At 27.7% G+C, this 50,984-nt stretch overlaps 1 protein-coding gene across 4 annotated transcripts; it reads right to left on the bottom strand.

Annotated features, from left to right (window-relative positions):
• Positions 1-281: 281 nt before the first annotated feature.
• On the bottom strand, positions 282-46,654 carry LOC107445288 (multidrug resistance-associated protein 1). 4 transcript variants are annotated; one of them, XM_043055877.3, is made up of 28 exons: positions 46,178-46,654; positions 43,228-43,404; positions 41,039-41,164; positions 40,824-40,961; positions 39,668-39,790; positions 34,292-34,353; positions 34,034-34,165; positions 32,960-33,184; positions 30,956-31,130; positions 27,574-27,828; positions 25,628-25,831; positions 24,194-24,340; positions 24,026-24,110; positions 22,713-22,906; positions 21,471-21,647; positions 18,317-18,484; positions 17,148-17,398; positions 15,425-15,641; positions 14,189-14,405; positions 12,279-12,589; positions 10,404-10,603; positions 9,158-9,284; positions 8,259-8,360; positions 7,553-7,699; positions 5,330-5,488; positions 4,897-5,063; positions 3,454-3,648; positions 282-3,135 (listed from the first exon to the last, which is right to left on the bottom strand). In XM_043055877.3, the coding sequence occupies exons 1-28, from the start codon at positions 46,205-46,207 to the stop codon at positions 3,024-3,026; spliced, it is 4,623 nt and encodes a 1,540-aa protein (XP_042911811.1). In that variant the 5' UTR covers positions 46,208-46,654; the 3' UTR covers positions 282-3,023. The 4 variants fall into 4 exon arrangements, with proteins under 4 accessions (XP_042911811.1, XP_087008160.1, XP_071043193.1 ...); XM_087152034.1 differs by having other exon boundaries at positions 5,330-5,419; XM_071187092.2 differs by lacking the exons at positions 282-3,135; positions 4,897-5,063 and having other exon boundaries at positions 3,462-3,648.
• Positions 46,655-50,984: the final 4,330 nt, after the last annotated feature.

Here is a 50,984-nt window from a genome sequence, read left to right as displayed (position 1 = left end):
GGGCTAATGTTTTTTTTTTCTTTTCAATTTATTAGTTTGTTTTCATTGAACTTAAACTTATTCGATTGTTTAAAAAAAATCTTTTAACATAAACGCGGAAAAAAAAAGACAATTTTCTTAGATTTAAAAACTGAAACCTTAGACTAAAAATGTTTATCGAAATGATTAAATATTTGTCAAGAGAAAAAAAAGTAGTTGATATGTGAAAGAAAACTAAAAAAGCAACAGCATATTCTTAAATGAGATATAAACTTAAAAAAAAAGAAAAAGAAAATCACACATTCGAAATAACATTTTTTTTATTTGAATTTACAAAAATTACAAAACAATACTGAAATGATTCGTTTTTAAGCCACGCAGTTTGAGAAAAATTGATGGATGGATTTAAATACAGTTTTTTAAACAAATATATTAATGCTTAATAAAGTACAAGCTAAAAATTTTAAGTATAACTTACAAAACTCTAAAAGATATCTGTCGAAAATGGACTATATGTACAAATTACATTTAAAATAAACTTTAAAAAAAATAACACAGTCCAAAGCATAAATAAAATTTCATACGATATTTACAAGACATAAAATGATCATTTAAGTCCCTAGTAAAATGAAACAGTCTATAATAAATCATAAGAAAATAACTTTATGTTATTGAGCGATGTATTGTTTTTAAGTGAGCTTTGTAGCTTCAGGCACTGAAAGAAAGGCAAAACTGTAGATGAGAAAATTTTAACATTTAACTGCAACATAACTTTTAACAGTTATAACTAGCACACATACATAAAAACTATATTTTCATAATACAATACTTAATACAATTGGGGTGTAAAACCTGCAGCCCTCAAGTGATTAATGCGCAGACCCTAACTAGCAGCTAAAAATTAACCGTTAAAAACAGGGTTGCCACTCAAATCTGGCAAAAAAATTCCAAGTGATTTTCCTATACACAATACATTAAGAGGAAACACAATTACTGTGCTCTTGTGTGAGCTATATTAGGGTAACTAAACTAGTTTTAAGAAATAAGAAACAGCTTCACATACATATAACAAATAATACTATAAAAATGAGATAGTAAAGCTGAACAATACCGCATAGATTGCACTTTGAAAGGTAGGCATTTTTTAAAAAAAAAAAAACAAATAAGAAAAAAAGTTCCCTGTATTTTCCTAGTTTGCAAGGAAAAATTCCGAATTCCCTGCATTTTCCCAGTTTGCAAGGAAAAATTAAAAATTCTCTGCATATTTTCTGTTATTTCAGATGATTTTTAAATTGCCTTATATTCCAGGTTTTCCCCATTCTCCCCATAGAGTAGTAACCATGAAAAAGTTATATAAAAATTTTTAAAACTATTTTTAAGACTAATTTCAATAAAATTGGAAAAAAAATTTAATTATTTGATTTAAGTCTTTCAAAATGTAGAACTATTAATTTAAAGTTTAAAAAACTTAAAGTTTTCTACATTTTTAAGCAAATTTTTATTTGTGGTCTTTGTTTTCAAAAAGGTTGTGCAACCATATAATATAAAGTACACTTACATTATTAAAAAACAAGGTACAAGGTAAAAATTACTACAAATTTTCCCTACTAAGCACTTCTATCTCATAGTTTGGGGAAACAAGTTTGTGTAGCAGTAAAGCAATCAGCTGAAGTTTGGAAAGATCAGAATACTCAAAGGAAGGCAAAGGGTTTAAACTACTTTATTCTTTTCCTTTGATTTGAAGTTTTTTATTTTACATTTGTAAATTCTTTACACGACTTCATAAATTTTAAATAAACTTTGAATTATGACTAAACACATGCTTTTACATTAAATTGTTACATTTCCAAATATCAGTCACATAATTTAAGAACCTAAGTAAGTAAATTGCTGAACTCAATATAATAATTATTAAATTTCTTAAAATGGAATTAAACAGTTGCATAACTCAAATATCTACTGTACTCAAATATATTATTTCTCTTTTATTTAACGTTTTTAATTCTACATTAGTAAATTCTTCACATGGTTTACAAAATTTTAAATAAACTTTGTATTGAAAAAAAAAAGAAGCAATTTTAAGTAGTTTAATTTTGTGTAACTTTGAATTACATACATGTTTTTATATTAAATTGCTATATTAATCATATAATTTAAGAATCTAAGTAAGTAAATTGTTCAACTTAATATAATAATAATTATTAAATTTCCTAAAGTAAAATTGAAATATTGTACACAATAAATACTTACTATAACTGTTAATTATATCATTCTAACAACAATATTTGGCACTGAGTCTAAGTAAGCTGCAAGAGACAGACTCTGACATCAAATAAAACTGGGAGTTAGCTAGCTAATTAATATTAAGTTAGGATATATATTAATTCTAAGTGCAAATGACAGCTTATACATCTAAAACTTCATAAAATTCAACAACTCAAGAATCAAAAATCAACGATTTTCTTCAAAGAATAGTAAGAATAAAACAAAATATACTCAAATATATTTCTAGTCACAAATTAAACAAGTTTGAAAGAGTTTCAAATATTTTTTTAAAAATAAAACCTATTTATATATTGAAAAAAAATTAAATAAGTAGTCAATAAGAAATAATTTAATTACATCTAAAGACAACTCAAAAGTTTTCCTTTCAAAATATTTATGTTCGAAAATACAAAAATATTTAGATCTTACAAAAATATTTTGATTTCCTTTTGTTTAATTTTTTAAACTAGACCGAACTCATTAAGTTTATGCATCATTTAAAAAGATAAATATCATGCAACTGGGAAATAGATATTTATTTTTATTTAGAAAAGTTTTTAAGAACCGCAAGTTTTAAAAAATCAAAATCAGCTCTGTGTAGAATGTGTGTAGTCAAAGTAGTTGTACAATTTTAAATTTTTCACATACACTCAAAAGCAGAGGAAATACTGTATAGCAGCATTACAGGCATTTTAGGTGACTTATTGCCTGTTTAGATGTAAAATTTATTTAAATATAAAAGTATCACAATGTACATAAAGAGAGTTTTTTTTCTTCAATTAAACAAGTCCAGCATCTTTTGCCATACTATAGAATATAGAATTCTCATTTTTAAGAAGGTTTTCTGGTGAATCCATTTCTACAATTTCTCCTTTACTTAATACAATAACCCTGAAATAATGAAATGAGCTTGTATCAATATCATAACAGCATCAATAATCACAGAATAAATTTTTTGTTAATTATTTACTTAAAACTAAAATAAGACTGAAGTGAATTATGCTTAAGGGTACCTTTAAACAGAAAAAAACTATTTTACTGTTTCTGTGCGAACATACAGAGAATTATCTGTCCAAAATTTCCTTATTTATTCAGTAACTAATTAATATTTTTGAATAATTTTTGTCTCAGTTAATTTATGGAAATGTTTAAAAAAAAATTCTATTAAACTTATTAAACTTATAAAAATCATAAAAAATAAAAACATACTTGTCATAATCCATGATAGTGTTTAGTCTATGTGCAATGGTTAAAACTGTGCAGTCAGTAAATTTTGTACGGATAGTAGATTGTATGAGCTCATCTGTTTCAACATCAACAGCTGCAGTTGCTTCATCAAGAACAAGAACTCTGCTTTTACGTAGCAATGCTCTGGCCAAGCACACTAACTGTCTTTGACCAACACTAAAAAAAGTATAAAGACAATTAATATGTATAGACATATTGAAAACTAATCTAGCCTATTGAACCACAAGAAGACAAACACATCAATTGATGCAGTTTTTGAAACCCATGACTTGAGATGTTAAGGCATTCATAAAAGTCTATCCAGAAAAAAAAAAAAAAAAAACATTTGACCAATGGGTGATTGCATAAATGCGATTACAATTTTCTTTTTTTGCAATTTATTTTTGTTAATTTATTTTTCATATGGATAACAAATATATACATTGAGGACACTGATACACTTCATACAAGTTTGTGAGCTAGCATTTCTGACTTTATTTAAAACGATTTAAAAAGTCTTTGCTTAAAGTAGAAGCTTTTGCTTCAACCATTTGTGCCCAAGGGCCACATGTACGGTAATGAAGATAAAGAAATTCAGTACAGAAAGAGGATAACAGTTAGTATAAATTGCTGAAATGTTCTAAATTTTGTTAAAAATTTAAATTAGATATCTTTCTTGGACTGGATGAAGACAATCACTTTTACAGCAACATCGATATAGAGTTCAAATTTTGAAAAAACATGTTGTACGTAAGTAGACATGATGAATATGCAAGGAAAAATACTAATTTTAGTATTTCCAAGCATTTTTGAATCCTATTTCAATAACATTCAAAGTCTTGTTTTTTATTAACCTCTTCAGATGTGGCTATTAATTTACAGGTTTAATCAAATAACGCCTGAAAATATTACATGAACTACATTCCCATTTTTAACATTTTGAATTAACCTCCAACTGCTGTCATGCAAACAACTCTAAAAGTTTTCTTAGACTTTAAAAGTTGTTTCAGTGAAGTGAGTTTCAAAAGCAAATTTTAATGTCTGTGTCAGACTTTTTACAATAACTCTTTGATTCTTAAACCTTTGTTTCTTTTGAAAATGATTCTGTTGAGGAGATAAACCGAGAAACTTAAACATTTCATTTTATCATATGCTAAAGACAAATAAACCAAAAATGTAAATCATTTCATGCATCTTAATTTTTTATAAAAAATGAAGGAAAAAAAATAACTGTAATAACAACACTACATAATCCTATACCTTCTCAATATTATATAATTAAAAATCTGATTAAGTAGAAATATAGCACATTTTTTCATAAAGTGGATACAGCATTTAAAGACAAAACTATAACATATAATAAAGTTAATTTATAAAGTTCAAAAAACGTGTAAACAAATCATATTTCAAAAAATATAAAATCACCTTAGATTTTCTCCGCCTTCTGAAATTTCGTGATCTAAGCCTGTTTCAAGAGATCTAACAAAATCTTTCAGATGTGCTTGTTCTAAAGCTAACCATAAAGCATCATCACTATAGGAGCCAAACGGATCAAGATTTGTTCTCATTGTACCAGTAAAAAGAACTGGATCCTGAAATCAATAATAGAACTTTAATTTACATACAATTCGGTTATAAAATTAATGAATTAATGTTAAGTTTATGCAGCAGTACTAAAAACATTTTCCATGGCTAAATCCCGAACTTTTTTTAAAATAAGTTTTCTAGAGTTTAATGCTTAAATTTTGTGCTTTTTTAGAGCCTGGTAAATAAAATGAAAAAAACTTCCTTATCTATTTAAGGAAAATATAAAATTTTTTTAATAAGTATATAAGTAAAATTAAAAATCAATATATACCTGAGGAATGATTGTCAACTTAGAACGCAAGTCATGGAGGCCAAGTTTTGCAATTTCTACTCCATCAATAAGGATTTTTCCACCAGCAGCCTCAACAATGCGAAACAAAGCTAGAGTCAAGGATGATTTTCCTGCACCTGTTCGTCCTACAATGCCACACTGAATAAAAATGGAAAACCCTTATTTGTTTTTTATTTGAAAAATAAGTTAAGTTATAGTATACTAAAAATAGGTACTCAAATATTGAACATAATTTAGAAATAGCAAAACTAACATTTATTGGATTAATCAAAAAATTTAAAAAGATTTTTCCTATTTAAAAACTATATTTATGCCAATAATTTTGTCTTAAATACCAACAACAGTGGAACCAACCCCTAACATTTTCATTGCAGGAATTAGTAAAACTTAAGAACATTTGTTAAAAAGTACTTCTACATTAGCTAGTTATCAGCCAGTGTAGTTATGGATTTTAAGGTATCTTAAGTTAGAGACAAAGCACAGCATCACTTATACCAAGAATAAATAAATACATATATACTATAAATTTAAATTTTAATCACAAGCTTCGCAAAACAACTTTAATTTAATACTTTTTGGAACATTTGATTATTCTAATTTTCTGCTTTAAAAATTCTTTATAAATAAAAAAATGTGAGGAAATTTCCAAGATAAATTTTCTTCAAAAACTAATTGCCAAATAAATACTATGGAAAAAATTGCAACGTTCTCCTTGATTTTTTCACAAATTTAACTTTAATTTTTTTTTAAAGAATTATTAGAATAAATATTTATATATATATATATATATATAATAACTGAAAACAATATGCTTGACCTGAAATATAATATCTGCATTACATAAGTTATAAACATTGAAATAGCACAACACATGTTTTTCTTCCCCAAAGCCTGGTAAATAAAGTGGAAAAAAGTTTTTTTTAAATGCAGAAAAAAAGATTTATCCTACAAATATCTATCAAATCTTAAACTAAGAAAATTTTAAGAAACAAGAAAAAAGAAATACAGTACAAATAAAGACTTAATATAATAATATCCTTAATATAATATTAATATAGATTTATCCTAAAAATATCTACCAAATCTTAAACTAAGAAGAAAATTTTAAGAAACAAGAAAAAAGGAAATACAGTATAAATAAAGACTTCATATAATATATTATCTCCGTCTTTTACTTCTATTTATAAGTAAATTTTTTATCTAGCAAAAAAATTTGAAGTTTGCTTGTGAAATGTTTCTGATGAGTTTTGTTTTATTTCACATGAAATATTTAATATAATATTGTTAAATTATCTACAACTTACTAATTGAATTTAAATAATTCATATAAAAAGTAAATATAGTGTATTTTATCGAAAATTTCAAGATTACTCTACATTTATTAGAATGAATCATTTTATAAAAATATCTGTGTAACAGGGATTTTTACATAAAAATCTAATTGTTAATAATTTTTTTCTGTATTTGAATGATTTGCTAAAACCACTATTCCATGTACCTTTAAGGAATGAATATCAATTATATTGTAACAACAGAATGTTCTGCATTCAATGCCTTTATTCAATTTTTAAAATCTTCGTCAAAAAAAAAAGAAATATATATATGAACATATTAGAGGACGCAAATTAATATTTAAGTGTGGAAAATATTGCTTTCAAAATTTGCCAAATCACCATTCTGGAAAACCAGTAAGAGAATATGAAATCTAGTTTAATTGCAAAATAAAACTCATGTTTTTCTGGAAGTCAAACAGTGTTTGATGTTTCTATTCTTAATAGTGATTCGTCAGATTTTGATAATATTTTGCTTTCTCTTCTAATAATATTTTGGGACCTTTAATATGCACAGTTTTAACTTCATTATTGAAAAGGATTCTAAAATGTATATTAAAGGCAGTTATAAGGGCAATAATTACAGAAGAATCTCCACAGTAAGAGTACATATAAAGGCCTAATTTATATAGTGTGTCAACTCTACTTATGTTCATTTTAAAACATAGATTCTTAAAGTTTACTGAGATTATTGTTTTTACCATCTTGCTCGATTAGTGGTGCCCTCTGTTTGGTAGTCCTGGTACTTAAAATATGTATGACTATTAAAAAAAAAAGTAAAGCTAACTTAATTTTTTTCACAAGAGAAATTGGTCAATCATATAAGGTCTCCACATTAGTGCACAGGTATTTAGAAAAAAGAAATACTGACCCTTTCAGATGGATTAATGTTGCATGAAATTCCTTTTAAAACTAATTCCAATCCTTCTCTGTATCTCGTGGCATACTGTTCAAACTTAATATGTCCATCTGAAGGCCATGATGGATCAGGTTTATTTTTTTCATTTTTCCAATCAGCCTAAAAAATATATCACAAAATTAAAAAGAATTTTTTTTCATTATTCAATTGGCTTCTATCATTAAATTAAGATGTGAACTTACATTTAAAAAGCAAATTAGTGTCATAAAAATTCTGTTTGGAAAAAAAAATCAATGGTATACATCGTTTCTGATTAAAAATGCAACTATTCATATTAATGAATACAAACAATTAAAAAAAAATAATAAATTCTTTAACGAAGTGTTCCAAAATATCCACATTCTCGCATATTTTTTTAATCGAAAAAGAGAAGTCAGAAAGTATGCATGTTAGGAGTTTTTAAAAATCAATGTTTAAGTGTGAAAGAACAAAAGAGAGATTAAAATCATCCAAAATAAACTGGATATATATTACTTTAATTCTTCCTTTTTTTCTCACACTGACTTTAAATATGTAAGCTAGAAAATATTTTCATTTTTTCTCACAAAATCATTGAATTCTAACTCCATTAGAAAAATAGTTTGCTGACTAATAAACTCCAAGGATTCTGAAAATATATAATCAGGGCAGTCCTCATGAAAAACCCTGTATTACTTACTTCTACTGGAGTTTTGGTATATTCTAAACATCTCTCAACAGAAACAATGTTAGTCTCAACATCAGCTGTGGCCCTAACAAGCATGTTTAATTGGCCAGTCATCTATAAAATGTATAATTTTATTAAGAGATTAATTATGAAACATTATTATTAATATTTTAATAAATATATTTTTTAAAAGCAATACTTGAAGCTTAAACCTATAATACTTGAAATTTAAACTTATAATACTTGAAGCTTAAACTCATATTACAAGTTTTTGTACCGAGACAAATTTTAAAAACAATAATTTAAAACTCATCTGCCATTGAAGACTTTAGTAGACAGAACATGATAAATAAGATATTAAAACTAATATTTTATTGATTGGTTATAAGCATTCATTAAGCTATGTTTTATGCTGCACAGTAAAATCAAAAAATTATGATGAGCTAAGTAGAATTATTGAATTAGAAGCATGTGAATTAGTAGAGCTTAGTAGCAGAATATTTTAAGTGAGATTTTGAAAAGGCTAAAATAACACTATAATGACAGGTTGTAAGCACAGAATATGCTGCACAGTTACTACCAGTAATATTGCACTGTTAAATACAAAATTTGAAAAAAATAATAATTTAGCAACCAGATGCAATTAAAGAGCATGATCTGAGCATGTTAAGTGAGGCTTTGAAAATACTCAACACTGAAATAACTGGTTCTGGTCTTATGATATTATTCTTTATTTTTCCTGGTGTTAAAAAAGCAATATTTTTTTCAATATATCTGAAAACCAAAACTAATTTAAAAAAAAAAAGAGAGCTTGTAATGCTATTTTTTGTACTGTTATAATTACAAATTTCTAAAAGTACAATCTACAAGGGAGAATCACACCGGATGGAACCAATAAATAAAAATATTACCTGTAAAGCATAACTGACTGATAACCCAGCTATACCTGGACTCAAAGTATCTCTTGCCAAAATAGCAAAAAGAGCAGCTAAGAAAACAACTGTATATCCAAGAAACTCTAAATAAATAGCCAACCACCTACAAATAATTTATTTATGTTAATGGATCACAAAATACAAATGAAAATTTCATATCATATTATTCATGATACTTCAAGTTTTAGAAAAAACTCAATAAACACATTTTTAATTCAAGATTAACTTTTTCCAGTTTTTTAAAGCCTTATCTATTTTTTTTAACAAATTTTATTAAAAGTAACCTCCTATATTTTCATTTAAAATTTTTAACATTTTATAAAAAAAACTTATTATTTTTAATGTTGTTACCATGTTATGTTGTTACCATGTTATGTTGTTATGTTATTAACATGAACTAGCACAGATGGGTTCATAGCCCATTACTTTCTGACATATTTTGAACACAAATAGTCTGTATAAAAACATACTAACCAGGTATTAGTAACTAATATATTTTCTGGTTAATAAATCAACTTTTTGAACCCCTAAATTGCAAAGATAGTTATGATTTGACTTATTTACTGCTACCAAATTTGGCCATAAAGACTTTTTCCCCAGAAATTTGACTCTTAGCATTGTAATTAACTTAATATGTAAGGTAAATACAAACATAAAAGTAATGCTACTATAACACAATCAAAACTTTGATATAATAAAAATAATTTTTTTTAAATAACATAATAAAGGTTCCATTCTATAAGTAATTTCACTTCTTCTTTCTCTTGAAGTTCGTAAAATATCATTTTAGGTACAATCCAATGAATTAGAAAGACCAAATGTTTTAAGAAGTTTTCCAATTACGTTTGAATTGTCTTTTTCCATTCCAGAATGATTAGGTACTTTTGCATTCGGTTAAAAAAATTTTTTTAACAAATGTAAATTGTGGAGTTAAGTGTAAGTAAGTTGTGGAGTACACCAAACACTCACAAAATCAACCATTTAAAAGTTTAAAAAGCAACCATCAACATAGTTGACTTGTTTGAATATAGGGTTGACTTGTACATCAGAAACTATGGTAACACTTGATCTATGACTATATTGTAAATTATAAATTTTTTGAACTATATAACAGAAACTATTTGTCCATATTGTAATTACAAATGCTCAAAAATAATTCTATTATATTTGAGACATAAATAAATGCAAATTTTTTTTCTTCAAAAATACAAATTATTCAGACCTGCTAGCTCCAAGACTTGGATAATAGGATTCATTATTGATATCTACTAGGTTGTTTGAATGGGTCATAAACTGCTGATCTGCTCTAAAAGCTCTAATACAAGTGGCCCCTGTAACAGTCTCTGAAAAATGGGAATAAACAGGAGAACGAGTGGTCGACTCTAATCTCTTCAGCTGCCGAGAAGTTGGTATGTAGAATTTCTGAAAATACATAAGCAAATATATAAAACCCAGTTTTCTAAAGACGGGAAATTAATGTCTTATTTCTAATGAGAACAACATTACTTTATAGAATTTAATTTTAAATATAAGAAATTAGAATTTTTAAAATTAATTTTAAATATAAAAAAAAAGAAATTATGGATAATTCTGAAGGATTTATATAAAATATCATCTTAATGCAGGAATTTTTGGTTATTTTGATGGCGTCAAAATTTAGAAAAATTTCAAGTTCTTGATGATTTGCATAAAACTCTTGCGAAAAACTCTGATCAATTAATTTCATTTTAAGAGTAAAATAAACAAAACAGTTTGTTTTTTTTTAAGAAAAAAAAGGGAGATATTAGATACTTTGCTAGTTTTACATAACCAGTGGAAGTTTATTATCTTTCAAAGTTTAGTTAGTAAATTGGTATACCATTGATAAACTTTTTACAGAATCAAAACACAGAAGTTACACAAGAAATTATAAACAAGCTACAACAAAGTAATAGATTAAGTTTGTTTTCTTTTGTTAAAAGCATTAAATACTGCTTCATGGCCACTAACCTAGATTTTTTATCAATTTTATATTCCCTAGCAATTTAGTTCTTTTTTTTTTCTTTTTCAATTTCTACATCTTGCAACATCAGAGATTCTCACCTTACAATCACACTTATTTCATTCATCTAACTTTGTTTGATTATCTTGTTGGATTGTTTCCCCAACTCTATTAGTCTATCCTTTTCTCCCTATTGTAGCTTTTTTGAAATTTCCTCTGTACCTCAGTGTTTTTCTTTTTCATTCTGTAATTTAATACTGAAGAAGGCTTTTCATTACAGAACTGAAATGGTCTTGTTTATTTAGGGGATATCGGGATGGGTAGCTAAATCTTTCAAAAAAATATAAGGACCTTTTCAGTACTTTTAAAGCACTTTAAACATATTTTAAAACACTATATACATTTACAAAATGGAAAATAATTTTTAAAGACTTTACATGATCATGATAAAATAACTATTTTCTGAGAAAGAACTGTTTTCTTGATTATATTAGTGACCACAAAAAGATCGAGATTAAAAAAAGACAGATTTTTCAGTTCCATTACAGAGGATAAAATGAAGCCGGATATAGAGAATATCTTGCAAAATGCAGCAGTTGTACATGAGAGTGCAATAATCTCACCGAATCCAGTTTAGTAGAGGCACATGCGGACTCGCAAGTATTTCATCAAACATGTAAAATAATTGACGCTTTCATATGCTAATGACCGAAGGTACGAAATAGATTGTGGTTGAATGATTTGTGAAAAGGTTGAATAGAACAATGTGAAAAGCAGGCTTTTGCATAATATGTGGCGAAAATGGACATGGTAAAGAAAAAAAATCTCATTTTGGAAAAGGGAAAATTAAGCTCTTTCTAAAAACACCCAATGAAAAAAGCACCTTTAAGAGCTTTTTAAACAAAAATTTAAAATAAGCACCTTTAAGTACTTTTTAAAAACGCTACACGCCATGGACATCATTTTGCACTCTTTTTTTATTGTTTAGCTTTATTCACACTTATTATTCAATAAAAACATAGCAAAACTTTTTTTAAAAGCAAAAACACTGAATTAATAGTCGATTGAAATAAATAAAAAAAACAAATGCTATCCAATAACTATAAAAATGCCTACCTGCAGGAAATAATATAAAATACCAAGAGGAATTGCAGCCACAATAAATATCGGCGTTTCCAAGCAAATTATGAGGACTGCACCTAAAGTTCTGAATGACATAATAAGTAACATTCTTATGTTGAATCGAATAGTGACGTCAGCTGTATCAATGTCTTTAGAGAACCTGTTTAACAGTCTTCCTAAAGGAGTCGTGTCAAAAAATGACATTGGGGCATGCATTATGTGATTCAGCATGTCATTGTGAAGAATTGTTGAGGCTCGAAGACAAGCAAGGTTCATGAGAAGGGCAGTCACTATAGTGAAAACAACTAAAAAGAATAATACATTAATTTAGAATGTGGCATATAATAGATTAGAATTAAGTACTTTTTATGCATAGTAATTATCAAATATCAATTAAAAGTAATTATAGAAGATAGGCTGTTGACTGTCCATTCTAATGTGAAAGTAGAGGTGTAAGCGGGATAACAGAATAGCCAGATAGGATAAGGTTCCACTTCCTACACACTCTCCCATTATTTAAAAATACAGGTTACACATTTTTAAATAAATTATTCATGCAAAAATATCAAAGTTAATTAATAAACTGCACAAGTGTGAAAATTTACAAGGAAGATTTAAAATACACAGATGAGCACTTTAGCAAAAGAAAATAGTGAAATTTTAAAAATTTGCATTGCATTCTTTTTGTTGGTAAGTTTGTAAGATTTTACCTATTAGTTAAATTAACTATTTGTTATTTTTAAAGTCTGAATAACAGAAGGATATTTAAAACTAGCAAATGGCCTATATAAGTCTTCAAAATCATCAAATTGCTTTCTAATTGCAGGTGATTGGATATTCTTATATTCTGCATGATCAATTTAGTCAAACACAACTGTTTTTGTCTTTGTTATGTAAAAGAGTAAAGAACTTTCGCAACAATAAGTAGTTGTCCAAGGGGACATGAAGACCAAGGCCTTACAATTTCAAGATAAATGGTTTAATAATGGCAGTGAGATTCGCTATGTGCAGTGCGCGTCTTCTTCAATTCCAAGTTAAGCTGGTACTGATCAATCTGAAAGATGCAGAAATAGTTTAATAGTTCTCAAGCCATTACCTGGCATAGGATAGAACATCCATCATCCCTGTGGAATGACTGATCTGTAGCATGTTTACCACTACAATTATTCAATTCTAATTCACTAGCATATTCGACATTTTAACTCAATTTTATGTTCGGGTACCTTTTCATGAATGAAGTTTGACAATGTCGAAAAGATACTTCCCCCACATTGGTGGCCCGCGGACTTGACCGGAACACACCTACCTCAACAGACACACCCACTTCGATAGATGGTCTACCTTGAACAGTTAACTTGCTACTTTGTGACTGCGGCATTGTCCTCACCACACTGTTGCTACTCAGTCTCAATTACAGACAAAGCCAGCCTGCATACACTTGACTGCTAATGGCAACACAGGAGTGACCATGAGCTTAATATAGCTCTCAGGATCAGCACTTAAAGTTCAGTGATCTTAATAATGCTCTCCCCGCTTTTCTCAAAACAGCAATGAATCAACTAGTGGTATCCATTCATCAAATTCTATCACAGATAAAATTCTCGTGGGGGAGTACTGCAACGTGTTTACCACTAAAATTATTCAATTCCAATTCACTAGTATATAAGACACGTTAATTTGATTCTATGTTGGGGTACCTTTTCATAAATGAAAATTGACATTGTCAAAAACGCAAACCTACAGTTTTCTAACATCACAGCTGTGGTATGTACAAAATATTTTGTCAGTGAGTGTTATTATAACTTATTTCCATAAAATAAATAAATAATATGGTCTAAAAACACAAGGCTTAATAACAATGAGAGAAAATATTTATAACTTAGAACAAAAGAGGAAACACTTACTTTCACCACCTCCCAGTCCACCATACACACCTAAACGTAAATCACGTAATTTTGTATCGACACTTTTCACAGGGTCAGTAGCATCTGCACTCCATGCAGAAAGCCATAAACTAGATCCAAGACTGAATGCTGTAGACAAAGTGTAACTCAAAATTGTCCAGAATGTGTTCCAGTAACCATAAGATTTCATGTAATCGACATACACAGATGCTTTAACCTACAGGGTGAAAGGAAAACACAAACATAAAATATAAATTCTCTAAATTATTTGAGTATTTTATTCAACTATACATATGGAATAAACTATATTCAATGCAGATAATATTATTCATAATTATACTGATAATATAATTTTTATTTAATATATATTTTAATTAATATGGATAGAAAAAAATTAGAATATTTGAATTGTAGATAAATATTTGTTCCATTAGCTTACTTAGCAAGGAAAAATAAAGTTGTCACTCAACAAAGCTGCAACATTTACTTTTTTTGCAGATATTAAATTCAAATTAAAAACTCAACAAGACCCCTATACAGCAAAATTCAAACTTCCCCAATTAATTTACTATATAATTTTAATTATCAGATTAACGAGACTCTACTTAGCAAGAAAAAAAAAATTTCAATTTGAAAAACTGAAGTATTTACCTTTTTTTACAAATTTATAATTTTAACTAACTGTTTAAGAAGACCCTACTCAAAAAAATCATTAATTCATCACAAATCATAATTCATCACAATTTTAATTACCAAATTCACAAAATTCTTAAAAAAAAAAGGAATATTTACCATACAAAGTTGTATAATTTACATTTTTCATAGCATATTTCAATTATCTAATAAACAAGACTATAACTTTAAAAAAAAAAAAAAAAACTTTCAAATTGTAATGTAACTACATTTACTTTATTTGTAACTATATTACTTCAATTATCAGACTACTTAGCAAAATGTTATTAACTTACTTGAAGATGGATAATTTTACTTATATGACTAAAAAAAAAAACTCCTAGTTATGCAAAAAAGAGCACTCAATTTTCAAAGTGCAGCATCACTTCTTTTTTAGCTGAATATTTTATACATCTGATTAACAAAATAAGATTTCAAAAAAGTCCGCAGTTTAAAAAACAAATAAATTTTCTTCATTCATAGCCTATTAATACTTCATTTAATTATCTGATTAATGGGAGTCCTTTCTAAAAAAACACTATAGCCAACAAACATTTGTCTTACAGATCCAACTTCCATTCCTTCCTTTTCTGTGAGCCTGGTTCCAGTTTTAGGCTTTTCTACAACAGATTTTTTACTGGCTCTCCGATGATAAGACTCTTTCCAACTTTTAGCTCTTTTACGCAGACCATCTCCAGACCCTATTATTGAAGGAGATCTTTCAGATTTTGCAGGGCTAGCTGTATCTGAATCAGTTCCATCACTTAGTTTTGACAGTTGTCTGAAAACATAATATGTTATTAATAATTAAAATGTAAAAAATTTAACTAAATTCCGAACAATAACTTTTTTTGCATTAAACAGGTCAAAGATTTTTTAATAGTAAAAAAGAGTTGTAAAATTTATTCTGATAGTAAAATAAAGTCCTTTCATGATTAAAAAAATATGTAGACATTAGGGGAAAATTACATATTCAGGGGTCTATCCAGGCCGAATTTACTACCGTTTGGCGGTACTTTCACAAATTCAACTTTAGAAAAAATGGTAGTTTCACAAAAAACTTTTTCTCAAAATTTTATTTTTGTATCCCTTAAGAAACAATAAATCCATATTTTTGTGTTGATTTTTTAATATAATTTTTAATTTTTCACAAATTATGTTTAAATTTTCACAAAATAGGTACCTCTCAGAAAAACCTAGACCAAACCCTGATATTATACAAAATACAAAGACATAGATGTAATTAATCAGATGAAAGAATAGCTAGAAAATAAATTTGCCAAAAGATGGGAAAGCCCTGAAAATGAAGAAATTCAAGTAAGAAAGTTTTTTTTGTTTGTTTGAGGGTATTAGTGAAAGCTTTGAATGAATCTCCAATGGGAAATTATAAAAAAGACAGTCTGTTAGACAACAATTCAAAAGAAGTAGACTACAAAATCTAAAAATCCAAGAGAGATAAATATATCTTTGTGACAGATAATGAAAAGCAATAAAAAGAAAGAAAAAACCTCTGGGACAAAAGTTTTCAAGGCAAATTACAACAAGATTATCAAACTCCAGAAAAATAAGGAATGTAAAATAAATAATATATATATATTGACATCATAATTTCAAATCAGGTATATCTGTTATAGCATGTAAATAAGAAAATGGTCTTCTTTTGTACAATTGGGAAAATGTAACTATTTCAAAATATATGTTAATTACTTTTTAATCATTTCTCGAATACCGAAAGGAGGTAAGGTAAAGTAATGAAATAATATTAAAATAGCTTTAATTCAGCAAATTTATTTAAGTAAAATAAATGCTGCGATTGATTTTGATGAACAGATAAAGTATTAAAAGGATCATGTGTCATATTTTTTAAGGTGATGGCTAAATAATATTATAGGGGGAAGACATGTTTTCAGCAAAATTAGTGGAGAAATCTATGACCTTAGTTAAGTAAGATTTATTTCATATATAACTGATTGAAAATCGGCAATGTGTGACTTTATTGAATTAAAACATTTTTTATGACTAAAAATACACAGACTAACTAAAACCCCTAGACTGTTACTAAAAAACCTTTCTAAAGCTTATTATTGTAAAAAAAATTTTAATAAATCATACAATTTAAGCCTTTAACCAACTATATGAAATAAAAAAAAATCATATCAAAATAACTAACAGAGACATGCCAGAAAGTCATGATTTTTTTTTCATAATGTTATCTTCAAATGCAAAAATAAGGGAACTAGATATAGTCCCTTATATGTAAACTTTTACAGCTAAGAGATTCATATACCTTGTAACTTCAGGTGGTACTCCTATGGTAGCAGCTATTTCTTGCATTAAATTCAATTCATCGAGTGGCATTTCCTCAACAGCTTCTTCAGCATTTTCTTGTAAATATTGAATGAGAAAATCAGCAAAAGCTCCTTTCTTTGCTAAAAGTTCACTGTATGAGCCTATCTCAGAAACTTTGCCATTTTGGAGAACTACTATTGTATCTACCTCTGGCAAGACACTTATTCGATGTGTTACAAGAATTCTAGTCTATAAAAGATGATCATCATTTAACAATACATAAATAAGAAAATATTACAAATGATGTGAAATAAAATAGACAATTCAAATAGCTAGCATCTGAACTTAAACAACTAAATTTATTTACTTTTTTTTTAAAAAAATTTTCATAAGTTTTAAAAAGCCCCTAATAGAGATTTTGAATAATGTATTGTTTTTTAACATTTTCCAAAGTATAATAAAAAAATGAGAAATTTTTATGATCTTTTATGATATTTTCATGATAATTTTAAATTGACCTTTAAAAAAAAGTTTTTTTAAAAATTAATTTTAAAATGTTCAAATTCTCACTCTTGCAGAGTTTGATTGAATATGATTTAAGATTAATAAAAACTGAATATAAATGCTTAAAATATTCAAGAGATAAAAACTAGCAATTACTTTTGAATTCTGTCTATGCAATATTTTGGTAAATACTGTCTAAAAACAGCAAAAACAATATTGAAATAATTAAAGGATAAAAATTGATGAATAGTCAAACTTACACAGTATAGTAAAATCCTTTCAGTTTAATAATTTAATGTATTAAAATATAATATAATTGTTGTTTAGTTTTGAACGTAAAAAAGGCAGATTCAATTATAAAAAAATACAGAAATACAAGTTTGGCAAATTTAACCTTAAAAAAGTAATAATAATAAATAGAAATACAGGCTTTATATAATCACAAATTTTGTAGTGGAAATTATCCAACTAATAAAAAGCTACCTTTTACTTAAAGTTAATGATAAAGCAATAAATAAATAAAAATGTTTAATATTTATTCCACAAAAAGGAGCGATATGCAGTTGCAGTCTTTCAACAAGAGCTTGCTAACATTTAAATGTTCTCATAAGTTTCACATTGTATATACCATAGCAAAACCATAATAGTTGATTTAATACACACCTTTTTCTTAAGAACTCCTTTTGGTCCAATAACCTCCTCAAATATATGTTTCCCAACATGAGCATCAACAGCACTGAGTGGATCATCCAAGTAATATATGTCAGCATCATTATAGACAGCTCTAGCTAAGCTTACTCTTTGTTTCTGTCCACCACTAAGATTGATACCCTGGAAAGTAAGTAGTTCTTTAATTTTGAATTTTTTCTCAATGTTAAAACATCCATTTATCTTTTTCCTGCCTTTCGCTTTCCTATATGCATCGTCTTGTTTAAAAGGTTCCATCAGCTACGCTATTCTGCTAATAATAAACATTTATATTCTTCTTTAAACTAACAAATTCCATTGTCTATTGTTCAGAAATTCTGCTATCGTTTAAAAAAAAGATTGAAGTTAATTTGTTTTGAGAAGAAAAATAGTAATTTTGATGCTAATTAGGGGTGATTGTAACACAAAGTTAAAAATCCTGAAAATTTTAAGTGCAAAAACTCACGTTACCAATTTATAAACTATACATGTTTACTAAGTAAGGTGAAACAACGTTTAAGAGCACAAAAAAAAACCTCAATTTGTATTTCAGCTTGGATTTTAAGAACACAAAAATACAAATCACTATATTTAATATTTAAATCGCATAAATACAAATCGTGATGTATTATTTTTTGAGCATGTTGAATACGAAAATCGATATTTTAAAAATGCGTGAATGCGAATTGCAACATATGATTTTAAAAACACGTAAATAAAAATCATTAAATTGGATCTTTAAATAACTTAAATACGAATCACATGCAAGATTTTTAAATTGCAGTCAACAAATTTTATTTCAATTCAAAATGTGTAACTTTTAAATCAGGTAAATTCGAATACCGATGTCGGATATTAAAATCGTGTGAATATGAATCGCGATAATAGGTGTAATTTCAAATATTAAAAATGTTGAAAATCGGTGAATCCTAAAGAAACAAACTCGAAAAAAGAATAACATTTATGAAAACCTCTCTTCAACGTGATTTAGAGAAAGTTTTAAAATTTAAATTTTAGATAGTGGATTTTGGAGGATTGAAAGTTTTGATTTGCGGAAGTCCGTGCATCAATGGTCTTAAAACACACTGAATTATTCTTAATTTATGAAAAAGTCACACGCCTAGTTTTTAAGCCTAAAAGGATAATACGAGAAACCTGGAATACAATCACCCCAGGCCAATGATGTAGAAAATTAGGATTTGTTAAAATTCAGAGGAAATGCTCCAAACAAAACAGATGATTATGCATTTGTTGATGAAAATGCTAAAACTTGTGAAAATGACAGTTCAAGAAATGGTTGTGAAGCTGAAAAAGTGCAAAGTGAAGATGAAGAAACAGCACCACAACAGGTGCCAACATTTTTGATGGCCTCAAAGCCTTATAAATAATGAGAAATTTTCTGCAATCATTTAGTTAGAAAAAAAATAATTAAAAAAAACAGCAATTTATTACAAATGTTAAAAAATTTATAGCTTGAGATGCAAAGAAAAGAGTGCGTTCAAACTAAAATTTTCAAATATTTTGATTAATTATTTGTGTTTATTCAGCTTACTTTTTGCATTAAGTACATCTTTTTTTCTAAATAAAATTTTTTGAATAATTAATTTCTGTATATTGTTTTTATTACTTTTTACATATTTTATTATGATATTTATCGTTGGCCCATGTTCGATTTCCTGTATCTATCGTTCCTAATGAATGGTCCCATGAGAAACAATAAATTGAAGTTCTACTGTATAACTATTAAAATAATGATACGAGGGTTGTAAATTAAATAGTGGCAACTTAACCTTGAAACTCACAGAAGGGCGGGCATGCGTAAATAGGGTATGGGTGCGGTGAGGTGGCGCTGTTGTCGATGTGTAGAGTGCAAAAAGCAGTCGATTTGCTTAGAAGGGTAGTTATTGCGTGGTGTTAAAGTGAAGAGTTTCGTTTCCATCGCTCTAAAGCATGTTGTAAAAAGGCTTAATGACGAAAAAAGACGAGATGCTTGAACCCATCATGCTACTGTCCTATACGGTAAAACATTTGCTCCACAGGCTTCCTTTAATCCTCGATAGCATTCTGTTGCATTTCTGCCACGGACAACCTCGATTGTAAGCCACGACAGCTGATCACCTTTTGAAAACATGCTTTAGAGCGATGAAACGAAACTCCTAACTTTAACGCCACACAACAACTACCCTTCTAAGCAAATCGACTTTTTTTGCACTCTACACATTGACAACAGCGCCACCTCACCGCTCCCATGTCCAATTTGTGCATGCCCGCCCTTCTGTGAGTTTCATGGTTAAGTTGCCACTATTTAATTTACAACCCTCGTATATTGAAGTTTATAATATTACATATTGAATTGAAGATTTTCTAATTTTTAAAATGAAATTGAGATATAACTTGTCATTTAGTTGTTAAAAATCAAAAATCCAAAACTTGAAAAATGTTTGACTGCATTTAAATTTATTTTAACTGTAAATTCATAAAAAAAAAGAAAAAAAAAAAAGGTTTTTATGCAGCTCAATATTGATTTATCAATAATTCACATTCAATTTTTTCTACATGCTTGGTAAAACTTTTGAGTCAATTTTAACATATTTATTAATATAAATGTAATAACTTTGTTCAATAATTGTGAAACTAGGATTATTTGACTAATGAATGCTAGGCTACTTCTTCTTTTTTTTTTAAAAAAAAATAAATCACTATCTCTAATTATTCATTAGATTTTTGTCTACTGTATAACCTGGGTAACCGTTACGAAAGTTAAGTTTAGAGATCACAGCTAGAGGGGTAACGGTACACAATATCAAAAATTTTACGAAGTTAACACAGAATAAATAAATAAAAATCAGAAAAAAACAACACTAATTGAAATTAATAAAAGCACTGTTTTACTGTAATGTAATTTTCTATGTTACTTATACCATTTGAAAAATCAACAAGGAATAAATTGATTTTAAAAAATTAAAATATATCCATTTTAATATATTTTGATATATTAAAATGGATTATTAAAATATATTTTGAATATGCTAGTAGCATATTCAAAATTATGATAAGCACCATAAAATTAAAAAGAAAAGGTATTCAAAAAATAAATAAAACCCTTTAATGTATCAAAATCTATACTAACTTTTTCTCCTATCTCAGTTTGATCCCCTCCTGGCAAAATTTCTAAATCTTGAGCAAGAGCACAAGCCTCCAATACACGTTTATACCATGGCTCATCGTATCGCTTAGTAAAAAGAACATTCTTTCTAAGGGTGGCATTTTGAATCCAGGCTTGCTGTGGCACATATGCAATACTTCCCTGTTAAATAACAAATATTGTGTATATTGCTTACATTATATTATACAACATTGCATTGATTTGATACAGTACAAATCCACCTTCACTCCAGTTACAAGTGGATTGATTGATTTCAGAGATTAACAGGAAAAGTGATTACCAAACATTAATGCAAGAAAATCTAAAAGTGTTTTCAACTATTTTGACACAAAAATGAAAACTAACTAGAGAGCCTTCAGGTAATGGAACCTAACATTACCTCTATTTTTTAGCTGAAAAAAAGTTAGCTATTTAAGAAGAAAAAAAAGAGAAAAATATTAGCATTATGAAAAAAAGGTCCAGTTTTTAAGATACAATTTCATTAAACTTAAATTACGTTTGCATACACATAAAATTAAGACATACATAACACAAATAGCATGTACCAGGAAATGAAACAAATTTTATCGTCAATAGTATCTTGAAGAAGAGACATCACGACATGTACTTTGTTATTGTGAGGTCTATTCTGCTCAAAGATTTGAGCATTTAGGGCAGAATTGTGTCAAAACCTGGGAACCGCAAGATGTTCCTGTAAGGTGCTTGTTGAATTTTATTTCAGCTACAGGGCTTTCATGCTAATCATGATTTAGGGTTTGGGTACAATAGACCTCTGGTCGATGTGCCCTGCTCTTTGGAGCTGCCCAACCTCTAAGTTTATCGCCAATAGTAGTAGAGTACTAGAGCTGCACAATGGGCTATTGGCAATTGTGCACCTCAGGAAAACCTCCCTAGTTTTGGAAAACATCCTGGAGGATGATCTGAAGATATGCCATCCCACTTTTGATTCTCTGCAGAAGCGATGCCCTCCCCCCATTTAGTAGCCCAACAGACAGCTCGCAAAATAGGGCACTTTATACTAGAACAGTTTAACGAGGATCGATAACCCACATCTTCAGTCCCTTTGCAAGTTGATAAAAGTGCGACTTGGCGAATTTAAATATATCTGATTGTACTTGAGAGATAAGTGGCTGTCTGTGGATCAAGAATTAAGAGTAATAAGAGAAAACATTTTCTTATATAATAGTGTAAATAAAAACAACATACCTTTACATTAATTCTTCCACACCACTTAACCATGTCACCAAGTAGAGCAGACAAAAGTGAAGATTTTCCTGCACCAACCTGTCCAACAACAGCAACCAATGATCCTTCTTTCACACTAAAGTTCAAATTAGTGAGGGTAGGAGGATCAGACTTTGTCCAAGAGAATGTGCCATTCTCAATAACAACAGGATCCCCTGTAAAATTCAATAAAATTTTAAGAAATTTATAATTTATTCAAAAATAATAAAATCTATTCACATTAAAAAAATTTAAAGAAGATACATTAATGCACCAAAGCAACAGTTTACATATAACAATAAAAGATACAATTTTGACTAAGAATGATATTTTTTTTATTAGAATGAGCATCATAATTGTATTCTACTTCTATAAAATTGCATACATAAAATTATTTAAAATTTAATTTTACATAAATAAAGTAACCAAAAGTAGGTTTGTTTTTAAAGTTTTTCTAACTTTAACAAATGAGATAATTATACTACGACTTTTAATGAGGAATTAGCTCTACTTCTTTCATTCAACCTTGTACCACAATTCAAGAATGAAGGCAAACTATGATTGCTGGAACTTACTTTAAGTTGCTAGCTCACGCAACACTGCTATTTTGTATTAAAACAAGGATCAAATACAGAATCCAGTGTAAACAATGATGCTATCCAATTTAATAACATTAAGTATTGCAGATAGAGATGCATTTAAAAATAGTTTGTTTAATTCAAATTAGCTGTCAGCACTCACCAAACATGGAAACTAAAATTTAACTCAAGAATTAATAATGAATGCACTTATTGTACACGCACTCGGTTTTATATAATTTTCTTGATTAATAAAAAAAAGCACTTTTATGACCCTTTCAGCCAAAATTATTTGACCATTAAGGGTTTAATGAATCAATTAGTAAGGCAGTTATGGTTTTAAGTGACGAAGTAGCTTAACTTCTAAAATTTTTTTTGTATTTTGAAAATTCTATCAATATTTGTCCTACTTTGTAAAAAAATTCTTCCTATGCTCATACAAATTGGACAAAAGGAGTATTTTTATTGAGTGTAACATGAAAAAAAAGCCTCTTTTATCTACTTACTTTAAAAAAAAAAAAAGAATTGACTTTTTAAATTTAAAACACAGCGTAATATTACTAAAATATTGGTTGACAGTTTTTTAGGCGCCGAGTAATTTTTGATCCCAGATTATAACTAATAAAATATTTTATCTGAAAAAAAAAAACATTCATAGTACAAAACATAGTTTTAACTTATCAAATAATTTAATGGTAAATTCGTCATAGAACTTACTTTCAGATTGATTATGTTCAATAATACTCTTATCCAATTCATCACCTTGTAAGTACTTGTTTATTCTTTTCAGGGATACTACAAACTATTAAAAGGTAAAAAGAAATGAATTACTATAATTTAGCAATCTTTTAAAATGTCATATATGAAATAGTGACATACACTTACCATAGCAGTATATGTGATAATCATGGGGAGGAAAGCTGTTGGAAGCCGAAGAATGTTGAATAATGACAGAGAAACAAAAGCCTTATTAGCATCTAATACATTATTAGAATCAATCAAAACATACGCAGCAAAGCTAGCCAGAGAGACCTGAATGAAAAGAGAAAAAACTAAATATGTGCTATCAAAAACATAGAACGCCTTGAATTTATCAGTGGTTGGAAAAACTAGATTAGTTTTGTACTTTATTACAACGACTTTGTTATAAATATAGTTAGCTACAAAGTAGCTAGTTTTTTTGTTAAAATGTGGTGAATACAAACTACTTTCAAAATATACTGACTACTGCACTACTTTAAGGAAACAAACTTTGTTGGAGAACATAATTTGAGTTAAAAATGGTTTTGACTTAAAAAAAAATTGGCTTATATAAAACATGAGGAATTATTAAGAAATATTTATTTATGTTTACATGAGCCAGTTTGTTATTCTACAATATAACATATTTCTCAAATTTGATCATTTAACTTTCAACTTTTTATGCTTTTTTTTAAAAGTAAATATTTAATTTAAAAAATGGTAGGAAATTATCAAATACTTGCAATTTTGTTAAGTGTTAAATGCTTTTTACTTCCTCTACGAAATTAAGTACATCGAAAATAAAATCCTCGCCTTTGAAATATCATCAATGTTTCATAAGCATACATTTGCATGTGAAAACATGACCATTATTCATAATGGCCAGTTTAACTATTAGTTACACATGCTTTTATATATGCAAAATTCTTGTTAAAAGTCAGCTACTGGGGCATTTTCATTATGACCATAAAGGGATCTGCAAAGATTTCTACCAAAAAATTTGACACATCAGCGTAAGAATTTTGTGTCGAAACTAAACTAAAGATAACAGTGGTTTAAAGAAATTGCTACAAACTACTGTTTTTTCGTATTGCACTACTCACTACGCTACTTTTTAAAAACGTAGCATACTACACTACAAAAAAGTAGTTTCCCTAGTTCAGTGTTTCCCAAACTTATGAATTTTGTGTACCCTTTCTAAATTTTTCGTAACGCTGTGTACCCCTAATAAAAAAATGAATGTATTTTTTACTACAAAAAATGCGCAAAAGTTAAAAATCACAACTGGCTGTTGACACCACTAATTATTAACTGTTAACTCTGCGAAAAATAGCCATTAGAAAAATACGTAATCGTAAATTTTCATGGTTAGTTTTGTTTTTAAATAAAAATTTTTGAAATTTTCATATGTTGCAAGATATTTCGCATAAGAACGCGTACCCCCGCTAAACTGTTCCCGTACCCCTGGGGGTACGCGTACCACACTTTGGGAAACACTGCCCTAGTTGAAGAGCGCTTCTTCCGACCACTGGTATTTGTTAAAACAATTTTTAACTGCTTATACAATAAGATACTTACTAGAAATGGAGCGGATGAAAATACAAAAGTGATGGCACCATTCAAATAAGCTTGCGCCCTCAAACTATCTACTTCTCTGTTTCTTATCTTCATCACTTCTTTAATGAAAGAATTTTCCCATGCATACAATTTCAGAACTTTAATACCATTCATAATCTCATTCATCAATTTAGTTCTTATATCTTTTTCTTTCATCAAGCTTACCTAAGAAAGTAATTAGTTTAACTACATTAATATATATATATACACACACATAAATAGAGTTAAAGTCTGCTATAAAGACAATTCACAACAGTTGATGGAATCGCAGTAATAGTGAGCTTGTGGTTAAGAGAAAAATAAACCTATTTAATATTAAAACAGCAAAAAAAGATAAACCACGTGCATCTTTTAAACTTTTATTTTTAACAACAATTTTGATTTTAAACACAAATCTCGAGTAGAATGCTTTTGTCAACAAGTTGTAGATTGGATTGGAAGATTTGGCATTATACAAAAAAAAAAGTATAATAAAGTATGCAACTATATAAAAGCAAATGGATACTTAAAATTAGCAAAAGAATTTGTTTCTCGTAAGGAGAAAAACCTTTTACGAGACAGTCGTCACCAAAAATTTTTGTTTTATAAACATAAAGTTTTAAGATTGTAAGAAGAATATATGGTTCACTTTATTGATACTAGAACTAAATAAAAATGTCTTCCATTATGGCTTTTAATCTTATAATATTGCTCAAATGACCAGTGAAAAAATGTGCTTCTGTAAAAAAAAACTGCCACAGTTGCAGGAGGCTGGTAATATTTATCTCATAATAAACATACAATTTTTGTATCTTTAACATCAACATTTTGATGGTGACTTAAAAACCTGTTAAAATAGCAGACTTCTTGAAATATGCCATACTTTTTACATTGAGTATTTACAGAAAGGAAGAATTAAGAACTTATTAAAAATGAAAATTATCAGGTAATTAGAAAAGTCAGAAAAAGCTATAAAAGTCATTTCTGATGCATATAGCATAATACCAATGTTAGAAAATGGTAATCAGATTATTTAAAAATATCAAAATAGTGAGATAATTCCTAGATTTGGAATAAATTATATTTGAAAGGCTTAATAAGTAAAAAAATTTCTTCTTCTTTCATCAGCATGACAGCCTAGAACAGGCCAGATCCATCCTAACTAGTTCTCTCCATCAGGCTCGATCAGACACTACGTTTCACCATTTATTGATTCTCATGGTTTTAAGATCTTTCTCACACAGAATCAATCCAAACAAAATTTAGTAAACTATAAATACTTTTATTCTTTTCTTAACAGTCAATGTAATGACTAACTTTTCAATTCGATACAAGTGTATCTCATAAATTCAGTGTCGTGACAAAGCGAATATCAAAACTTAATTTAATTTTTAAGCTGCTTTATTTCTCTAACCACAAAAATGTTCCTTTTACAGGGTTATATTAAATTTTAACGGTCTTTTTGAAGATTAAGATGTAGACAGATTGTTTAACATTTAATATTAATAAGATGGGGATGGTTTTATTACCCATTGATAACTCGACAAATTTCGCATCTCTTCCCATGTTTTGTTAGCAACTACGACTTTACTGGCAATTTTAATTTCTTGGCTTTAGGAATGCAAGGGGTGTCCGACTGCCCCTCAATCTAACCATTAGAAAGTGTTACAATATTTTTATAAAAATGGATGCCTAAAAAAAAACTTGTCTTTGTCTCAGTTAAACATATAGTATAATATTTTGTTAACATAATATTTTTCTAAGTAATAAATGTGACCGTGTTTGCTAATTTTGAAAATGCTGCCTAATAAAGAAGAATGATTTTCGTTGTTTGATCACACCTTAGCAATTTCCCTATTTTAGTACAAAGGCAATATACAAAATTTATGGCTTAACTATATGGCGTGATATTAACTAAATATACTTACTTGAAAGTTTCTTATGAAAACACTAATAGTGCCATTGAGAGGTATCATGAGTATCATTACACTTAAGCCACCTAAAGTAGCAATTCCTAATTGTTGCCATAAGAGATAGATAGCGACACCAATTTGAAGGGGAGCAGACCACAGATAGTTAACCATCTGAACATAATCCATCACTCTTTGGGTATCAACAGACATTAAATTTACTACTTCACCCACAGTGAAATTCTTCCTGGCCGAGTTTGAAAGAGTCAAAGCCTGAAACAAAATTATTCTTAAGTATTCATTTTTATTAATATAGTAATGCATCATATGGATGGGGCACTGACAGAGCCGGATTATACCTTTTGTAGGCCCTAGGCACAGCCGTTTTTGAGCCCTCCCCTCCTTCCCCCCTCTTTTCAAAATATATGCTAAAATTTTCTTGCATATTTTTTTTAACATTTTTATTAATATGGATTTTAATTTACAAATTTGTTTATCGAACTTTATCTGCAATACTGACATACTGCCGATTTTTCAGTTGATATTGATAATACCATTACGATTAGCCCCGTGGCAGAAACACGGCGACACAGCGACATTGTCGCAGAAAGCGACTGAGTTCTTGCAGAAAGATTTTTTTTATTTGGGAAATAAAAATTTTTGGTTTGTCACAAACAAAAGTTCTCAAAATAAATTCTGCAGAAACAGAAGCTGTTTTACCAACAAAAAAAATCATTTTCTTCAGAAACAAAAAAATTCTGCAGAAGCAATAATGGTTCTGCAAACTTTTTTTCTTACAGAATTGTTTTAAATATTTTTTTTTCTAGCGTACCGCGGAAGGAGAAAGCGCTCGTAATTCTCCGTTAATCTCCAACACAAACTGTTACTGGATAAAAAGGGGAGAATTTTTTTCCCCTTTATTAAGCTATTTTTGGAAATTTGCCAACTTCGGTCTCTATCGCTGGCGCAGTAATTTGCTTTGTGTTTTTTTTATGAGAACAGAGCATTTTATATGCATGCGAAAAAAATCGCATCCAATGAATATGGCTCTAATACCGATGTTTCAGTACTGATAAAGACTATTTCGTTTCGAGATGTTGAATAGACTTTAGCATATTGAGTCGGAAACTGCTTCTGCATACTTCGTGTGGAATCAGTGCTACATATTTACACAATACAGTGCGAAATCACAAGCACTGTGTATTTTTTTCGTTCTGAACTTAATCTGATCACGAAAAAAGTTTTATTTACCTCCTTTTTTAAAAAAAAAATCTTTCAATAAGTCAGTACAATATTAATCGAATCTAATTAATTAGGTAAAATTAATTAGATGTAGAAAAAATTGAAGCAAACATTGCTTTAATTTTTTTGCTTTTAGAATTCGGTTATAGTCAATACTATTTTATTATTTTGATTACTCAACTTCAATATTAATTTTTTCACCTGATTTGTTTCTGTACCTGATATAACTACTATAGTGAAACATTAAATCATACTGTTTTAAACTGATACTTCAAATTCAGTTATCTTGTTTTATAAATTTAATCTTATTGTCCATTCTTAGCTATTTCTATAAGTTCTATCTTATTACAGGTTCTGGGTAATCTTTATTTATGCTCTAGTAAGCATTTTTGTCTTCAGATCTATACATTTATAACTTTTCGTTATTATCGAAGATTATACAAATTTATACTTAAACAATTTAAACTTATTAAGAAATGTAAACTTATATTATGAAATTACAGTTTTATTCTATGCATGTAGACTTATTTTATAAACACGAATTTCATCTATTATTATAAATTCATTACACATACATTTATAACGATAAAAATATCTTGCAGAAAGATATTGGTTCTAATTAGGTTTGTCGCAGAAAGTCAGAAAAAATTCTGCCACAGGGACGATTAGTTCAATCGATAACTATGTAAACACTTCACGTCAACAATACAACAACAAATCAGCAAAGAAAACAGTGAAATTGATAGTGAGATTAATTACAAGAAATATTTATACTACAAATAGCTTCATAGTTTTCATGATACTACTATGATGACTAAGTGAAGGAAATTAACATTGTCAAAAGTAAATCTTTTGAAATTATGAATGCAGAAGGAATTATGAATGCAAAATTATTATTGAAATTATGAATGCAGAAGGAATTATGAGTGCAAATGCAGAAGGAAAAAGATTTTTCTCCAGATTAAAATTGATAAAAAATTATTTGCGTTCAACAATGAATCAAGATTGTTTGGCATCGCTCGCACTTATGTCTATTGAATACGACATTTTGCGTAGTTTGGAATTCGGCAGCTTAATACAAGATTTCGTTGAATCCAAAAATAGCAAAAAAGTAATATATTAGATCATAAGATTCTGTAAAATAATTAATTACCGAAAAATATTATATTTTTATTTGTATCTTCATAATTTTGTGCAAAATACACTTGTTGTTTTTAAAGCTAAATTATTTTTGTCAATAAATTTTTTTGTCCCAAGTTTTTCGTAGGCCCCTGAATTCCGTAGGCCCAAGGCACGTGCCTAGTGTGCCTATAGGTCAATCCGGCCCTGGGCACTGAATGTAAACAATAGCAAAATTCTAAAAACAGTAAGAAACTGCATTCTTCCGCTTCTGTTATGTATACAAGGTGACGTTTGATATTCTAGGAAGTTTTATTATTGGGATTTGGGTTTAAACTTATGCATGATTTTACCATTCATAATAATTTTCAGCAATTTATAAATTATAATTAATTTGATAAAATTGACATCACGACATAAAGACATTTTAAAAAATATTATAAACAGCAGTAATATATCGTCCCTGATGCTGATTCATGAAAAACATTAAAGAAGATAAATTTCTAAGTAAATTTGGGGGGAGGGGGAAGCAAAAGAACAATAGCTGCTGAGCACTTAGTCTTCATAGTAACTATTTTTTGTGCATTTCCAAAAAGACTTTTTATTATTGTAAAGGAATTGAAAATAAGAAAATTTAGAAAGTAGACCATGGACTAGTTACTAAATGATATTACTAGTCCAGTCTCATTGCTCTGCTTACATGCCACTTATAGATTTTTTATAAAAATAAAATTAATAAAGTGAATCTAAATGAAAAGTTACAACTCAAAGAATGTGCAATGTTTACAATTACGATGAAATATGCTATTTTATGGCAATATACAGATTAAAACAGAAAACGAAAAAGCCGAAACTGCTTACCTTCCCTTTACGTAGTTTTCTAGTCGTCCTGATTACAATTAGAACATACTGATTTTTCTTATAATGTGAAGAAAAAGTACCTCGCTTAATATAAACTAGAATTATATAAGCCACAAAAATGTCCTAAAATCTCGAAAGCAGAAAAAATTTGCACTATGATTTAACAATATAAAGTTACCTTTTTATATACAACTGAAATGACACAGGATCTTATTCTCATGGCTATGATATAAATTCTATATTCATATTGACCGTTCAAAAAAGATTCCAGCATTGAGGAGAGAAACATTCCAATAGCATAGACCACTCCCATCCAATAAGGATCATTGCTTCCAACAAAGGCAATAACTTTACTATAAATTAACAGAGGTGGAACTAAAATTAGTATGTTAAAGAAAAAGAAAGAACATTGTGTAAAAAAAAGAACATCATTCTAAGGATATTATAAAAAAGGGACATTAGAATTATATCTCATTTGATAATATACACTAAATATATATAAAAAAAAGAATTTTGAATTATCTTAGAATAATAGAAATCTAATATATTGATAATACAGCTGATACATATCATTTAACATAATGTACTTTTAATGCATCATTTTACGATTTTTGTTGTTTTGTTTTGAAAATAATTTGAATTACAATCGCAATGTAAAATAAAATTTATTTTAACAATCTCTTAGCAAAAGTTCTTGAGGTGCATGCATAGAATACAATAATTTCAAAAATAGAAATAATAGCAACAAGTCATTTAGAAAATGAACTAAGGTGTGTTTCGAATGACAAGCATAAAAATCATTTACAAAGAAACATTCATTTTCCGAACTAATCCGTTTAAAAATGTAAGAAAAAATTAAGATATATTTATAAAAATATATATTCTGAATTTGTTGTAGTTGACATTAGTTATATAAATATTTCAAAATACAAATTTTTTTAACCACATGTATTTTCAAATTTAAAAAATGGGAAAATAAATCAATGAAAAAAAAACAGTGAAGTTACAAAAGCAAAGAAAGCAAGAAAACAGTAAAAGTCACAACTTAAAACATGAAAGCATTTGACATTAAGACATTTTTTAACAGTTTTTAATAGTTGTAATATGGGAATGTATTTCAATTTTTAATATGACTGCAGAAAAGGAAAATAATTTTCTGAAAAGTGTAATCATAATAAATAAATTGAATATTTTTTTAATCTTATACAGATTTAATAAAACATAAACAAGTAAAATATGCATTTTAATAGTTCCAAAATAGCATACACGCAAAATAAACATTATGAAATAAATATAATAGTTTTAGTTTGTAATAGAAAAGCACAAATTAATGAATGTATTACAATTATTAAGTTTAATGAAAATTTGTTTTTGGTATGTATTTTACCTTGTCTGTTTTGACCTAGACAAATAAATTTCTAGAATGTAATAGGGAAATAAAGAAAGAATAAACACTATCAGAATTTTTCTATTTGTTTAACTAAGATGTTAAGCATGATGAATAAAAAAGTAATAAATTTAAAAATTAATATCCTAAAAAAAATTAAACTGGATATGAAGACTTTAGTTGAATAGTAAGCCAACTCTGTCTGAGAAAGTAAATTTAGTATGTCTAAATTTCTTGTTTTTACAGGTAATTTTCATTCTATCTCATTTTAAAACCAGTACATCTTCTTTAGCTTATTTTCACTGCCAAACAGAAGGCACCAAAACTTATACAAAGTGAAAAAAATAATTAATATACTTGCTAGACAAGGTGAAAATTATATAAGTTAAAATAATCTACATATTCAAGTAAAATGTGTAATTACAAAACTAGCTTAAATAGAAAGGACATAGGATAATCCTGTAAAGTTGCCCAGACATAATGTAAAGAAAGCACTATGAATTTTAAATAAATCAAAAGAGTAAAGTGTATATTAAATTTAAAAATTCCATAACTGTTAAAAATATAATTTGCATTTCAAAAATGCCATTATAAAATATCAAGCTCTCATAAAAAGAACATATAGGTTACTATCACTATACTAATATATTTTATTATATTTTTTAATAAATAAAACATTATCTTTTGAGATAAGGAAATAATAACATTACTAGAGAAAAATTACAAACTTTATTTACACATATATAGAAATAACGATTAGGAGTAAAAAATTATGAAACAAAAATGAATAATTACTCCAAAATTAAAGGATTCACAAATGTGATAAGACTAGAAAAGAATTTCAATGATCCTGTAAAAAATAGCTGCCATCCAAATACTTTAAGAATAGGTTTTAAAATACTGAGTTTTGGTAGTTCTTTATCCAATTCGTCAGGTGAAATAGTCACTTTGCATTCATTGTCATCAGTGGGCATTTCTGAATATCTTCTAGAGAGTTGTGTCTTTACTTTTTTTTGATGACTGAAAAATCAAAGATAAAAATTTTAAAAGGTAGTGTATTTCATTTGAAAAATAAAGAAGTAATTTATAGGACAAATGACAGTCTTGATAGATGAAAAAAAAAGTTTTTTTAAATTTAATACAATGAATGAGAAATTTTAACAACATGCAAAATTAATTAAAAACCACTCTAAAATAACATTATAGATATATTACATTGTTTCAGTCTTTATTGTGATTAATTACAAAAAGCAAAGCATTTATTGCTTTCATTTACCTCCCTCCCCCTTATAACTTAAATTCTGTAAAATAACTTCCTCGAAAAAACAGTATTAAGAAATGAAAAAAAATTTGCTTTCTTTATATTTCATCTGGAATTAAACAAACAAAAAATTCAAGAACTTTTGAGTTACAGTTTTTTATATCCCACTCTTTAAAGCTTAAATTGTTTTAATAACATTCTGAACAATTGAAATTTAGAAGTTAAAAAATTTTCTTGCATTCTCTAAACAGGATTAATCAAAGATATTTTTATAATATTTATTTATTTATTAAAAAAAACTTTTGACTGAGATATTAATGAAAAATTACTGGTGGAAATATATACTTTTTCTATTTCCTCATTTTTATTCTTTGATTTCCTTTAAACTATTAAAAAAAAATCTGAATGTAGAAATCAGGAAACTTTTTTACATTCTCTAAAAATTATTCAAAATGAAACGAATATAGAAAGCAATTTATGACAAAGGAATTATAAGTTTAAATTATTCTAAATCACTCAAGTTTAAATTTTTTAAAAAAAAGCTAACAGAATATGTAATTGTTTTTTGTTATATTACTGCATAAATTTAAAATAAAATGAAAACTTACTTTAAGACTTTATTAACCAAAGGTAGCCAATATTTGTCAAATTCTGCTTGTAAGTACTTCGAAGTATTTTCTTCTGGAAGATCCCACATATCATCTGCAGTCAAAGGTTTCCTGTAGCCTAAAGCAGCCATGCTGAAATATATAAAAAATAAAGTTGAAGTCTGCTTTCAACAGAAGAAAATAAGATTTTTTTTTCTAGCTTTAGAAACAGATAAAACTATAAGCATAATCCCCCCCTAAAATTTGTTGTATACTTACGGATTAAACCAAAAGAAGGTTATTTGAGACCAAAAAGATGCCTTTTCCTCAGGAGATTCTCTCTAGAAAAAGATAAAAAACAGTTAGATTTGCAATTTATGACAAGTTCAATAAAAGACAAGTGTGCAAAATTTGGAATAGTTAGATATAATTGGATAGGATAAATGCACTCCTGCAGCTGCTAGTTGTCTACCAATGGTTGCTGTTGACATATGCCATTAAGGCAGAGGGGGTGCGATTGTTCTTGTTTTCCAGTGGCGCCATCTATGGCCAAGAATTCGACTTCTGCCACACCCATACGTCACACCCGTTTATAGGGTAGATCCATTCATCCTCCACGAATCATAATTTTGACCTGAATCAGAGAACGATCAATCTCCAATTCAGTACCCCCAGAGGTATTGATTTGTTATGGGAATATGGAAGATTTTGAGACGCGACAGATTTAAAGTGCATCAGTCACCATTTACTACACGGGGAGTCTTCGGCCGGAAGGGATCGAACCCACGACCTCTTGGACATGGGCCCAGTGCTCTACTAACCAGGCTATCGCCAGCCGTCTGCCAATGGTGTAAGGAAGATTAAAATACAATTTCAAGACAAATGGCATGAGTGTTGCATTAATAAAAGCATTGAGTATTAGCTAACTTTTTTTCCCAGATATATTAGTACTCACTCATTTGAAGCTGACAACTCCCAATATATTCCATAGTATAAAAATTGCATTTTTATTTTCAAAAGTTTTAAAAATTAAATGGTTCAAGAACATAGATTTTAAAAGTATGGCTAAATTAGAAATTTTATTGATATCCATGTTAAATTTGTAAAAAAAAAAATTTAATGTTTATAAATTAATAAGATAAATAAAAACAATTTGAAACATAAATAAAAGCTTTTACCTTATTATGGCACGTGTCATAGCTATTAATAAAGCTTTTATTGTTATGTGAAATTAAATTTAATTTTTTCCCTAAAAAATATTAACTAAAAAAAAAAGCACAAAGTTATTTTCCGAAAAAAAAATATTTGTCTGAATAGTAACTGAATGAAACTGAATAAAAACAAAAATATATATTTTTGTGTTATTAATTCTGATTAAAATAGATATTTTATAGCTTGGTAAGAGATTTAAAAAGTAATAATTTTGGGTAATGCAAATTTTTAGTACTATTCCAATTTAATCTTTTAAAATAAAAACTTTCTTCTTATTTTTATTTAAAAAGCAATCCTGTTCATTATTAAATTAATAGTTGAAAGATTACATTTTATATAAAACACAATTTAAAGCAAAATTATGTCAGATTTAATAGTTTTTTCACATTTTTAAAACTCACTCTCTATACCTTTAATTAATATATTAATAAATTACTCAAGTTATTTCCTTAAGTTTTATGCATAAACAAATTAGATGAAACAAATGTGCATAATGAAAAACCATTTGTAAAATATTTGTTATTATTTGGTGCAATATGGCAATTTTTCTATCTCGTTAAAATCATGATCAGGATAATTTAACAAAAGAGGTATCGTAACAAAAATCGATCTTACATTTTAAAAATTTTTTTAAAGCTAATGATTTAAAATGTCTTTTGAAAAAGAAAAAGCTAGATAGAAACCATAACAAAAATCGTTCTTAATTTTTAAACAAAAGATTTATTGTTAAAAATTTGATTTAATTTTTTAAAATTGCTGCATTGTTACAAAAAAGTGACCATAAAAGAAAAACGTTCTTTAGAAACGCACTTTAAAAAATGTTGTCTTAATTAAAAGCGTTGATAAAAATATAAAAAGAAAAGCTAATAAAAAAATCAAAAGAGAAACAGAAAAAAAAATGTTCTTAGTTCTGTAATATAACTATAAAGTTGGGAATCACAGTTTTCTACATTACTAGTTATCTGTCTTACCATACAAAAAAAAAGTGACAATAAAGGAATAAAGTCTATTATAAACACTTTGGTAACACACTTCGCTTTAGTTAAAACAGATAAAGAAGCAAAAATGAAAAATCTCAGTTTTTCAAACATAAAGTGTTGAAAATACAAAAAAAGAAAAAATCAATATTACAAACTTATGGTTCAGTATAAAGTAATCTAGAGTTTTAATTCTTCAAATTTCGCTTTTCTGAGTGTCTTTCAGAACATAAATTATCAAGTTTCAGAACTTAGGAAATATGTGCAAAAACTGTTTCTAACAATGTATAGTAAAAAATACGATTTTTGATTTTTTAAATTAAATCTGTTAAAACTTACCCCCCAAAAAAACTGTTAAAAAATAATTTTTGACCAAATATGTCTTATTTCCATAAAGCAGATCAGTGTGTAAGTGTTCTAACAAATTAAAAAAGATAATAATAAATTTTTTCCTTATAAAAACAAACATTCTAAGCATTTTTTTTTCTGCACTTTTAGTCATTTAGTTATCAAAATATTTTAAGGGATTCTATTGAAATAATGTTGGACAAACAAAAATAAATTATTCCTATTTATATATTAACTTTCTATGAAGCAGTTCATAATGTAAGTTTTCTGACAAATTAAGAAAGACAATAATAAACTTGTTCCTCATAAAATCAGAAATTTTAAACATTTTTTTCTTTTTACATCTTTAGTCACTTTGTTATTAAAATATAAAAGAATCCTCTTTAAATAATGTTATACTGTCAAATCAAGAAAAAAAATCTTATATTTTAACAGTATGAAGCAGACCATTAAATAAGCTTTCCTACAAAAGATATAATAAAATTTTTCCTCATAAAATCAAGTATGCTTAATTTTTTTTGTGCCCATTTATATAAGTATTTGTTACGTAACAAATCATCACTAAGTTTTTCCACAGTCAGACGAATCATCACTAAGTTTTTCCACAGTCAGAAAGAAAACTAGACGAAAAGAAAAGACTGGAAAACCCTAAATTGTTATTCCCAAAACACAACATGTTACATAATTTTTGTATCTTTAATTACTTTAGAATCAGAATAAACAGCAATGCTTAAAAAAAAATAATAATAAATAAATAAATAAAAACACTATATTTAAAATAATAATTAAAAAAAAGTTTGCAATTTATTTTAAGCATAAGAGCTATTTATATAAGCCTTGACATAAGGTATTTATATAAGCCTTAGCATAAGCTATTTATATAAGCCTTTGCCATGCAACAGATCATTACATAAGTTTTTATCATAAAAAACAAAAAACACACTTTTGTTAACAGCAATTTTACACTTTCTATAATACAAAGGAAATTAAAGCAGCCTAGATAAGATAACCTTATCAATAGTCCCATTTCTAACACTGAATGACACAAATTACACAACAAAGAAAAATTAAGCTTTAACTCAACATTTTTCTAAATTATATTTTACTTACTTAAATTTCATAAAAAATGTAATAATAAATTTTGGTAAAAAAAATTAGCAGCAAAATTCAAAGATTCTTCTGAAATTAATAAATTTAAGTACATAAAAACAACAATTTAATTATCCATTTTAAATGTTGAAATAGGGTAATTAAAGAAAAAAACCTAGAACTAACAACCATAGTTTTCCTGAGGTAAGTCTAGGGTACCAAAATAAAAGTATAAAAAACGTTTTAGAAATGATAACAACTAAACTATTAGTTTACCTGCCTCAAAACTTCTAATAAAAACTTCTTAAAAAATAATCTTAAAATAACTTTAAAAAGGAAATTAATTTTGTTTTTCTTATTTACTTATACTTTCAGCTTCATTTTAAGTTTCATATGATGAATTAATATATTAAAATTATAGTAACTGTTTTTGCAAAAAATATATATGCAATTAGAAAGGTTTCATAAAACTCAGATATATAATATTTATCTAAAAACAATTTTCACTTAAAAACAATCACAACTTAAAAGCAATAAAATTATTTCACCATTAAAATGCTCATGGTCTGTGTCACAATAAATAACATAGTTTAATCTAAAAATCAATTATTTTTTTAAATGTCAAAACTTAATAAAAATTAAATACATAAATAAATAAATTTCATTGAAATACTATAAATCATATTTTTATAACTGAAGTACAGTAGAACTCCAATTATCCGAATCGTCGATTATCCGAATCTCTTTCAGAATTCGTATGGAAATATGAAAATATAGTAAAAAGATAAGTTTCTCTTTTTTTATATGAATAAAATAAAAGTTTAGTAAAGCCAAGGAAAGATTTATGCAGAGAAAGTTTACAGGATAGGACAAAGATTTGTGGAAAAGCTAAGATCTTTGCTGAAAAGCTGGGTTATTTATCTTTCAAAGCAAGTAACGGCTGGCTAAGGAATTTTAAGTCTAGGCGCGGTATTCACGAGCTTGATTTAAGTGGTGAAAAGTTATCTGCAGACTCCAAAGCTTCTGACGAGTTTATTGAAAAATTTAAAGTTATAGCAGCCTCATACGATTCCGACTTCTTATACAACGCCGATGAGTCTGGTCTAATATGGAAAGCTTTACCCAAAACCACTTTAGCCTCTAAAAGAGTGCAGTGCCAAAGCCTCCTAGTGCTCCAGGGCATAAAGCTAGTAAAGACCGCGTTACTGTGCTTAACTGCCCGAACTCAACTGGGAGCCATAAAATATCCCTTCTGTTAATAGGGAAGTCAAAACGCCCAAGAGCATTTAAAAATGTCAAAAAACTTCCCCTATTTTATAAAAACCAATACAAAGCTTGGATGACTGCAGCACTGTTTACAGAGTGATACGATGAAATTTTCATTCCTGAAGTGAAAAAACTCCAAAAATCTGTTGGAAGTCCTGTGCTATTACAGTACTTTACTTTTATTACTAAAAGGAAATACCTGAGTACTTTCAGATGTAAAAGATTTAAGTTCTAAAAAAATACACAAGCTTGATATGGCTGTATGACCAGATTCGTTTCTACACATGATCTCTAAAAATTTTTGATCCCCCCCCCCCCGAAAAAAGAAAGAAAAATAAACATGAAAAGGTTTATATGGCTGCATTGCAAAATCTGTTTGTGTGAGTTGCAAAAGATATGAATTCATAAAAAAAGAAAATAAATAAAACATGAGCCTGATATAGTGCTGCAAAAGATGTTTCTGCATGATAGGAAAAGTTTTATTTAAAATGAAAATAGGAAAGTTGGGGTTTCAAGCGCGATTTTCAAAAATTGATTAGAATTACAATTCATATATGAAGTAAGTGGTCGTGAAATAGAAAAACAACAAAAAGGAGTTTATAAAAAAAATACTAACTTTAATTTCACCGTGCTGCAACAAGAATTCATAATCCTATTGTTAGGTAATAGGACTTAATACCAAGATAATACTCGGGTTTAATACCAAGTTTAAATTATACTTTATTAGTTTAACCAAAACAAAAAATATAACAAAAGTTCTTACTTCGCTAGTTTTTTCTTTCAGATCTGCAAAACCATGAAACACGAATAGAGTAAACGAAAAGGCAAAGTACAGCACATACATTGTAAAAGGATACTGTTCAAACTCTGCATCAAAATTAAGATTCTATAAAGGAATAAAAAAACATTTCTTTTAATAGTAAATACAAAAAAGAGAACTTGGTCTCAATTTAATAAAAACTAAAGTAATTGATAATACCAAAGAGTTAAAAGATTGTACATATAAATTTAAACTTAATCACAATACCAATTTAATGTCAATCTCGGAAGAAAAAAAATTAATAAAACACGTAAAAAACGCATAAATGAGAAGTTATGTTTTAAAAAGAAATGAATAAAGAGATACTACATAACTATAAAGATATTTGAATAATAACATTATGAAAATATGATTGATTATAATAATAGAAATAAACTAAGAAGATAATTATGGCCAATCACCTCTAACTTTTGACCACCCCGGTAGAAAGTCACATAATTTTGACCCTGATAAAGTGAAACGAACAACATCAGAGTTGCTACACCTCATTCTAAACTTCTCCGCCAACAACAGGACTTTAAACCATGAAAGCTGTGCTTCTTGCTGTGTGCCCAAGACAATTATTTAGTTTGCCACCAAGATTGAAATCATGACCCCTAGGTCATTAGCAGTGAAAGGAAGGAGTTATGAGTTCAAATCCTAGCTATTATGGCATCCTAATCAACTTCACCTCTGAATAAACTTTTTCATTAAAAATTACATAGCCTAGCAAAGTTGCATTAAGAAAAATAGAAGACCAGGTTTTTTTTCTCCATTGTAATAAAGAGAAGAGATTGTAATAATTTAATATGAAGATATTGTCAGTAAAATAATAAAACAAATTATAGAATTTAAAATCATATCAAAAGATTGATATTAGCAATTTTTAAATAGTGAATAAATTTTTTTTATTTTATTTACAAAAGCCCTTCTAACCAACTACTCATCATTTTGTAGAAACTATAAAGAACAAAACTAAATAAGAAATATTGCAAGATAAATTTTTTTTTAACTGTTCATAGAATCAATTCGATGGCAATCATGACTAATTTAACAACTTAAACTTCTAAGTAATAGTAGTTTAATTATCTAAAATTTATACTTTAACTAACAAACAAACCTCATTATAAAGTTTTTGCAATGAAGTGTAATAACCAACAGCAGTTCCAATGCAAGCGAAAAGCCAAAACAGTGATAATACGGCAGAAGTGATCCTTCCTTTTTTTCGTTGATATAGTGTTACAAAAGCATTCGCAGCCTGCAAATAAAAATATGTATATAAGTAACAAAAAATTTTTACTATTAAGCAATGAAAAAGTAAGATATTTTACTAACCAGTGTCAGAAAAAGAAGAAATGGTGTGTAATACTCAAAAGGTGCAACATGGCCTGTCTTTGAAAATTGTACCATTTGATAAGACATGTCACCAATTGTGAGAGCCATCATTAAAAAAATTATCACCTGAAAAGGTAAAAAAAAAATTTATAATAATAATAATGATAAAATTAGACAAAAAGTTTTATATTAAAAAGAAGAATACAAAAATTGAAACACAAGGGTGCCAACTTGAACCACCACTGTTTTTTCAAAGATATAAGACTTTTTTCTCCTTCTTTGATAACAGAGAATGTTGGAACGACTTCCTGTAGTTATATGAAGAGATTGGAATTAGATGGTATGCTCAAACCAGCTCTTAAAATTAAAAAAATTAAAAATAGTACTAAAAACATACACTTTCCTTGAAAAATCCTATAAAATGTAACTAAGCTGGGCAAGCTTTTGTAAAATAAAACATAAATGATACGCATGAAAAAATAATGTGCATTGAAGAGTTAGATGCAACTTATCCTTCGAAATTATGTATTCAAGAAATATACATCTGAAAAAAATATTTTTAACTCATGTTGGTAGCGTAGTGTTCTCCCTAAAAATTGCTTCAAGGATGGCTCACCCTCCCAGCCCCTTCATGGAGACAATTATCTTTATGAAGAGGCAAGCAAAGACATCCCCTTACTCTTTTTGTAAACACACTATAATTCTTACTCCATTTTTTATTTCAAGAAAAAAGACAGCACATTTATAAATATTTATTTAACTTTAGATTTAAAACTCTACTAAACAAGTTGACCTTTCTTTTTGGAGAAAAATAAAACAAACAAAACCATAAAACAAACTGAATGCTAAATGCAAAAAGAATTGGAATTTTGAGCTAAAATGAGTTGATAGAAATAGCTTTACAGTGATTTAGAATATTGCATTTTTTTAAGCAATAATATTTTAATTTCATATAAAGATATTATTAAATATTATAATTTTCTTCAAAACTTTTGCAAGATTAAAGACTTTTTTTGATTTATAAAATTTTTATTGCTAAATCAGCAATTCTGAATGTTTCATTTAATTATTTAAAATTTTAGTTATTAATATATAATTTTAAATTAAAGTTCTGCTTGTTAATTTTTTTTTTTTTTTTTTTTTAAGTAAAAGTTAATATAAGTGCTCACCAAAACTGAAGCTGTTCTTTTTTTCCTTTTTAATTGTAGGACTCTTTTTTTCAAGGGACTTAAAAACAGTTCAGTCAATGAAACTTAAAAACAGTTACCATTTACCTGATTAATGATGTGCCATATCACAAAATGAAAAACTACATAATAACATAATTTTAAAATAGCTTCCATGTTTCTTTTGGGACTAGGTAACAGTTTCTGAATGGTTACAAGTAAAAAATTATTGTAAATATCGCATTCCGATTCATTTGCACATTGGTCATACAGCATAAATTAGAATTGGAAATTTTCTTCCAACATAAGCTGAATATGGTATTACTATCTATAAAACACTTTCTGACTGAAGGCCTATATTCTAGAAACCAATTTTACATTTCAACAGTCAAACTGAGGCATGCCCTCTAACCTCAAGAGACGCAGAGACAACAATTTTTGAGAGAAAAATTCTATGAAGTATTGTGGTAGAACTCAGGTAGACAGCTTATGACAAAAGCAAATTAATTTAGAATTACTTAAAATCTTTAAAAAGTCTGATGTCAAGAAATGTTTGAAAATCCAAAGCATAAAATGGATCCGATATCTGGTTAGAATGCAGGATGATTGAAACTGTTGAAAACTATTCATAACCAAAAATTGGAGGACAGTCTCCAAATGGAGATGTCTGGGAAAAACTTCTGAAAAAGGCCAGGGCCCACCTAGAGCTATTGTGCTACTGAGGAAGAAAATTCTCACTTTTCACTTAAGTTTATTAATACTTGGTGCAATCTCTCATTTGAACACTCCTTGTACTCTTGATGACCCTGAACAGTATTCTCCACAGTATTTGACATTTTACTTGTGTACACATTAAAATTATACTGCTTAAAATGATACATTTTCACTGTATTTAAATACTTTGCACTTGGATTAATAAATTGCAAGAAAACCAAGCACCAAATTACTCAAACCATATTAAATCACAGTACAACTAGTTAGCATTCTTTAAAAATAGCATATTTTAATTACTAAAAATCATACCAATTTTGAAATGTTGAGAACAGACCACGGAATCAATTTCTTTTTCGTACTTGAGATAAAATAAATTTCTAAGGGAATGAACAGCCAAAAAAATGCGACAGGCGCCCATATTAAACCAACTTTCAAGAAACATGGTGTAAAAAGTGGTACTGTAGTGTTCCATGTTAAGGAGGGATCCTGAAAAAAAAATTATATACATTTTAAATGCTTCAATCAAACTGAATATAAAAATACAATATAAGCACACAATTTCTTATCACAAGTACAAGATTCCCCCCCCCCTTTGTGTTTATTCTAAAGTGTTAATGTATTTCCCAATAGCTATATTGCTTTTGAAAACTTTCATGCTCAACAAGCATATTTCAGATAAAATCAATTTTTGTAAATATTCTGCCTTAGGCATTTCCGGACTGTTTATACTTAATAATGATTTAAGAATAAGCATCTTAATTGATTATTAATTCTCTCTCAGAGCTTACCATTAACTTGGGTACCCCATAAAAATAATAATAATAAAAAAAATTTTAAAAAAAAACAACAACAATTTATTTGTAATTTTAAAGGTCTGTTTTGGAAAATTTCTTAAATAAATTTAGAGTTGATGAAAAAAAACTATGATTTCATACAAATAAAAAAAGCTCAACTTAATAAATTCAGTCAAAAATCGAATATATTAAAATCCAAGCAATAAATTTTTTTAGGATACTTAATATATTTGATGTCTTGCGTTCACACCAACAATGAAAATTTAGTGGTCCAATAGGACCACCTAGGTATTCATTTAGGAGTTCAAAAACTTAATATTGTAGACAAACTAACTAGGTACTGTAAACAAACTAACAAGGCACTTTCCGTTATTTCATTTGAATACCACACATTAGAATTCCATACCAAGCATGGAACAATAAAATTAGCACAAAATTCTTTTTAAGTGCACGGGAAGCATTTAAAAATTATTAATTGATAATTATTTAATAAATAATTAATTTTACACATTAGATGCAAAAAGCTTTTTTTTTTCTTCTTGCAATTTTGTAAATTGCAAACATATTTTAAGGAGACATATTTGTCCCCCAAGTGTATGATTTTAGTGACATTTAAAGAACATTTGGCAACAATTGTCGCAATGCTGATGTGAATCCTACTGATATCAATAATGACAAATAATAATACTACACAGATAATACATTCTAAGAAAACTATATTTAAAAAATAATATTTTTAATTATAATTTTATGATATTAATTAAATTTATATTGATATAATGAGAACTTTTAGGTTATGTGATATTCATATCACAGTTTATTTAGAGTGAGCACTTTCAGGTTAAAATGCTTTATATAACAAACTTTATGTTTAAAGCAACAAAATTTAATATGTAACGATACTCTTATAATAATATTGACAGAAACATAGAACAATGAATTGATAAGGTGAATTGATTGGCTGTTGACTGTTCTCAATTAACAGTGTAATAATAGATACATAACTATTATAAAAACAGAAAAACAAATGAGTTTATAAATGTAAAATTTTGATTGCATTTGTTACTAAAAACTGGCTTACAAAGCTCACTAAGTTCCCCTTTTTAAATATCATTATAAGAGTTTACAAAGAAATTTGTACAGGTTTTACTTGAAATATTGATAAATAATATAGGTATATAAAATTTATAATAATTATCAAATTAGATATTAACTGAAAAATTTAATATAAAATAACAATTAGGTTGTTTTAAAAATAGGTTAACAATGATAATGTTTTGATAAATGCACCTTTTATTTATTTATCCTGCATGCTAAAAAAATCAGAAATAAAAGATCTAACTAGATTGAAATATTTTAACTATTATTATTTGGATGAATGATTCAACTCATATGTCTCAAGTCCAAAAAAAAAAAAAGTTGAAATGAATAATGCATTGTTAATTATAAGTATAAAACAGTAATAAAAGTCTTGATCTATTGCTAAATAATATTTATAAAAAAATTTTCTTTTGAAAATATATCTACCTGTACCAATATAAATTATAAAATTTCATAATATAAAACAAATGGAAAAAGTATTTTAAAAGAATTAGGGGATATTCTGTAAATAAACATCAGAAACTTTAAAAATTGTTTAAAAAATATTAAGAAATGTAGCAATTAAAAAGATGCTCTCAAAATGAATGCTACCATAACATTCTTCTTAAGAAAAAATATCTACTCATACTACTATAAATTATAGTTTCAAATTTTTATAATTAAAATTAAAAATTTTCGAATTTCAGAAGCACAATAGGGCATTCTGTGAAATAATGTAAACTACAATAACAGCTTAAAAATAATAATAATAACAATAATAATGAAATAATAACTGACATAACAATGAGAAACATAATTCTTCCACCAAAAAAATTGCAAACTAAGGCCACTTTAATTAGCTTTAGCCTATCCAAATTAAAGCTAATTAAATTATCAAAAACATCCTTTTTGTGAGAAAATGCTTACCCATGCTATTACAATAAATAAAAGATTTTACTGTTTACAAGATTTAAAAAAAAAATATATATATATATATAATTAAAATTGAAATAGGTAATTTATAAAGAAATATTTTAAATCATTAGTTTGGTACTACGTTGGTATTTTTTTAATATAAAAGTATGTTCGTATTTTATTAGAATATGTGATATAACTTAATGCAATGTTATTTCAATTTTGAACCCAGCAAGGATGAATTTAAATAAATTTTTGCCCAAAAAAACAATTAAATCAGAGAAAAATCTAATAAATATTTTGAGCATTTTATTGTGACAAAATGACTAAGCATGCTAAAAACATAAAAATGTTATATAATACCAATATCGTTTTGTAATGAAATGATTTCTAGTAAGTTCTTGAAAAATCACTACAAATAGCATTAAATTAAATAAAATATACAGCGGAAAATTTGATTTTATGCATACCCAAAATTTTGATTCGCAAACACGATCCATTCTTTCTTAAAATAAAAAAACAAAACTTAATTTTTCACAATTGTCCTCCCCCTGACATCATCTTCCGCTACAACTTTTTATCAGGAGTCGATAAGAGAAATAAAGAATTAAGAGAATCGATTGAAGATTAAATCCAAAACTTTTAGATAGTTGATAATTTTTATTGTTGACAATTACTAGCACAAAATCTTCTTCAAATGATAAACGACAATCGTAAAATATAAACAAGGCGGCTAATCTGACGAAGGTAAACACAAGGAGGAGAGTTGGACGGAAAATCAGAATCATTCATCGAGAACGTTCCGTTTGTTCAGTTTCATTCATTTTATGGAGTTTTTCAGTTAACAATTACTCGTTATTAGAATTTGAAACTGTCAAACAGTTTATCGAGTTTAAATAGTATAAGCGAGATGAATTGGTAGAAAGCGTTGCCACAACAAATTTGCTCAAGTAAAAAAATGAGGGAAAAAATGTTCATGGACTTTTCGCATTGTGATTGGCTGTTGTTGGTTGTGCTGGCATATCACTCATGGTTGCAAGAATTTGGAAGGTTATCGCGTTTATTGTGAATTAAAATAAAAATTCAAATAATTTAGTGCATGCGAGTCTGTGTTTGCATTTGGTGTGTTGCCTGAATTGATTCATTGATGGATTGTGTGTGCATTTAGTTTGTTGTTGTTGTTAATTTACGTCGCACTAGAGCTGCACAATGGGCTATTGGCGACGGTCTGGGAAACATCCCGGAGGATGATCCGAAGACATGTTATCACAATTTTGATCCTCTGCGGAGGGGATGGCACCCCCGCTTCGGTAGTCCGACGACCTGCGCGCGAAGTCGAGCACTTTACAGTGGCACAGTTTAACGAGGACCAATACCGCACACCTTCGGTCCCTACGCAGACTGATCCAAGTGGTCACCCACCCGCACACTGACCGTAGCCAGTGATGCTTGACTTCGGTGATCTGCTGGGAACCGTGTCTTAACGATCAGTCCACTGCGGGACGCATTTATTTTGTAAACAACCACTAGAAAAGTGGAGATTTGTGCTTACAAAATGAAATTAGGCATAAATGTTTTCGAATTGTTAGATATTTAAAAATGCAACAATAAAGATGTAGTTTTCCTTGCTATGTTTATTATTTGTTTTTAAATAAAATTATATCATTTTGATATTAAGAGTATGTTAACGGGTGCTCTTGATTACTTTTAAATTATTAAGTATTCTCTTATAAAAATTTAGCTGCAATATTTATATAATTTTTTTACTTTCTGTTGTAAGGAAAAGACAATTAAGATTTTAATTAAAATAGTTATGCCATGTAAAGTCTAATCATCCTATGTATATTTCCTAACATCTGTACTTAATTATTAAGCATTATAATTGTAACATAGAAAATAATTCTGCAGTAAAGTTTAAATTGATGTTTAAGTGTTTATATATTATGTTTATTCAACATTGTAAGTGTTTCTACTTATACCATTTTATAAATGAATTTGTAACGGGCAGTTTTAATAGCATGCGTTGAAAAGTTAATAAAACTATGGCAAGAGTTTGCTGTTAAAAAAAATATTATCGATAAAATTTTTATGTGGTTATCAATTATTATTTATTTATTTAGAAATGATGAAAAGTAATAATATTTTTATGAATTTAAGCACATTATAATAAACAATAATATAGAAATGATAAAAATTTATTGGTAATAACAATAACATCAAAAATGAAAAAAATTCATGTTACATAAAATTTATTTTCGAATAGTTGAATACTCACTTTTATATGGATAGATTAGATTTTTGATTACAGATTATTTACTGCTGAGTATTAATAGTGACGTCAAATGTGGCAAGTATAATTAACTTGCTTTATTAGAAAAACAATTTTGCAACAATCAAATGAAAAATTTATAAAAATATATATTTGAAGCATATAGAAGTAAAATTCTTTAGATTTTGACTTAGAAATTATCAATCAAAAAGATCCTTTAAAATTTGAATTATATTTATATAATAAGTAGATGGAAATATTAGCAAGGGAAACATTTTATGATGAGTCATTCCACGTCAGATCAATCACTTTTGGACCGACCCCCCTCCTATTTTAATGAAATTTGGTGGAACATGCACACATGATAAAGTAAGCAATTCGATCAATTTTTAAGTTGAAAATTGTCCGAGTTATAGACACTTGAAGAAATTTAATTTTCGTAGAAAAAATCACAAACTTGCATACATATAAATGGCTGTAACTTGCTTTAAAATTTTATCAAAAAAAAAAAAAAATTTGAAGCATCATTGCAAAGCTAAGAAATAGACCTTTCATTTGATATTTTATATGACTTTCTGAGGCTAGGTCAACTTTCTAAGCAACCTGATTTGGCCTTTGACCTGAAATATGTGGTCTCAAAAATTTACGAAATAAAAATATTTTTTACTGCAACATTCTAATACACATTTCAAATTTGTAACATAGAAATTGATTATTGCAAACCAACATTTTTATTAATTGAAACCGGTCTGCTGTACAACCTTTTTCCCTTTAAGACATTGAATATAATATGCATGGAAAACTGAGTAAAAAACTTAAAATTCTTAAACCAATGTATAAATCAATGATAATTATATCAAAAGTAATAATTTATTCCATACTTTTGGCTCCTAAAATTTATCCAAAATAACAATTTTATTTTTAGCAATTATATTTTTTATTAAAAAATAGTTTACATTTAGATATGCAAAAAATATTTAGATATGCAAAAATAAAACTAATTACAAGACATGAATAACATTTATTTCATAGAAAATATTTTATAAAATTATGATTATTAACTCTGTAACAATATGTTATGAACTGAATTAGTAATTATTTAAACAGATAAACATTATAAAATTTATGAAATAGTTAGGAATGATGTAGTGCCCTTATTGTGTTTACATTTTTATCTCATTATATAATATGAAATAATCTTGACTTGTTGTTGTTTGTATATCAACCTTTTAAATGATCTGTGTTTTATTTACTTTCAATATCAAAGGCATCTATGGGTACGAGTATGACAGTAAAGGGTCCTTGAGGCTGTAGAGAACTTAACCTCTTCGTAGTTTATATTTACATCTAAAATACATCGAATCCATCATTGACTGTCCTGCAAAATAACATGCCCTAGAATAGAGCGTTTCTAAAGGATTTAACAACACTGACTTGATCTTGCTTTCAGATGAATTTGAATACATTTTCGTTTTAAATGATTTTTTGTGGACCAGCGATTGTGTGGCTTTTCAAAAAAATTTCTCTATTTCTCACAATCTTAATATGATTTTATAGTACACAGAATTTGTTTATTGATGACAATATTAAAAAGTAAATAATTTACTCTATTTTTATTTCATTGAAGTTGTTTTTTTTTTAAAATTTTTAGTAGGATTGTTTTGTGTTGAATGAATATCTAATTTGAATTGGTCTAAATGTTGCTAGCATAATTTTTTTTGTGTAAAATTTTTTTATAAATGCTGAAACATGAAGGAAAAAATTTTTACGGTACAACTGTATCGTTTTTATATTAAAAGGAAAATTATTTTTTTATTTCTTTATGCTTTATTTAGAAACATAAAGAGGCCAAAGAACATCTTAAGGGATTTTGGACCTCATTTCAAATCAGATTAAATAAATAGAAATAAATTGTTTATTATTTGAATTAGCAGTTTTTGTTTATGCTTGCATGCTACTGCTGCTTTATAGCCTATAATAATGTTTTGTTTTGTAATTAAATGGAGAAGTGTATTGTTTCTTTAGTCTAAATCAACTACAGTTTAATGGTAATAAAAAAGTATATAAATTTTTAATTTATTCACCATTTGTATCAATGTTAATGTACTCAAGTGTCTCAAAGTTTGGTATGAAATAAAACCTAATATAAAAAAAGAGCTGTTTTTGTTCATTGTCTTAAAAAAAGCTACAAGTAAAGTTTCAATTCATATTTTCATACTATAGCAGGTTACACGTATTTTTATTTTCATTTTTTTCATCATGACTAAAATAAATTTTAACAAATTTAATACAGAAAATGAGATTTGTTAAATATTCAGTTAGCTATTTACGAATGAAAAAAAATTATGATTTTTATTTTATTTGCATGTGTGGGGGTGGAGTAATCGACTATGTCAACCGTCATCTATGAAAAGGTATCCCAACATAGAGTCGAGTTAACATGTCTTATATACTAGTGAATTGTAGTTGTAATTTTGTAATGGTAGATACGCTACAGTACTCCCCACCAGAATTATAGCTATGATAGAATTCGATGAATGGATGCCACTAGTTGATTCATTGCTGTTTTGTGCGAAGCCGGGAGAGCTGTATTAAGATCACCGTATTTTTTTTTAGTGCTGAATGTGAGAGGTGTATTAACTTCACGGTTGTAGTCGCTCCTGTGTTGCCGTTAGCAGTCGAGTGTATGCAAGCCAACACTGTGTGTGATCGAGATGAGACTGAGTAGCAACTGCGTGAGGAGGTGGATAATGATGCAGTCACAAGTAGCAAGTCAACTGTTCAATGTGGACCATCCAACGAAGTAGGCGTTACTGCCGATGTAGGCGTATCCAGATCAAAGTGGGCGTTTTTTGCCAAGGTAGGCGTGTTCACATCACGTCCGAAGGTCACCAATGTGGGGGTGGAGCCATCGATCATGTCAACCGTCATCTATGAAAAGGTACCCCAACATAGAGTCGAGTTAACATGTCTTATATACTAGTGCAGGGGTCGGCAACCTTTTGAAA

This window comes from Parasteatoda tepidariorum, chromosome 9 (assembly GCF_982258835.1).
Source record: "Parasteatoda tepidariorum strain Cologne lab strain chromosome 9, Ptep-v5.0, whole genome shotgun sequence".
In the NCBI taxonomy this organism is placed as follows: domain Eukaryota; kingdom Metazoa; phylum Arthropoda; class Arachnida; order Araneae; family Theridiidae; genus Parasteatoda; species Parasteatoda tepidariorum.
The sequence above is the reverse complement of the archived record's forward strand: the minus strand, read 5'-3'. Positions and strand labels throughout refer to the sequence as shown.

Bases quoted from the DNA above. Each gene is read 5' to 3' on its own strand.
- LOC107445288 (XM_043055877.3), bottom strand. From the start codon at position 46,207: ATGGATCGTGTTTGCGAATCAAAATTTTGG. The intron at 34,354-39,667 runs GTAAGAACTTTT...ATCTTTTTCTAG, and splicing joins TGAAAGAAAAAACTAGCGAA to AGAGAATCTCCTGAGGAAAA. The intron at 15,642-17,147 runs GTATATGAATCT...TTATGTTTTCAG, and splicing joins GTACCACCTGAAGTTACAAG to ACAACTGTCAAAACTAAGTG.